Source organism: Lathyrus oleraceus, chromosome 1, assembly GCF_024323335.1.
Source record: "Lathyrus oleraceus cultivar Zhongwan6 chromosome 1, CAAS_Psat_ZW6_1.0, whole genome shotgun sequence".
Classification (NCBI taxonomy): Eukaryota; Viridiplantae; Streptophyta; class Magnoliopsida; order Fabales; family Fabaceae; genus Lathyrus; species Lathyrus oleraceus.
The window spans coordinates 272952650-273024738 of NC_066579.1; the positions used below are offsets into that span (position 1 = coordinate 272952650).

General features: G+C 36.6%; 4 protein-coding genes, 1 long non-coding RNA gene and 1 pseudogene across 5 annotated transcripts; 4 read left to right on the top strand and 2 right to left on the bottom strand.

Moving 5' to 3' along the window:
* The first annotated feature begins 23788 nt into the window (after positions 1-23788).
* Positions 23789-24314, top strand: LOC127115664 (triphosphate tunnel metalloenzyme 3-like; annotated as a pseudogene).
* A 738-nt stretch (positions 24315-25052) lies between these two features.
* Positions 25053-25629, top strand: LOC127115665 (triphosphate tunnel metalloenzyme 3-like). The gene is given in 1 exon segment (XM_051047147.1): positions 25053-25629. A coding segment is annotated over 1 exon segment (534 nt). The 5' UTR covers positions 25053-25095.
* Positions 25630-26348: 719 nt separating this feature from the next.
* On the top strand, positions 26349-26882 carry LOC127102989 (triphosphate tunnel metalloenzyme 3-like). The gene is given in 1 exon segment (XM_051040296.1): positions 26349-26882. A coding segment is annotated over 1 exon segment (534 nt).
* A 13305-nt stretch (positions 26883-40187) lies between these two features.
* On the bottom strand, positions 40188-42508 carry LOC127115666 (uncharacterized). Its single transcript, XR_007800837.1, has 3 exons — positions 42351-42508; positions 42104-42247; positions 40188-40892 (listed from the first exon to the last, which is right to left on the bottom strand). It is a non-coding gene; the product is annotated as an uncharacterized LOC127115666 (long non-coding RNA).
* A 237-nt stretch (positions 42509-42745) lies between these two features.
* Positions 42746-48819, top strand: LOC127130355 (ABC transporter B family member 28). The gene is made up of 16 exons (XM_051059382.1): positions 42746-43293; positions 44282-44469; positions 44617-44640; positions 45122-45223; positions 45482-45572; positions 46098-46198; positions 46289-46339; positions 46431-46559; positions 46684-46746; positions 46831-47110; positions 47280-47428; positions 47523-47612; positions 47713-47847; positions 47933-47989; positions 48075-48131; positions 48309-48819. Exons 1-16 carry the CDS (start codon positions 42897-42899, stop codon positions 48543-48545), a joined length of 2151 nt encoding a protein of 716 aa, XP_050915339.1. The 5' UTR covers positions 42746-42896; the 3' UTR covers positions 48546-48819.
* A 796-nt stretch (positions 48820-49615) lies between these two features.
* On the bottom strand, positions 49616-51075 carry LOC127130364 (uncharacterized). Its single transcript, XM_051059387.1, has 2 exons — positions 50519-51075; positions 49616-50104 (listed from the first exon to the last, which is right to left on the bottom strand). Exons 1-2 carry the CDS (start codon positions 50972-50974, stop codon positions 49838-49840), a joined length of 723 nt encoding a protein of 240 aa, XP_050915344.1. The 5' UTR covers positions 50975-51075; the 3' UTR covers positions 49616-49837.
* Between the last annotated feature and the right edge of the window lie 21014 nt (positions 51076-72089).

Sequence of the window (72089 nt, forward strand, 5' to 3'; positions counted from 1 at the left end):
CAAAATGGTAAAACCTATACACAAAGCACACATGATCAAAGGCCTTAGACAAAATTAAAAATCAACCAAGCACAACTTTTGCTATCATGCCTAAAAAAAATAGAAAGAAATTGGAGATGAATGCAAAAATCCTCACTCAATTTGGATCATCCATGAACATTTTATGATTTTTTGAAGTTTGATAAGAAAATGAAATAAACATTGCACAATTTAAAGGAAATTAAATGGAAGCGTGGCATTTTTGTAATTATTGAGCAGCGTGGACAAAACGCTCCGTTTCATTAACGGAGGTGTCAGCATGCAATTGGATGGCACACGCGGGAAACACAATTCAAACACTGAAGGTCAGGCCAAATGAATCAAACAACCTCCTGGAACGAAAATTGGACGTGTTCATCGCATCTTCATACTGTTCATCAAGCTTATGAACAAAACTTCATGGAAATGCACAAACTATATATGGATTGATTCATCTTTCAACCAGGATCGCTAATATCATCATGATTTTATCCAGAACTCAACATAGAAAAAGATTCGATCAAGAAAAGTTTTGACATCCAAACTTTAAATCCAGATTTCTCCATGATTACTTGATGAATTAGCACGATTCAAATTGCATTCTACTCTATGTTCCACGATCTACCTAAGCCACATATTAATTGCAAGAATCGAAGGAGTTGAATTCTTACCTTCTTGATGATGCAGTGATGAAATCGAGCGTTTCAGGACTTCAATTGCCAAAACAGATCGCCTATTATGTTGTAGGAGATGAATGGAGGTGATAGCACAGCTCAGAAACGGTTGATGAAGGAGAATTCTCAAACTGCCATGCGAGCTCAAGGTTGTAACAGTTGTGAATTTGCACGATTCTTCCAATTCTAGCTTCAAACAGATCTTCAAATCCACCTGCAGATGAAGATTAGTACGAGAAATAGCACAAATGATGGAGAATTTTTTATGAACAATTGAAAAAAGTGTGAGTGAAAATTGAGAGAATTGAGAGAATTTGAGAAATTTGTGAGTTTGATCTGAGATTGTGAATGTGGATCTGGATTTTCTGTTATGATTAGGACTATATAGTCCTTGTTAATCACCTGTTTAAACATGATTAGCACAAATTGGAAGTGATTAGCAAGAAACTCATGTTATGTCAATTGGCAAAATTGCCCTTTCTCACCTTGAACCAATGGAACAGTAAACTTTTGCTTGCAGCAAGTCATAAATCATGCTTAGAAGCTATTCAAATTGGTTTGGCATGAAAATTCCATGTATTTTTGAAAATCACTATTTTTCCCACCAAAATTTAATTGGTTCACTTGAAAAATGACCTTTTTATGTGATGTTTTTTGATGAAATGTGATGATGCATTATGATAGTACATGTCAAATGGGATTTGCTCAAAAAAGAATCACCCAAATTGGCCAAATGGTTTGAAAGTTATGCTTCCTTGAAATTCCAAAATTCTTGAAAATGATTTGATCATAACTTGCCAACCACAAATGAGAAATGAGTGTTCTTGGACTTTTTGGAAAGGCAAGAGCAAGATCTTCAACTTTCATGTTGGACAAAATTTGATTTGAAGCTTGCTTGGACATGTAATTTTGAGGAGCATGACTTTCCATTTTTGGCAGGTGCAAATTACAGGTCATTACTATTTTGGGACACTTTTTTTGTCTGACCTCAAATTCCTCAATGATGATGTTTGACATGTTATATGAGGCTTGTATGGACATGAATGAGACCTTTCCAACCATTTCACACCTTCAAATCCCTGATTAAATGCACAGTTGACCACAGTTGACTTTGCTAGGGTTCTGGTTGACTGAGCCATGTTCTGATGAATTTTCAAGCCTTTTTCTCTTGAGATCTTGATTTCAAATGGTATCACAACTCATATGAACTCTTGATGAATGATCATGGTGCCCAAATTCTTCAAGAATGGCCACCATCTATAGCTCAATGAATGATTTGACTGTTTGACTGTTGATTGCTTCAGCTGCAAGTAACAAAGTTAGATGACAATATTTTTGTACTTTTGGTTAGTAAACAAACGAAAAGCAATGATATACAAATGCAAAACATGCTTGGTGATCAAGAACCACACTCATAAGATGCCCACCCACTAGGAGGCAAGCAAAGGTGCATAATGATCCTTGAGGCAATGAATATGACATGATATGATATGATGAGGGATCTTAGGGCAAAAATTGGGGTCTTACAGATGCCCCTATTTAAGGTCATTCTACCCGGAGAAGTGAAGTTTATAAATCTTCATCTCGACGCGGTAGAATGGGCTTAAATAACAGTAATGAGACAGATTTTGGTCCCTAAGAGACCTCATGATGCAAATGTATGCATGTAAAAAGACACAAACTCTGTGGGGATATGGTTTGCACAGAAGAAAAAACGATCCATCGGAGTAATACACTCACCAGGAACAGAGACTCTACAAGGACTCTTGCAGGGACTCTTATAGGGGATAATAAAAGGAAAAAACAAACTGCGTGAGCAGGACACGACTCCGAGTTGGGGAAAACAAAACTGACACAACGTGCGCGAGACACGACTCTGATTAGGGGATAACAGAAATCAGACTGGAGACCTCACTGGGGAAGTAAAGGACTCAAGCTGGGGAAAGAAGCAACTCCAAAGGAAAACACTTCCATGGGAGAGATTCAAGCTGACTCACAAAACGCATGTACTGGGGATAACACCAATACAGCAACACGAATAGGAATACAACTCCGCTGGAGAAATCTAGAAAAGACTTTCCAGGGGAAACCAAAGGATGAGATGTTACCGGTTAGTGAGTAACAAACTCAGGAAGAATGAATATCTAAGACCGGTATACGAGTGAGAGATATCAATCAACCAAACATCTGAGAAAGACCTGAAAAAGGTACATAAACTCAGGAAAATCTGACTCCACAAGGGACCAAAGTCATAATAGGGAGCAGAAAGGAAGGAACATCAGGGATACCGGGTTGTAGGTATGCAACAGGTGACCGACCAAAGCGTGAATTGGTGTGTGTTCCAAAACACTCATCATCCTGAAGAAAGCTAGAAAAGCAGACTTGTTTATAGGATGGACATTTGATTCTGTAAAGAATGCAAATCTTACTCAGTTGGGGAAACAAACAAAGGATCCGACAAAAGAGTGCATGAGATATACTATCTATAGCCGTCGAAACGTAGATAATATACTCGCATGGAAGATTATCCTGAACTGGGTTGTAGGTTGTTTATAGGATAAAAAATCCGAAAACGTGAATTGGTTTGTGTTCCAAGACACTCATCACCCTGAAGAAAGCTAGAACAGCAAACTTGTTTATAGGATGAATATTCGATTCCACAAGGAATATGAATCTTACTCTGCGGAGAAAACAATCAAAAGATTGACCCAAGAGTGAGAGAGACATAATATCCATTACCGTCAGAACGTGGATAATATACTCAAAAGGAAGATTATCCTGAACCGGGTTGTAGGTTGTTTGTAGGATAAAATTCGAAAATGTGAATTGGTTTGTGTTCCAAGACACTCATCATCCTGAAGAAAGCTAGAACAGCAGACTTGTTTGTAGGATGGATATTCGATTCCACAAGGAATACGAATCTTACTCTATTGGGGGAAGATCAACAAGGGATTCCAACCAAAGAGTGAAAGAGATATATTATTCATTACCGGCAGACCGTGAATAATATACTTGAAAGGAAAAGACACCAGAGATACCGAAGTATATAATAGGTGACTAACCAAAAAGAGAGACAATCGATACCAAGCATCCGGGTAAACGAAAGACAACTCAAAGGGGATAAATTGCAAGCATCCGGCAATTATCCGAAACAAATATTCGATTCCGCAAAAGGGAAATAACGAATCTTACTCGACTAGGGAAACACGAAAGGTTTCAACCGAAGAGCGCATGAGATATATTATTCATAGCCGTCAAAACGTGAATAATAACCTCGAAAGGAAGATTATCCTGAACCGGGTTGTAGGTTGTTTATAGGATAAAGGTCTGAAAAGAAAGGCATCGGGATACCAACTAGGTATATAAAGATGGCCAATCAAAGGGAGCAACAGACATTACCAACAAGAGGGTAAATGAAAGGCGATCTGCTGAGGATACATTGATGAAAATCAATGATCCGGGGAACACAATCACTGACAAACGGTGAAGGGACCCGTTGGGGATAAAATTGCTAGCATACGACAATTATCCACAAAAGATTTGCTGGGGATATAAGTGCTTATTCAAGCGACTCATCCAAGCGAAGGAAAATCAACATCGAATACTAGATGAAGATAACCATAAAGAGGGGATTACATCTACCAAAGATTGGATAGAAAACCACAGAAAGGGAATTGTCATCGGCTGGGATGAACAACCAAGTTGACTCTGTTAGGGGAGAAAACAGGGTTTAAACTACCGGGTAGTAGGTAGAAAACTGCAAAGATATGACTTACAACTGCTGGTTTGTAGGCAGAGGCCAAAGGTTCCGCTGAGGAACAGAGTGAGAAAAAGGATTTACAACTACCGGGTAGTAGGTAGAAGACCGCGAAGATAGGACTTACAACTACCGGTTTGTAGGCAGAAGGCCAAAAGTTCCACTGAGGATAAGATGAATGAGTGCCGGTTTGTAAGCAACTATTCATTTATGCCACAGTGAAGCGTAAGAGACAGTTGAAAAAGGCCAATTCGGGATCGATCCGAAAAGACAAACTGAATCAAGACACGTCCTAATGAGGATATAACTCAAATAGGACCATCCATCCCAATATATGTGTTGGGAGGAAACAGAAGAAACCATCATCCACGAGGATGTATCTCAATGGGGAAAGGCATGAAAGGATAGACACTTTCTGCTTAAGGGCTGACTCTATTTTGAGAGATTTAAACACCCGACATCTGCTTTGGGAGATCCATAAAGGAGATCTATATCGCCCTAGCAGGGAGCAACGAACAAAAGATATATGGCAAAAATGCAACATGAATATCTGAATGTTTATGAGTATGCATGAATATGCGTGATTGATGTTTGATGAATGCTGACAAAACAGACAATTCTAACACAAACAGGACCCGGGAATCAAACATCCGATACTATACTTCCAGGGAAAACCGAGGAGGTCCAACTGGAAAGCCAATCTGCTGGAGATCTTCAAGCTGAAAAGCAAAGATCTGCAGGGAGGCAAAAGATCGGAGATATCACAAAATCTCTGAGTGATGGATCAGCAATCAACCCAACTAGCACAGAAAGTCACAACAGGCAACAGCGGCCACAAAGACAAAATCTGTTGGGGAAAATGGGAGAAATCCCAAAACATCTGCAGGGGAACAAGAGCTCACTGCTCGGGCAAAAACTACCATAACTCCACTGGGGAACAACCCTCTGAGGGAGAAAAGATCATCCACGTAGAATCTGACTGCATAAGCAACTCTACCTGGGGAGAACACAAATATCCATTCCGTTGGGGAACAACCCACTGAGGAGGAAGAAAAGATCACACAAGTAGATTCTGCGACAAACCACTCTACTGGGGATCAAAAGCAACAGGAGAATCAACCAAATCTATGTATGATAGGTCACCAACCAACCCTACTGGGGAAAACAGAGGTTTCCACTCCGGTGGAGATTCTGAGGGGAAGGTCACAGATGCAATCCTGACTCTGTTGAGAAATACCCATTCCATAGGGGATTTTGCTTGTACACGATCTGCCGAACCACAAATCTGCAGACAGATCCACTGGGGAAGTCACTGAGAAACCCACTGGGAAATATGGAAGAGAGCTGGGGATCAACCATCAAATGCTGACTCTTCTGAGGAGAAAATCCATAACTGCTGAGGAGGAACACAATCACTGCCCTGCTGAAGGAATAAGCGCGCTGATGGGGAGATATAGCAACTCTGCTGGCTACTTGGTCGGGGAAGAGAGTACTGCTGGAGCAAACGACGTCTTCCACAAGCACTCTATTCTGGGGATATATCACGGATCCCGCTATCGACTGTGCTGAGGAAAGATAACAACAATCCAGCTTACGACAATGCTGGGGAAAGCGGTAAAGTACCGGGATGTCAATCCACCAACCATTGAATCTTCTGAGGGAAAGCATCCATGCTGAGGATAAAAACCACAACTCCACTGGCGATCGCACTGGGGAGAGTGATAGGGTACCGGGGTCTCCAACCACCAACTACCGAAGCTTCTACATGGAAAACACCCATGCTGGGAGAGAATACTGCTGGAGAAGAAACGAGGTCTTCAACAACACTCTGCTTAGGGAACAACCCTAACAAAAACTCTGCTTGGGGAGCAACCCCAACAAAAAGCAGGATAAAGAGGATACAACCAATGCCAGGAATATGAACAAATGTCTTACCTGTTGGAAATCATGCCACCCTCGGGAGAGCACTGAGAGATTCTTAAGTATCCTTTCGTCATTGTGAATGTTCACTTTGCTTAAAACAACAAATTTTGAAAAATTTATTTGTTTAAAACAATGACATTTTATCAATTGAAACATGCAAAACATTTGTTGAATTAAAACAAATAAGAGTGCAAATAATTGGATAAAAGCTCAAATTGATTTGATGGAATGGTAGCCTGCAAATGGCAAGACTCCATAGATCTGTACAAATTTGAAATCAGTGATATATATTGGAAGAGGGCTACATTGAACATAATGATCCTTTCTCTACCAATTTGAATCTCGATGTATTCGAAGCTTCAGTTGACGACGAATCGAGAATCTCTGACGAAAAGACGGCTGCGGAACAGAAAGTCTTGTCAGGATGCAGGTACTTGCCAAATCCCTAATTTTGCCTAGATTGCCCCAGGGTGAGGTACTCAATCTAGCGGGATGCAAATATACCTTTTTTCAAGTCTCTAAATTTTTCCTGGATCGCCCTTGCGGGTTCTCCACCGAGACGCTCATTTTTGCCTAAGCCGCCCTTTCGGGTTTTCAACTTAGCGAGCTATTCTGTTTTTCATTTGCATATACTTTTCTTTTTTTATTTTTTTTTAGGCAAAGTATTTCTTGACTGCATCTGAATTCACAGGACGAGTGAAATCCTCCCCATCCATTGTTGTAAGCATCAAAGCTCCGCCTGAAAAGGCTCTCTTAACAACATATGGACCCTCGTAGTTTGGAGTCCACTTGCCCCTGGAATCGGGCACGAAAGACAAGACTTTCTTGAGCACGAGGTCACCTTCTCGGAACACACGAGGCTTGACCTTCTTATCGAATGCTTTCTTCATTCTCTGTTGATATAGCTGACCATGGCACATGGCAGTCAATTGCTTCTCTTCAATCAGATTCAACTGGTCATAACGACTCTGAATCCATTCAGCATCAGTCAACTTGGCTTGAGGGTATAATTTTTCTTTTTTCTTTTGAAAAAAATTTTGAATTGTTTTTCCTGATTTTTGATTTTTTTTCTTCTTTTTCACCCTCTTCTCCTTTTTTTTTTTTTACATTACATTTGTAATGCCCCAGTTTGACTGTTCTGCTGATTCTCATGATACAGCTGAATGAGCTCCTTTGGTGCTCAAGAAGGCGGGTAATCTCATCAGGAATCCCCTTCAACATCATCTTCCTCTACTTCGAATACAAGGAATTCAAGATTGGGAGATGGCGTTAGATCATTATGTTCAATGGGTTTAGAAATCCCTGCATAATGATTCTGGATAATGAAAAGCTTTTGAATTTAAACAAGCAAATCATTTATGCAGATGAAAATGTTGTTTTATTGTTTTTTAGGGTTTTTTGTGATCACTGATTTCATGCAAAAGCGAAAAGTGAAAACAAATGGAAAAACAAATGTTTAACAATGCATTAATTGAATGAAAACATCATTGTATTAAATATTGCCAACAATGTCATCACTTCTCCTTTTGGCATGGGAGAAGGGTTTTAAACAAAGTGAACAATTACTCTGATCTATGGATGACTGTAGGAACATCTACAGCGACCCAATTGTGGCAGACACCGCCAGGGATAACAAAGTTGCACAAGTCCTCCGCATCCTCTTCTAAGATAGCAGCAACCTCTTCCTCAAGTTGATCGTCATGGATGAATCCTCCACTCTTGAACAAACCTTGCTCATTAAATGCCCCAGAACAGTAACCAATGCCAGCCCGGGATCTATTGTCTTCAAGCTCGATCATCTTCCCTAAACCAGCTACTGCACCACATTCAATGGCCAGTTTCGCATCACGGTAGGAAGAAAATGAAGGAGACTTCTTCTCAATTGGTTCATCAATAGATAAAGCTTGGAAGGAGTTCCAACTTCATCCTCGGCATCTATGAAGGAAGACAAGTGGCTAACCAGGAATAAATCCATCAACAACACATAGTCTGGCAAAATCCTCCTCGAGTTCACAACTCTCTTGCTCAGAACGGTCGATAAATCTGGCAGAGGTAACCCAATGTAGTACCGGCGATGTGCGTCTTCAAAATAAATGAAGATCGCAGGGTCAGACCATAGGACGGGAGACCGGAATAAAACACCCGCTTATGCAAATGATGCATGAAGTGTTTGTGCATATGCTTTATTTTATTTTCAAGGAACCCTTAGGGTATTATTTGTAATTTTTTGAATATTTAAGCATTTTTTATCATTATGGAAAATATCTCATTCAATATAATCGAGACAAAGAAGTACAGCGTTTTTGATCATATTACAAAGAGAAAAGGAAAACAACATCCTATGGATCCCTAATAGCTCGGGATGCTGGAAGACGAGAAGCACACAACTTCTTGATCTCTCTCTCATAGGTAGCTTCCATATTTGCTTTCTCCTTAGCAAGCTGATCATACTTCCTCTTCCAGAATTTGGAAGACTGAGGAAGCAAGGAAGTCCAAGTGTCGTTGGGATCGTCGATCACTCGATGCTCGAGAAACTCAATCAGAGCGTCCTTCTCCTTAAGCTGCTGAAGCAATTCTTCTCTTTCACGGATCCAAGCACGCGAAAGGTCTTCTTCTCTCAACTCCTCTACACGTTGGGTAGGGAGGGTTGAAGGCCCAGCCACATCCAACGGTGTAGGTCTCGGATGATCATATGGCATCAAGTACACGGCAGCTCTCTGTCTGACCTAAGAGGTATAGGGCTCCAAAGCAATGCAATTCTTCGGACCCAATTCATTCCTGCTCTTCTTGCAGATCTTGCGCCAAGCGCGGACAAATCTGGCTTTCAGACCTTGGGGATCTTTACCCTCCTGAAAGAACACACCTTCTAACAGAATGTTATGAGGTTTATCCTTTAGGGGGAACCCAAGCTGACGACGTGCGAGAATAGGATTGTAGCTGATCCCACCACATGTACCAAGAAGAGGCACATTAGGGAATTCACCACAATAGTCAATGATCTGGACGATATCATACACGCGATCATACCAAGAGATATCATCATTAGTGAGAGACATGAGTCTCTGAGACCACCGTAGACATCCCTTGTTCTCCTTGAAAGCAAGAGTCTGCGGCAAGTGCGAAATAAACCACTTGTACAGCAAAGGTAGACAGCAGACAATAACTCCTCCGCCCTTTGCGTTCCTCAGATGCAAAGAGAAATAGGCATCACCCAACAAAGTCGGAACGGGATTAAGAACTGAGAAGATCCTAATGGCGTTCATATCCACGAATTTGTCGAAGTTGGGAAATAACACCAATCCATAGATGAGCAGCACAAATAAAGCCTCAAAGGCATCCTCACTCATGGCCTTCCCATAGATGGTAGCTTGAGCGACGAGGAACTCGGAAAGAAAACCCTGAATTCCACCTTTGGTAGTCAGATTAGCTTTAATCAGCGATTCATCTATGTGCAACAAGGCTGCAATCTCTCGAGCGGTCGGAATACTCTCTAAGCCACTGAACGGCACCTGATCCAGAATCGGGATCCCAATAAGATGAGAATACTCCTCCAAAGTAGGCAACAACTGGAAGTCCGGAAAGGAGAAGCAATGATACAGAGGATCATAGAACTGAGCCAGAGTACTCATCAATCCCTCATCAACCTGAGTAGTCAACAGAGGCAGAAGCTTCCCATAGCGAGCTTTGAAACCCAAGGGATCTAATACATAAGATGTCAGATTCCTTAACTCTTTTACATCAGGCTGTCTAAAGCTGTACTTCATTGTATGCCTTTTTGGTCTTTCCATGTCTGAAAATTTTGCAAATAAACCCTTTAAGTTCCTTGAAAATTTTCTTTTTTTTCTGATGACATGAAATGCAGATGAATGCATGAATGCATGAATGCAACAATCACACTCAAGGATCAAGCAAGTCACACCAAACAAAGGTCGTGGGAAAGCTCATTGTATCCCTAATATCAATCATCCATTTTGGTGGATTTAGGTTTTCACCTTATCAACACCCAAGTTCCATTGATATTAACGGTACATGAACCGGTTCTAACATCCTTAATATCAACCATCCATTTTGGCGGATTATGGTTTGCACCTTATCAACGCCCAAGTTCCATTGATATTAAGGTTGTCTGAACGACTCAACCACGAATCACGAGTTTGCTGAGAGTCACGAGCATGGAGTCTCGGTTAAGAACCACCCAAAGGGAGTGTACTAGGGTTTAAACCTGCCAGACATGTTCTACCAGAGGTTCCCATAATCATCGTCCCATCTCTCGGATATTATCGGAGGAACGAATACTCGTATTCCAAAAATATTCTCGAGAGAGACTCTTATGAGTGTAGTATCGCGTAACAATCGCATCAGATCTTACATCTGAACGACCTCCGCACTACGTCCTAAAAATAGGCCAAGATGGGTTCGGTAAACTAAGGTCCTTGGCTTCTAAGGCACATGATTGAACGAATAATGCCTAACCACAAATAACTTGTGTGACATTATTAATCCAACATAACCTCCACCAAGTGAATGGACTCGCAAGTCAACTGGCTAAGGAATACTCCACACCAGTCAACAAGACTACGCCATTCTCCTATCCTAGAGTGCTCTCGAGTTCGGGTATAGAACTCATCTCACAGAGATCACCAAAGCAAACAACAATTGTATATCAAGCAATTCAAACATTACAATCAATACAGTTATCCCAAATTGTACAAAAATATGTCAAATAACAAATAAATAAATATCATACAACAAGGGTGAAAAGTAGGCAATACCACCAGGGAAGGTCTAATGTTATCCCCAGCAGAGTCGCCACTTTTCTGTAGCGGTGTGTTCGTCGCTATATGATTTATTGATTAAACCATAAGCAAAGTATACAATGAATCGAGTCGCCACCGCACTTTTATTTATCCTAAGGACTGGTTAAAAAGCGAACAAAAACCTAAGAAGTTTTACACGTAGAAAACCAATAAAAGATCAGAGAGTCTGGGTAAGGGGTAAATTACGCAATGGGAAGGTGTTAGGCACCCATCACGTCCTAGGTACTCCTAGGGAGCCCTTTTCACACTTGTTGTATAAAAAATATTTATTTGTTTTTGACATATTGTGCAAACATGAATGGGATGATTAGAAAAGAATGTACAAGTTAATTATTTTTGTGTTTGAACGGATGAACCCGTTGCCTACGTACCTTCCATCAAAGGTAAGGATCAAAAAGCCGTAGTTCGGCTAAAAGATTTCCAAAAATTAGTGAGTTCAATTTTAAAACACAAGCATTAAGGCTTTTCATTACCAATGGGAGAAAACTCAACCTGAATTCAACAATCCACCATGCGAGGACGGCTTCGACGTACTAGAGGGGTTAACCCTGTTTTCAGTACGGAAGTCTTACAATCGACTCACTAAGGATAAGGTAAGATTTACATCAACCGCTATGGTAATTGAAACCTATGGCTAATGTATGAAAACATGTTAACAATGGGCAAAGCCACAAAACAATTGAATGTGTGAAGTTAATCGATTATGAGTATTCACAAAATATGGTCAAGGTCTGATTAAGATTGACTCAAAGAAGTGTTATGAAATGGAGTTTGAAAAGTCAAGGACTTAGGGTCCAAGTTTCTAATTTGAAAAAGCATGAAGATGTTTGCACAACAAGTCAAAGTTTTTTGAAAGCAACATGTGAAAAGGTTTAGGACAATGAGGGTATGGATGATGGAATATAAAACTTCTTAGAAAGGTTCACCTCTTGAGATCATATAGAAGATGATTCAAGTGTGTCCTTAGGAATAGGCAACAATGCAAATAAGCAAAAAAAAGCAAGGTGATACCGGATGCCATCAATGGACTTATACCAATCTCACAAACAAAAGCGGATACCGGATACCAATAAATGGTTTTACACCAATCTCCTAAGGTAAAACAAAACTTGGATGTCGGATGCCAATCTGTCTGGACTTATACCAACCTCCAAAGGTAAACAAAACTCGGATGTCGGATGCCAATCTGTCTGGACTTATACCAACCTCCAAAGGATGATCATAGGAATACAAGAGCCAACAACATGGTCTTACACTTGCATCCTCACATACAACAAACAAGCAATGCATTAGGCAATGGACATGAGTGACCAAGTGAGATGGTCTTACACTCTATCCCTTCCAAATCCTAGGAACAAAGGCCAAAGAACATGGTCTTACAATTGTCCTCAATGGGTAAACTCAAACAAACCACAAGAGTATGAAATGATGATCATGCAATAATGAACAATCAATGATGATAAGTGCACAAAGGCAAGCAAGCATGTACACATGCAACAAGCAATCAATCAAACATTTAGCACCCACTATAACCAAACAATTAGGCTCAATCAAAGGGTTAGACTTAACAGTCAACTGGAATAGGGTAAAGGGTGCTCTTAACCTTGACATTGAGAGCCAAGGTGAAGCAGATGAAAGGATATGAGGGGTGTGCCTCATCACTCTTATCCCTGGTCAGGGAGAGCATTGAATATCAGAAGGTGTGGGAGTTCAGAAAGATGGAACTCTCTCCACAAGTTAGACTCGATAGATCTTGGGTTTTTACTCACTATGCATCAACACATGTGGTGTGAGCAAGGTGAGTGACTCACAGAATAGTAGGAGATAGGCTACATATCTCTTTTGTCTACCAATTGCCTCACATGAGGTCTTTACCTGCTTGGGGATAAATTTAAACAATCACAAACATCGCCTCTTAAGGAGGACTTCAGACAGTTGCCTGGCTAAATAACAAGCCAGGTCTTCCAGACTACATGGAGACAAGAGAGTCTACCTCAATGCTTAAGCAAAGCAAAGCAATAGCTAGTTCTCAAAGAACTAAAGCGACTATGGTACCTGAAATCAATCAAATATAATCAGTATTCAAGTCACAGTCAAAACAGACAAGTTATGAACCAACAGTCAACACAATCAATCACATGTGCAAAGCACAAACTCAAATGAAATGAGTTAGCATCCTACAAAACAGACCAAGTTAGTTCATCACAATCAAGTAAACCAAACTCAATCAACTTGAATTAAACTCCTTAAAGAAATTGCTTCTTTACCTGAAAAGTCAAACTCAAATGTGAGAAACAAGACCACTAGGGCAAGCCTAGGGTCAAAAGGAGGTGAAAAATTCAAAACAGCAAGTGAAAATTGATCAAAATCAAGATTTATCAAACAAGAGTAGAATCCAATTGGTCTCACATCAAAACTATGCACCAAATCTAATTCATAAGCTAAACATGTCAAACTATGCATTTTGGAATCACATTGGAGCAAACAGAATGATCACAATCAAACCAATACCAAAATAGCTCAATAAATTCCCAGAAAATTCCAGCTTAGACAGGACATATTCAATGAGTAACATATAAAATTTCATGCTATTTGGACCAGGGGAAGTATGGAAATTAAAATCAACAAATCATGGTATGCAAAAGCAAGCTTAAAGAAGGCCACAAATCATGTATCAACTTTAGGCAAGTGTAAAACAGAAATGGCATAAGATAAATAAACCACACCAAAGCCAAAATGAAGTTAAACATGTTAAAAATCGATCCACAAAGTTTCAGCTTCATATGATAAGGCATGAGAATTTCACAAAGCATGGAAGTTCCACACTCAAAAAGAATTCACAAATGACCAAACAGCAAAGCAAAATCCCAATCAAATAGGAAATGAATCTAAAAAATCTACAAAAAATCATGCTCACACTAAACATACAGAAGTAATCACATGCAAAACATTAGAGCAATTGGCATAGCACAAGCATGGAAACAAAAATCAAGAACATGGACAAAACCTAGTGTGACATACATTGTCACACTCATGAAGATCACATCATATCTCTCAATCCAGGAACTCAAAAATAGCAAACCATACATCAAAATCACCAGGAATGAGTCTAGATCATGCATATAAAATTTCAAGCATTTCCAATAAGGCATCATTATTTTATGATCAAAATGGTAAAACCTATACACAAAGCACACATGATCAAAGGCCTTAGACAAAATTAAAAATCAACCAAGCATAACTTTTGCTATCATGCCTAAAAAAAACTAGAAAGAAATTGGAGATGAATGCAAAAATCCTCACTCAATTTGGATCATCCATGAACATTTTATGATTTTTTGAAGTTTGATAAGAAAATGAAATAAACATTGCACAATTTAAAGGAAATTAAATGGAAGCGTGGCATTTTTGTAATTATTGAGCAGCGTGGACAAAACGCTCCGTTTCATTAACGGAGGTGTCAGCACGCAATTGGATGGCACACGCGGGAAACACAATTCAAACACTGAAGGTCAGGCCAAATGAATCAAACAGCCTCCTGGAACGAAAATTGGACGTGTTCATCGCATCTTCATACTGTTCATCAAGCTTATGAATAAAACTTCATGGAAATGCACAAACTATATATGGATCGATTCATCTTTCAACCAGGATCGCTAATATCATCATGATTTTATCCAGAACTCAACATAGAAAAAGATTCGATCAAGAAAAGTTTTGACATCCAAACTTTAAATCCAGATTTCTCCATGATTACTTGATGAATTAGCACGATTCGAATTGCATTCTACTCTATGTTCCACGATCTACCTAAGCCACATATTAATTGCAAGAATCGAAGGAGTTGAATTCTTACCTTCTTGATGATGCAGTGATGAAATCGAGCGTTTCAGGACTTCAATTGCCAAAACAGATCGCCTATTACGTTGTAGGAGATGAATGGAGGTGATAGCACAGCTCAAAAACGATTGATGAAGGAGAATTCTCAAACTGCCATGCGAGCTCAAGGTTGTAACAGTTGTGAATTTGCACGATTCTTCCAATTCTAGCTTCAAACAGATCTTCAAATCCACCTGCAGATGAAGATTAGTACGAGAAATAGCACAAATGATGGAGAATTTTTTATGAACAATTGAAAAAAGTGTGAGTGAAAATTGAGAGAATTGAGAGAATTTGAGAAATTTTTGTGAGTTTGATCTGAGATTGTGAATGTGGATCTGGATTTTCTGTTATGATTAGGACTATATAGTCCTTGTTAATCACCTGTTTAAACATGATTAACACAAATTGGAAGTGATTAGCAAGAAACTCATGTTATGTCAATTGGCAAAATTGCCCTTTCTCACCTTGAACCAATGGAACAGTAAACTTTTGCTTGCAGCAAGACATAAATCATGCTTAGAAGCTATTCAAATTGGTTTGGCATGAAAATTCCATGTATTTTTGAAAATCACTATTTTTCCCACCAAAATTTAATTGGTTCACTTGAAAAATGACCTTTTATGTGATGCTTTTTGATGAAATGTGATGATGCATTATGATAGTACATGTCAAATGGGATTTGCTCAAAAAAGAATCACCCAAATTGGCCAAATGGTTTGAAAGTTATGCTTCCTTGAAATTCCAAAATTCTTGAAAATGATTTGATCATAACTTGCCAACCACAAATGAGAAATGAGTGTTCTTGGACTTTTTGGAAAGGCAAGAGCAAGATCTTCAACTTTCATGTTGGACAAAATTTGATTTGAAGCTTGCTTGGACATGTAATTTTGAGGAGCATGACTTTCCATTTTTGGCAGGTGCAAATTACAGGTCATTACTATTTTGGGACACTTTTTTTGTCTGACCTCAAATTCCTCAATGATGATGTTTGACATGTTATATGAGGCTTGTATGGACATGAATGAGACCTTTCCAACCATTTCACACCTTCAAATCCCTGATTAAATGCACAGTTGACCACAGTTGACTTTGCTAGGGTTCTGGTTGACTGAGCCATGTTCTGATGAATTTTCAAGCCTTTTTCTCTTGAGATCTTGATTTCAAATGGTATCACAACTCATATGAACTCTTGATGAATGATCATGGTGCCCAAATTCTTCAAGAATGGCCACCATCTATAGCTCAATGAATGATTTGACTGTTTGACTATTGATTGCTTCAGCTGCAAGTAACAAAGTTAGATGACAATATTTTTGTACTTTTGGTTAGTAAACAAACGAAAAGCAATGATATACAAATGCAAAACATGCTTGGTGATCAAGAACCACACTCATAAGATGCCCACCCACTAGGAGGCAAGCAAAGGTGCATAATGATCCTTGAGGCAATGAATATGACATGATATGATATGATGAGGGATCTTAGGGCAAAAATTGGGGTCTTACAGGTTCAAAGCATAGCTACCTAACGTTCCGATTAGGCTTTGCGTTGTCTTTACTAAGGTTAAGTTCAAATCGAAAGATACCTAACTGTATTAACACTTTTGCTTTCTATATTCTGGAATTGGATTTGTCATTATTAGAACAAGTGGGGGATTGTTGTAATTTATTAAATACAAGTGTGTTCCAAAATGACAAATGGTGGAAGTGAGTTAATGCTAATAAATGCATGAGATAACTCTTCATGAATTTTGAATTTTGAATTTTGAATTTTGAATTTTGAATTTTGAATTCGGAGATTGTAACTCTTCATGAGATGTTGCAAAGTCGAAACAATGCAACTGTTGGTGAAACATGTTGTAGGCCAACCATTATGATTATTGGAAAATGACATTGCTTCACCAAGGGTCGCTACCTTGTGAAACAATATCAACATGGCGTATAAAAGCATAAATCCGGATTCAGAATAAAAAACACACAAAATCCGAAAATCCTCTAAATAATTTCAAACGCTCTTCGCTGCATTCGGGTTTTCGCCGGTCTTGCGCAAATTCGATAAGGCTGAATTATCCTGGGTATTCCTGCATCAGAACTCTAAGACAATCGAGAGTGCTTGAAATACTATAAGGAAAGTGTTGCGTTCACGATTCAAGTCTGGATCCCTTTAATCTTTCCGAATTTCTAACATTTTTCATATCCAGTTTCTTGATGTGAAGATGGTGTGAATATGTTAATGTTCATGTTCGTTTCTTTCTTCCTGATCCAACTTATTCTCTTTTTATGAGGTATTATCGTCTACTCACATCGGTCGAAACATTTGTTCAATGTTCATGTTCATTTGCCATAACTTTAACATATAAGTTGTTAAGAAACTTTATTATTATTATGTTCATTTGTTTTTCATTAAGAAGAAGATACACCAATTTAGAAGCACAAAGAAGAAGAGCTCAGAGTATTGAAGAGGTATGATTTATGTTTATTGTTGTTTTAGATTAGTTTGGTTCTTGAAAATATTTACTTGTGTCTTGGATATTTTTTTCATGGTGATGAAGTTGAATGAGATATTATTTTTTTGGAAGTTCTAAGTTGAATGAGATTTGTTTTTGGAATCAATTTATTTTGATATGGTTTGGTGAGATCTGGAAATCAGAATCGTATCTTGGATATATTGTTTAAGTTGACATGATTTTGTTTCTCATATAACAATGATATCTAATTCAAAACTGGAACTTTTTCTATACAATATGGTTTGGCTGTAACAGGAGTTCATTATTTACATATGCTTGACCCAACATTACAGGATCTTGGATTCTTACTTCTTCCAATTTGTTACGGCTAACAGTAAAGAGCACAGTCAAAGCTCAAGATAAAGTCTGCACGATTCTAGCTTTGTTCCGAGACTCTTTTGAAGAAAAAGGACTCGACTCGTCGGTGTTTGTATAAGTTGATTTTTAATGTTGTTTAGAGAGCTTATGAAAATAAATTGAAAAGAGTTTATAGGGTTATGCTTTAGATTATTTTTATAAGCTATTCCAAATACTTGCCCAAATATTTATGCCACAAAAGACATAATTTTAGTTTTACCAAATAAATACTTTATCTCCTCTATCATTTATGATTGTAAATTTTTTATCAACTACATTTATATCTTATAGAAATATGGACCAGTAATAAAAGTTGCAGAAACTAATGATGTCCAGAATAGTGACTTTGATTTGAAAATTGCATGTGCCTTGGATACATGAGTCTCTACTAGAAGTCATTTGACATATGCTGGTGTCAATTTTTGTGGGATAGAATTGGGAAAAGTTTACAAAGAGTTCCATATGAATTCAGACAAATTATGAAGAAGATTAGATATTTTGATTCAACTCTGTCATACAGTATTATAGCATGTTCATGACTATCAAATGTAAACTTGTGCAAGTCTTGATGAAGTGTTTTCACTAAAATCTGAGTTTTGGCTCAATGCATCTTGGAATTGCTCTCATATATCTTTGCCTTTAGTCACACTTATTTCATGTGTCTTATATTTGTATTCCACTCTCCTTTATATAGAGTTGCATTTTCCACCTATTTTTAACATGGATTTGGATCCTCCTTCTCTTATGTGCAATTATATACCGTTAGATTAATTCAACAGTTAAAAGACAAGAATGATAAGTAAATATTATTTAAAGAAGAGAGAAAGATGTATCAATTTTAATTTTCTTTTATTTCCATTTATAAATCAATATTTAAGATAAAAAATAATTATACATGAGAACATTAATTTTCTTTAATTTTTGTGGTATTAATTCTACAACAATCAACTCACACTAATTGTTGCTAAATGAAGAATATTTTAAAATTATTTTAAAATAATGATTTTTTTCCGCAAATAAAAATTAAAATATATGTTTATTATTATAAAAAAATTATGGTGTTTCATTTTTTCTTCTTCACTTAATGAGTTGTGTGTTTAAACGATTTCTTTAATAACTCATTTTTAAATAAAAAAGTGTTAAAAAATTAAAGTGTGAAAAATAACTCATTTTTTCCTTTATAGTAGTTGATATATTATAAGTTTTTGTTTTATTTTTATGTTAACAATATGAAATAAAGACATTAACTTTATTCTTTAACCACAAATATATATTTTGTATATAATTTTATAATATTATAATTATTTTTATTTGTATTTAGGAAATAGAAAAATAGTTAAATTAACTAATTAAATTAGTGAAAAATAGTTTTTCCAATTTATAAATTATACTCTTTAACATCTATTTTAGCACATATTTTTAGAAAAATAATGTTTAAACAATAAAGTATGATAAATTGTAATTGATTTATAATAATTGTTATTTTTTAATTTGACAATATTATAAAATATTAAATTTAATTATTTTTTACTTACATACATTTATCCGATGATTTTTAAAATAAATAATTATTATTTTGATTATTCTCATTTTTATTAAATATAAGAATTAAATTAATTAATTGGTTAAATATATACAAATATTTTAATTATTACCAAATAGTAATATTTATTTAATAAAAGATATTAAAATGAAGAAAGAAATAATGTATGTAGCAACAAATTATATGAGTGTTGTGGTCTTTTTGATAGTATTTTGTATTCTCTAGTTATATATAAAAAAATTAAAGAAAATTGAAATTGATATATTTCTCTCTCTTCTTTAAATGATGTTTTTTTCTTTGTTATTTTTTGACTATTAGATTAATTCAACAGTAAATAATTACACATGAGAGAGAGCATGAGAAAAAAAATTAGAGATGATTCAATTCCCTTTAACGTAATATCTACAATAAGTTATGACTATGATCATATAGCAATTTTTTTCGATGCAAACAAAAATTTGACCACATGCATCTAGGGGTCGTATTCAAACCATTCTTTAAATATCTTCCTCATTGATTTTATGCAATACATTAATTTACTCTCAACTAACTTTGATGGTACTCAAATATTAGGCCATGACTCATACACGTTCACTAAAATCTCCTTATTATATTATTGCAGCTTGCCTAATATTTTAATATACTATGAGCCATAGTTTTATAGCATGTTCATGACTATCTTCTTCATTGATTTTATCATCCGTTAACTTTCTCTCAACTATCTTTGACTTTACTCAAAGATTGTCCATGTGTTCTATATGATCATTACACTCGCCTTATTATACCGAGGCAATATTTTATAGCATGTTCATGACTATCAAATACAATCTTTGGCAAAACTTGCTTCGTATTTTCAATACAAATAAAAAATCAGCCATCATGCTGCTATGGATTGTATTCAACCAAGTCAATGAATATCTTCATCATTCATTTTATGATATTTATTACCTTGTTCTCAACTTACATTAGCTTTAATCAAATATAATCCATGTAACAAATATTTTCATTACAGTATGCCTTGATATACTATTGCATTTTGGCATGGACCGATAACTTACTATGTTTTCATAAATTATAGCATCAACATTACTACTAACACTCTTATTTGTCTTTCATCTTTAAGTATATGTATAGAGAAACGAGGATCATCCTAAGATCTACCCGTGCCACCTAGACAACTACTCCCTCCGTTCCTTTTTAAGTGTCACTTTTTTGATAAATTTGTGTTTCTTTTTAATTGTCACTTGTAGAATTCAAGGTAGTATTAAATACACTTTTGTCAAAATTACCCCTATGTAATTATTACATAGAGAGAAAAAATAAAATGAATGTAGAATATAATTAAGGGTATTATAGGTAAAATGAGAATTATTGTTTAAAAAGTAACAATAATAATTAGCTTTCTTGATATGTGTAAAAAGTCAAAATGTGACACTTAAAAAGAAACAGAGGGAGTACTAGATAAGCCTTTTCCACTCCCCAAGTAATGGCATAGTATAATCATTGGAATATAATTTGTCAAATGAAATTCACAACTTTCTTTTCAGTATTCTCACACACATTTTATGAGGTCAAATTAATTTTTCAACTAAAACAAAATGTCTTAATTCCAAGCCAAATTACAGCCTTCTAAATACTCTTTGGCAAACTCAATTTACATTTGCTCGTTCTTTTATCATGGGTTTAGCCATGATACTAAGATAGATATATCTACAACAAGTTAGGAAAGTACATTTACTAGAGGCATTACTGGTCCATCATTACTCTTTCTAGCTCTTATAGCTTTTAACTCTACAAACTTTTATATCAAAATGATACTCCCTCCGTTCCTTTTTAAATGTTATTTTTTAACTTTTTATCCCTACCAAGAAAGCTAATTATTATTATTACTTTTCAAACAATAATTCTTCTTTTACCTATAATACCCTTAATTATTTATTACATTCACTTTATTTTTTTTCTCTCTACAATCATTATTTAGGGGTAATTTTGACAAAATTGCAATTAATACTATCTTGAACTTTGCAAGTGACAATTAAAAAAAAACAAATTTTTTTACAAGAAAGTGACACTTATAAAGGAACGGAGGTAGCAACACTTATTCAAAAAGGAGGTGTGTCGGTCCTATGTCACTTAACTCTTCATTGTTTGCTTCAAGACTGATTCATGCACGACAAATAACCTATGCAGATTTAAATCAATGGATGTTGTAACAAATATGAATTGGGAAGTGACTGCATATTAAAGGTTATACAGCAGGTTCTAAAATAATACTTTAATATTTGATTGCTTCAATCACATAATGTTGTTATTTGTCTACATCAACACATACTGCTTCTTCTTGATACCCGTGTAATGCCGAGTCTATTTCCTGTGCCAACTAATACATTAAGAATTTACATACACAAGCTTTTGGAGATAAGACAAAAACATCACAAAATAGAGTAATACTTGTCTAGCTAACTAAGATAATTCCTGCTATACTACGCATAGAACCTGTCACTCCTAATTAAAGGGTCAATTATTACTTCCACTACAACTGGAGTTTATCTTAGTTCAGTTCCTAACAAAATGTGTTATCCAGCTATTTACAAAATAAAATATAAAATAATATTAAAGTTAATATTATTAATAAGTCATTTATTTGAACAACATATTTAAACTAATTTCGTTGACTGTTTGACATTTTGCAACAGGAAAAGTCAATGCGCCGGCTGATTGGAGAAGGATCTAAAATGTAATTCATTTGAGATGGTCAGTCAATGCACCACCTCTGATATTTCTTCTTCAATCTCCAATGAATAATCCATTGTAAGACTATATTTCTTATTTAAAATTGCTGAACTCACCTAACATTTTGTTCTAAAAGTGATGTAAATTTGAAGGCGATGGAGGGGAGTGATGTTTCAAAACCCTCAAAATTCATAGACCGGTGCATTTTTCTTTTCCAAATCACAATTCATAGTTTCTCATTATGTAATTTGTAATGCAATTCCTATGAATTATATCACTAAAACTATCAATTTATTATTGTATTCTAAGGAAACAATGAGTGATATTTGTAAATTTGACCAACTCCTGTGAATTTTATCATTGAAATTTACTATTTTTACGGGTTACAATCATCACAATACCTTTTTTATTTTAAGCAACAAAATATTTGTAAATATTTATAGTATCAGCGATATTTGTATATATTTATAGTTATTAGACATATTGGATTTATCATGTTGGTGATTTGCTACATCTTTTTTTAATAAATATTTTCAGTTATTAGTGATTTTATAATAACAATTATATATCAGCAATAACCAAGTCTTATCGAATAATCTAATATATGAATGAACTTATCCGTGCGGACGCACGAGTCTGTATTTTTATATACGAAAAAATTATAGGCACCAATTTATTATCTCTTTTAAAAATAATACTCCTTCCATCCCAAAATAAATATCACATTTGAAAAAATTATTTGTCCCGGTCACTTTAATTTCCAATGCCATTTTAGTTTTTATCTTCCAATTGTATCCTCCAATTAATACTTTAATTTACTATTTATCTCATTTTTCATTAACAATAATAAGAATAAACTAAAAGCAAACAAGGATAATTAGTTAAAATTGTCATTCTCGCTTTCATTTATCACATTTTTTCAATCATAGTGAAAGTGTCAATTATGACACTTATTTTTGGACGAAGAGAGTACATTTTTTGGGTTAACCAATTGTCTTTCTATCCTTTCATTTTTATTACATTTTGAAAACAAATGTGCATACCATATTAGTAAGTAAATAAGGGTTAATACCTATTCTCCTCTAGTCATATGGGTCATTTTCAAAAAATCCTCTGTAAAAAAAAGTTTGATGAATTTCCTCAAAATTTGAAGATTCTCTCATTTTTTATCTTCGTCAGGCCAACTCATCAAAAAAGTTGATGTGACACTACTTTTTTTTATAGTTTTCTCATTTAATATAATTTTCACATGTGTATTTCAATCTGTAAGATGACACAAATGTCCCCAAGTAAAAACAAAATCAAACAGTATGTTGAAAATAAAACTCATGTAAAATCAAAGTGAGATCAAAGTGAAGATCGAAGACAAGGAAGAACTCAAAGAAGATCGTTGTCACAATACCACCATCACATCCGCCAACACCATCATAACCATCACTGACGCTGCTACGCTCCTCCATCAATTTGATCGCCTAGAAGATCCATCTTCCAAAGCGAATCACATCGGCCTTTAATCTTAATCTTTTCCCAATCTTCTCTCTCTCTCTCTCTCTCTCTCTCTCTCTCTCTCCATTCGAAATGGAAATAGAAGTGAATTTTTGTCTCGCAAATGAAAAATCCCATCACCACATCATCACCTTGCTTTTTCCCTTCCACGTCATAACCCATCGCCAATACAACCTCTTCTTTAACGGCACCACATTTGAACTCTCTTCTTGCAGCGTTGTTCTTCGTCTCTAATTCTACAGTAGCAAGGAACAATATGTTGTTTCGCTCAAAGCAAAGGCGATTCTTGTCGACGGTCTGAGTCGCGTTAAAAAAGATGAAGATGATTTAGATTCGAAGGTTGGTCGTGATTGTGTTGCTGAAGCTGGGTTTATTGGAGTCGAGGATTCTAAATAGGGTGAAGGAGGAATTTGGGGTAGTGGGTGGAAATGGGTTTTTAGGATTGAGATATCTTTGGAACTTGAAGAATGTTTATGATTGGAAAGGTTTGAAATTGGAAGTGGATGAGACTGATTTTGATTTTGGAACTTTCTATGAGATTGAGTTTGAGAGTGATGATCCTAAAGAAGCTAAACGCATTCTCGAGGAATTCTTGTGAAGTTATGCTTTTGTAGTTGATCATTTAAGAATTAAGATTGTAAGATTTACAGATGTTATTGTTCATATGAGTTTGATCTTTCACTTTAATTGGCCATTATCATTTTATCGGTCTTACATATACCTTTGACACTGAGATATGTTATTGATCTTACATATCTCTCAGATCTAAAGGTTTTGATTTTACTTTGGGGGCATTTGTGTCATCTTACATACTTAAATACACATGTGGAAATTAGATAAAATGAAAAAAAAAATATAAAAAACAGTGTCACATCAACTTTTTTGATGACTTGGCCTAACAAAGGTAAAAAATGAGAGAATCTTCAAATGTTGGGGGAATTCATAAAACTTTTTTTTGCAGGTTTTTTTTCTTTAAAAAATGATCCATATATGACAGGGGAAGAATATGTATTAATCCAATAAATAAAGAAGAAAAATGGAAAGCAGGGCGTAGAAACCCAACAACAAGAACAATCCTTTCCCATTTTTATTTGAGAAAAAACGCATGGGTTGACACATCAAGCCTTATTTTTTAAGGAAATAACAATAAAATAAAATATATAAAAAGAAAAAAAGTAAATCAGCATTTTACTCTTTCTCTCGAAACAAAATCAACCTAACAAAAACTCATTTCCTATCTCTTCACACGCTTTGCTAAACCAACAAAAACTTCTCTCTCTCTCTCTCTCTCTCTCTCTCTCTCTCTCTCTCTCTCTCTCTCTCTCTCTCTCTCTCTCTCTCTCTCTCTCTCTCTCTCTACCTCTCTACCTCCATTCGAAATGGAAGTAGAAGTGAATCTTTGTCTCGCAAACGAAGAATCCCATCACCATGTCATCACCTTGCGTTTTCCCTTCCACGTCGTAACCCATCGCCAATACAACCTCTTCTATAACGGCGCCGCATCTGAACTCTCTTCTTGCCACGTTATTCTTCATCTTTGATTCTACAGTAACAAGGAATAATGTGTTGTTTCGCTCAAAGCAAAGGCGATTCTTGTCGACGGTCTGAGTCGCGTTAAAAAAGATGAAGATGATTTAGATTCGAAGGTTGGTCGCGATTGTGTTGCTGAACCTGGGAAGCTGGGTTTATTGGAGTCGAGGATTCTAAAAAGGGTGAAGGAGGAATTTGGGGTGGTGGGTGGGAATGGGTTTTTAGGGTTGGGAGATTTTCGAAACTTGAAGAATGTTTATAATTTGAAAGGTTTGAAATTGGAAGTGGATGAGACTGATTTTGATTTTGGAACTTTCTATGAGATTGAGTTTGAGAGTGATGATCCTAAAGAAGCTAAACGCATTCTCGAGGAATTCTTGTGAAGTTATGCTTTTGTAGTTGATCATTTAAGAATTAAGATTGTAAGATTTACAAATGTTGTTGTTCATATGAGTTTGATCTTTCACTTTAATTGGCCATTATCATTTTATCGGTTTTACATATACCTTTGACACTGAGATATGTTATTGATCTTACATATCTCTCAGATCTAAAGGTTTTGATTTTACTTTGGGGGCATTTGTGTCATCTTACATACTTAAATACACATGTGGAAATTAGATAAAATGAAAAAAAAATATATAAAAAACAGTGTCACATCAACTTTTTTGATGACTTGGCCTAACAAAGGTAAAAAATGAGAGAATCTTCAAATGTTGGGGGAATTCATAAAACTTTTTTTTGCAGGTTTTTATTTCTTTAAAAAATGATCCATATATGACAGGGGAAGAATATGTATTAATCCAATAAATAAAGAAGAAAAATGGAAAGCATAGCGTAGAAACCCTACAACAAGAACAATCCTTTCCCATTTTTATTTGAGAAAAAACGCATGGGTTGACACATCAAGCCTTATTTTTTAAGGAAATAACAATAAAATAAAATATATAAAAAGAAAAAAAGTAAATCAGCATTTTACTCTTTCTCTCGAAACAAAATCAACCTAACAAAAACTCATTTCCTATCTCTTCACAGGCTCTGCTAAACCAACAAAAACTCTTCTCTCTCTCTCTCTCTCTCTACCTCTCTACCTCCATTCGAAATGGAAGTAGAAGTGAATCTTTGTCTCGCAAACGAAGAATCCCATCACCATGTCATCACCTTGCGTTTTCCATTCCACGTCGTAACCCATCGCCAATACAACCTCTTCTTTAACGGCGCCGCATCTGAACTCTCTTCTTGCCACGTTATTCTTCATCTTTGATTCTACAGTAACAAGGAATAATGTGTTGTTTCGCTCAAAGCAAAGGCGATTCTTGTCGACGGTCTGAGTCGCGTTAAAAAAGATGAAGATGATTTAGATTCGAAGGTTGGTCGCGATTTTGTTGCTGAACCTGGGAAGCTGGGTTTATTGGAGTCGAGGATTCTAAAAAGGGTGAAGGAGGAATTTGGGGTGGTGGGTGGGAATGGGTTTTTAGGGTTGGGAGATTTTCGAAACTTGAAGAATGTTTATAATTTGAAAGGTTTGAAATTGGAAGTGGATGAGACTGATTTTGATTTTGGAACTTTCAATGAGATTGAGTTTGAGAGTGATGATCCTAAAGAAGCTAAACGCATTCTCGAGGAATTCTTGTGAAGTTATGCTTTTGTAGTTGATCATTTAAGAATTAAGATTGTAAGATTTACAAATGTTGTTGTTCATATGAGTTTGATCTTTCACTTTAATTGGCCATTATCATTTTATCGGTTTTACATATACCTTTGACACTGAGATATGTTATTGATCTTACATATCTCTCAGATCTAAAGGTTTTGATTTTACTTTGGGGGCATTTGTGTCATCTTACATACTTAAATACACATGTGGAAATTAGATAAAATGAAAAAAAAAATATATAAAAAACAGTGTCACATCAACTTTTTTGATGACTTGGCCTAACAAAGGTAAAAAATGAGAGAATCTTCAAATGTTGGGGGAATTCATAAAACTTTTTTTTGCAGGTTTTTATTTCTTTAAAAAATGATCCATATATGACAGGGGAAGAATATGTATTAATCCAATAAATAAAGAAGAAAAATGGAAAGCATAGCGTAGAAACCCTACAACAAGAACAATCCTTTCCCATTTTTATTTGAGAAAAAACGCATGGGTTGACACATCAAGCCTTATTTTTTAAGGAAATAACAATAAAATAAAATATATAAAAAGAAAAAAAGTAAATCAGCATTTTACTCTTTCTCTCGAAACAAAATCAACCTAACAAAAACTCATTTCCTATCTCTTCACACGCTCTGCTAAACCAACAAAAACTCCTCTCTCTCTCTCTCTCTCTCTCTCTCTCTCTCTCTCTCTCTCTCTCTCTCTCTCTCTCTCTCTCTCTCTCTCTCTCTCTCTCTCTCTCTCTCTCTCTCTCTCTCTCTCTCTCTCTCTCTCTCTCTCAAACACATGCATTAAAATTGTGTGAATAAAAAGAAATGCCTATTGTTATTAAAATAAACAAACCGAATAGAAAAAAACGAGAATTTTACGACCATTTTTGCAAAAAAGGAACATAAAATCGGGGTGAAAGTTTTAGATATGTGCAATGACATTTAATAAAAATGCAATATTTATTAATTCACACTCAATTAAAATTTACAAACGACTCGATTTAACCGGTTATTCAAAATTAGTCCAACTTAATACTTTAAATTAAAATTATAGACTCATGCAATTATTTTTTTAAAAATTCTGAAAAAATTGGGGTAAGATAATTAAGAGAATTGATTTTTAGAAGTTATTATTATGAGAAATGCTTCTATGACACTGAAATTGTACACTTACATCGTGATTCATATAATGGATATATACTCTTCATTGCAAAAACCTTGGTCCAATGCCAAGTGATTCATTTTCAAATCCGATGAAATCGATTTGATACAATCCAATTCCTTATACACAATGCTAAACCATTTTCTTAATAAAACACGAAAGAAAAGGATCCTTGGAGTCTAGCATTCCTTGAATCTTCAAATGAATACTCCCGAGGCACACGTCTTGGGCTAATCTTTCATTCACTCGTTCGTTTCTAAAACACTTAACGATAACTTGGACAAAATAAAGGGCAACTTGGACAAAAGAAAGGGCCATTGAAGTCTAGCATTTCGGTGGAACCTTTGAATAATCTTTTGAATGTTCATTATCCATCAAACAATTTTATGAATACATTGAATGAAAAAGGCATTGTTGGAGTCTAGCATTCCAGTAGTACCCTGAATCATTGGTCACGAGACTCACGTCTCGTTCTCATCAAATATTCATCATTCACCTTAAAAAATACACAACACATCAAAATCTTATCTTCTCGCCCCCGTGCGATTAACAACTCTTCTTTCACAAGAGGAAATTTGTCTAATCCCTTCTAACGCGTACAAACTTGCGCTTAACCCCAATGACCTAAAAAGTCAAAGGGGGACCATTTTGACTTTTGAAGTCTCTGATCCATCTTAATTAATTGCTAATTTAAATACGAGGTTTAGTTTAACATGACAAATTGTTAGTCATTAGTCATAAACAAATTTTATTAATAAGATTTAGCTTTTAATTAATTATAGTTCACTAGTAGTATATTAATATTATTGATTAATTAAAATTAATTAGAATGTTTGATTAATTGAATTAACATAATTTTATTAAATGGGTTTTGGTTAATGTATAAATAATTTATTTTTGATTAAGAATAATTAAGATTAGATTAGTATACTATTAATTTAATTGGTGTTTTATTAATAATTTTTAAGTGTTGCTAAATTGCTTTTTATTTTGTTGATTGAGTCTTTGTTTGAAATTGGTCAAAATGTTGAGTGAATAAGACCGGACCCCAATTCAATTGGACCAAGTGAATGACCCAAATCCATAAGTCCATAACCCAATTGGGTCAGGCAAGACCCAAATCCACCACTGAACCAGGTCAAGTTCATGACCCGTGTTCATCCTCAATTCTCCTAAACCCTAAACCCTAATTGGCGCACAATGAGAAAAATAAAGTGAATCAAAAGTCTGCAATTTCAATCGAATTAAAATTTTGCAAATTTATTCACTGATACATTACATGGTACATATTACAAGTACATATTACAATACATAAAAACTGTTATATTTACAATAACAGAAACCCTACAAAAATAAATCAAATAAAATCTAATCAGATTACAAATTATATAAAACAATCAATCAATTGAATCTCTAAACCTAATTATTAATCTATAAATACCTAATTCTAAAACAAAAGAGGGGACGAGAGAAAAGAGAATCAAAGCCCTAAATTGCTACAATCCCTAACCCATTCACCAAAGCCAGATTCATGAACACTTAAGCTTTCACATCAAAACCTTAAGTTGCTTCGAGGTAAGCCACACATCCATACATGCAAAAGAAGAAAGGAAGGGATTAAAGGAGAAAATCAAGAAAAAAACCCAGATAAATCAGAAGGAAGGTAAGGGACACATCTTAAATTGGACACGACATGAAAGGTAGGGATTTTTTGAACCATTAAACATGTGATGATATCTGATTGTGTTTGATTGCTGTTTAGAATTTTTGTTGTTTGATCTGGGGTTTGAATGTTTGATTAGGGTCAAGAGGGTTCCGATTTAGGATTTGGGGGTTGTTTGATGTAATTCTGGGTAGGTAAGGGTTAAGGTTCAGAGGTTGAAGATGAACATTCATCATGTTCATGATGAACACGGTGAAGGCCTTGGTTCTGGGTTGAGAAAAGTTGTTAGCGTTCATCATATTTTATGTTAGGGTTATGATTTATCTGGGTAGTTGTTGGTGTAAGCCCTAGAGGCCAATACTTTTGGTACTTGTATCGAATTATTTATTAATAATAAAAGGCTTTTTCTTTATTACGTTTGTTTAATAAAGTCCCTAGAATAGCTAGTCTGTTTAATGTATCAAGTATGACTTAATCATGAGATCACATTAAACATAAGGACACTATTCTTAAAGTATCCGTAGTCGAGCTTTAGTGTGAAGTGGGATAACATTAAAGCATTAAGACTATTATGTTTGTAGACTGATGATCACATCTCATGGATCATGGATAAAGAGTTATCAAGTCTTAAACATAGGTATGAATATTAGGAGTAATACTTATACCGGATTGACCCGCTATGAGAATACTATATAGAAAGTTATGCAAGGTGTCATAAGTTATTCTCATGGTGATAATAGTGTATTCCACTCTTCGACCTGAAACCACTATGGATCCTAGATGTAGAGTCGAGTGCTTTATTGCTGATCCAACGTTGTCCGTAACTGGATAACCATAAAGACAGTTAATGGGTACTCCACAAAGCATGCTGAGGGACATGAGTGTCCTAGATGGAATTTGCCCATCCTGCGTAACAGGATAAATGTCTATGGGCCCAATATTGAACTGAACAAGGATGACACGGTCTATGCCTTGTGTTCAATATAGACATAAGGGCAAAAGGGTAATTATACACATAATTATTATCACAAATGGTTTTGTCAGATCACATGACATTTTCGTGTCTTGGGTAGCAGTGATGTGTTGCTAGATACCGCTCACTGTTTATTATGTTAAATACATGATTTAATATAATTGCCAACGTCGCGAAAACCTACAGGGTCACACACAAAGGACGGATTGATGAGAGATAGAGTAACTAAGGAATACCGTAAGGTACGGTGCCCTTAAGTGAATTATAGAACATCGTAAGGTACGGTGTACTTGAGTAGAATACGAAATATGGTAAGGTACCATGGGCTTAAGTGATTTTGGGCATATTATAAGATATGGGCCAAAATACACTTAAGTGGGCTTTTAGCTTGAAGCCCACACAAGTGGTTCTATAAATAGAACCCTTGTGCAGAAGCATTCATTGCGGTTGCATTATTTTCGTTTTCTATCACTCTCTCTCTCTCTCTCACTCAAAGCCTTCATTCGTACCAGCTAGCACTGAGATTGAAGGAACCCGTTCGTGTGGACTGAGTAGAGACGTTGTCATCGTTCAACGTTCGTGATCGCTTCGTGGATCTGCATCAAAGGTTTTGATCGTCACAAGAGATCTGCACCAAAGGTTTCAATCATCACAAGAGGTAAATATTCTATCACTGATCATGACCATTCGTAAGGATCTCTAAAGGAGAAAATTTTTAATTTCCGCTGCGCTTTGGGTCGCAATTCTCCTTCAGTGGTATCAGAGCCACTTACGAAACCATGACTCGGATAGCTGTTTATTTTCTGTATTAATATGATTAAAAGACAGAATGAATCAATTAATTAAACGAGAAATTAAATTTGGCATCATGAGTGTACGAGTTGGATGATTGATGTTGACTATGCTTCGGAATCCGACATTAGTATGGTGAAGCAGCGATACATCGATCGTCCATAGGTTACGCAATTGAGACCGATCAACTTATATATGATATAAGTAATCCTAATGCAAAATACGGTATATGTGATATACTGTTTCTGTTTCGTTCATTCGAACACTAAATGATTGTTTTCCTTTGAGCGATCAATGGTCATTTGCTTCGGAATCCGACATTAGTATGGTGAAGCAATGACCTGTTGATCAATCATACTGAATCAACAATCGAGGTGTGTTTGACGGTCTGAAATTGGCGCATTAGGGTTGGTGACGGCGCAAGGGTTATGCCGTCAAGGAGTTGTGAATTTAGGGCTTTTGGAACACGTCTGTTGACTGTTTCAAGGTTTGTTATTTTGGCTGCGTGAAGCTCGTGTGACGAGCGTGTTGACTGTTTCAAAGTTTGTTACTGTGGCTGCGTGAAGCTCGTGTGACGAGCGTAACAGGCGTAACAAACTGGATGCGTGACGGTCGTAACACACCCATGACGGTCGTCACACTCACATTGCCTGTGACGGTCGTCACACTCCTGTGACGGTCGTCACACTCCCAGAGTCAAAATTTTGGGGTTCCCGTTTTGTGACTACGCAAAGGTTGTGTTCATGCAAAACAATGTCCATTTCAAATGAATTGTTCATTAAATTTTTTTTTGGACTGGGGCGCTGCCCCTCCAACCCCGCAAGGGCGCTGCCCCTTGACCCCGTCCGCTGACCGGGCAGCGGAACCCCCGGCCAACTCTGCGTAGTGTGATCGGTCGCCGAAATTCAATTTAGTTTTAATTAATTAAAGGAATTAAAATTTAATAATAACAATGTGTTTATTATTATTGCCTTGTGGTGATCAGTTATGGCCTTAGTTGTCCTTTATTCTGTTTTGGGTTTTTTAAATACGACCTGCGTGTCGTGCCTCTCCTTTTGATCTCTTAATGTAACTTCTTTTCTCATCTCAAACCCTCGTATGTAAAACGAGTTTCCTCTGTAATGTAATGATATGAAGAAAGAGAAGAAATCAATATCAAAGGAGAAAGAGAAGAATTCAATATCAAAGGAGAATAATGATATGAAGAAAGAGAAGAATTCAATATCAATGGAGGACAACCTTGAAGATCTTGCTTGGAGAAGCTTAGATCGTTGTAGGTTAGCTTAGGTTCTCTCATTGGCTTGGGAGAACAATTGCGCTAGGGGCCATAACTGTTTCATTTTGTTTGTATGTATGTTGATGCATGTGAATGTATGTTGATGCATGTGAGAGACGATTTATATGATAAACAAGCCGGTGAGATCATAACAATTGCAATTCCCTCAAACTAAAATATTAAGTTTATGCTTTCCAAGTTTTAGCACTCATCAAGACTAGTATCGGATAATGTAGGTTTCGCCAAAGCGAGGTGCATGTTCTATATTAGTAAGGTGCGATGGGATAATTGTAATATCCAACTGCTAAAACAATGGGTCAAACTTAACTAAACAAATTATGATGATATTATATGTGTTTGCTTTCCAAGTTTTAGCACTCATCAAGACTAGTATCGGATAATGTAGGTTTCGCCAAAGCGAGGTGCATGTTCTATATTAGTAAGGTGCGATGGGATAATTGTAATATCCAACTGCTAATACAATGGGTCAAACTTAATTATAATAATATCATATATGTTTTAGAAGCAAGAGTTGGGAATAATCCATATGATGGATTGGAATAAGGAGTTATTCACCCAACTGAAATTTTCGAGAGTTGTATGAGATACAACTGGAAGGAGTTCCTACCTAAATAACCTAGTTTTGTGTAATCCGCCTACGCGGACTTAGAACGAAGTGAAATATGGATCTCGACCCACTAGAAAATCTTCCAACGGGATTTTCCGAATCAAATGATGAGGGTCATTTGTTTTGAGTAAAATAGTGGGAGCATATTTGATTAAAGGCCTAATTAAATATGTCAATGATACTTATATTTTCTTAATTCTTATGTAGATTACCATGACAACAAACACCTCTAACAACATCTTGCGATCAATCCTTGACAAGGAAAAATTGTCTGGGACAAATTTCTTGGATTGGCACCGAAACCTGAGGATTGTCCTCAAACATGATAAAAAGCTGTATGTCTTGGAGACTCCTGTTCCTGAAGAGGAACCTCCTAGTTCTGCACCTAAGGCAGAAAGAGATGCTTATAAGAAGCATGTCGATGATGCCAATGAAACTGCTTGTCTCATGCTAGCTACCATGAACTCAGAATTGCAAAAGCAACATGAGAACATGTCAGCGTTCGATATGATCGAACACCTGAAGTTGCTCTATCAAGAGCAAGCAAGGCATGAGAGGTTTGAAGTTTCAAAAGCCCTTTTTCAAAGCAAGTTAGCTGAGGGAGCCCCTGTAAGTCCCCATGTGCTCAAGATGATTGGGTATGTGGAAAACCTTGAAAGGTTGGGTTTTCCCCTCGGAAAGGAACTTGCGACTGATTTGATCTTGCAATCGTTGCCAGATAGATTCAGTCAATTTGTCCTAAATTTCAATATGAATGATATGGATAAATCTCTTCCTGGACTGCTAGGCATGTTAAGAACAGCTGAACAGAATCTGAAGACAAAAGGGAAGTCCATTCTGATGATCAGAAATGGAAAGAGACAGAACAAAAGGCCCACCAAGCAGGGTGATAAAGGGAAAGGCAAGGAAGTTGCCAAACCCAGACCCACTGTTGCTGCTTTGAAGCCTACTGGAGGCATAGCAAAGGCAGGCACCTGCTTCCATTGCGGTAAGACCGGACACTGGAAGAGAAACTGCCCAAAGTACCTGGAAGATACGAAGAATGGAGTAGAGACTTCAACTTCAGGTATTTTTGTTATTGAAATAAATTTATCTACTTCTGCATCATGGATATTAGATACTGGATGCGGTTCTCACATTTGTACAAATGTGCAGGGGCTAAAAAGAAGTAGAGATTTGGCAAAAGGTGAAGTTGACCTACGAGTTGGCAATGGAGCAAAGGTTGCTGCTTTAGCCGTAGGAACTTATGTATTAACTTTACCTAGTGGTTTAATAATTCAGTTAGAGAACTGCTATTATGTACCTGCAATTAGCAGGAATATTATTTCCATTTCTTGTTTGGACAAGTTTGGTTTTTCATTTATAATAAAGAACAATTGTTGCTCAATTTATTTGAATGATATATTCTATGCTACTGCACAAATGAGCAATGGACTATATGTCCTTGATCTCGAAATGCCTATATATAACATTAATACTAAAAGGATGAAACCTAATGAGTTAAATCCAACTTACCTTTGGCATTGTCGATTAGGCCACATAAATGAGAAACGCATTTCCAAACTCCATAAAGATGGACTCTTGGACTCTTTTGATTATGAATCATATGAGACATGCAGATCTTGTTTAATTGGAAAGATGACAAAATCTCCATTCACAGGAAAAGGTGAAAGAGCTAATGATCTTTTGGCCCTCATACATACTGATGTATGTGGACCACTGAACATACCAGCCAGAGGAGGTTTTCAGTACTTCATCACATTCACTGATGATTTCAGTAGATATGGTTATGTGTATTTAATGAAACACAAATCAGAGTCCTTTGAAAAATTCAAGGAATTCAAGCATGAAGTACAAAACCAACTAGGTAAGAATATTAAAACTCTTCGATCAGATCGAGGTGGTGAGTATTTAAGCCTAGAGTTTGATGACCATCTGAAAGAGTGTGGGATCCTATCCCAACTTACTCCTCCTGGAACACCCCAATGGAATGGTGTATCTGAGAGAAGAAATCGAACCCTGTTAGACATGGTCCGATCCATGATGAGTCACGCAGATCTTCCAAACTCCTTTTGGGGACATGCACTATTGACAGCAGCTTACACACTTAACCGTGTTCCATCCAAGAAGGTTGATAAGACACCATATGAGATATGGAGTGGTAGGAAACCACATATGTCTTACATGAAGATTTGGGGTTGCGAGGTTTATGTGAAACGACAAATTTCAACTAAGCTTGAGCCCAAATCTGACAAATGCTTATTTGTGGGATATCCTAAAGAAACAAAGGGTATTACTTCTACAATCCTTCTGAAGGCAAAGTATTTGTCGCTCGAACTGGAGTTTTCCTAGAAAAGGATTTTATTTCCAAAGGAACCAGTGGGAGGAAAGTAGAGCTTGAAGAAATTCAAGAATCACAAAGCATAGATACACCTATGGAGGAATTAGAGCAGGAAACACAAGAAGTTGTGGAAGAGCAACCTGCTCAAGTAGAACAAAACCAGCGTAGGTCAAGCAGGATACGTCAACTACCTGAGAGATATGGATATCTCATAACTGATCAAGGTGATGTATTACTCATGGATCAAGATGAGCCTGTGACCTACCAAGAGGCCATAACTGGTCCCGAGTCTGAGAAGTGGCTAGAAGCCATGAAATCTGAAATGGATTCCATGTACACAAACCAAGTTTGGACCTTGGTAGAGCCTCCTGTAGGAGTTAATCCTATAGGATGCAAGTGGGTCTTCAAAAAGAAGACTGACATGGATGGTAAGGTACATACCTATAAGGCAAGACTGGTTGCAAAAGGATATAAACAAATTCATGGGATTGACTATGATGAAACCTTTTCACCAGTTGCAATGCTTAAATCTGTTCGAATTTTACTTGCTATCGCTGCATATCATGATTATGAAATATGGCAGATGGATGTCAAAACTGCTTTCCTTAATGGAAATCTTCTTGAGGATGTGTACATGATACAGCCTGAAGGATTTGACATACCAGAGGAAGCCCAAAAGATATGTAAGTTACAAAGATCAATCTATGGATTGAAGCAAGCTTCCAAAAGCTGGAATCTTCGTTTTGATGAAACAGTAAAACAATATGGATTCATCAAGAACGAAGATGAGCCTTGTGTCTACAAGAAGGTTAGTGGGAGCATGATCGTTTTCCTGGTATTATATGTAGATGACATATTACTCATTGGAAACGATATCCCTATCCTACAACAAGTAAAGTCTTGGTTGGGGAAATGCTTTTCTATGAAGGACCTAGGTGAAGCAGCCTATATATTAGGAATCAGAATCTATAGAGATAGATCACAAAAACTGCTTGGCCTAAGTCAGAGTACATACATAGACAAAGTGTTGAGACGCTTTAATATGCATGATTCCAAGAAAGGATTCATACCTATGCAACATGGCCTGTGTCTATCAAAAACACAATCCCCTTTAACTAAGGAAGAAAGGGATCGCATGAATAAGATTCCATATGCATCTGCGATAGGATCTATCATGTATGCCATGTTATGTACTCGACCAGATGTCTCGTATGCTTTGAGTGCAACGAGTAGGTACCAATCTGATCCTGGTGATGCTCACTGGGTAGCTGTCAAGAATATCCTTAAGTATTTAAGAAGGACTAAGGACTCATTCTTGATATATGGAGGTCAGGAAGAGTTGGCTGTAATTGGATACACCGATGCTAGCTTCCAGACAGATAAGGATGACTTTAGATCGCAATCTGGTTATGTGTTTTGCTTAAACGGTGGCGCTGTGAGCTGGAAAAGTTCAAAGCAAGATACAGTTGCTGATTCTACAACCGAGGCCGAGTATATTGCTGCCTCAAGTGCAGCAAAGGAAGCTGTTTGGATCAGGAAGTTCATTAGTGAACTTGGCATAGTTCCTAGCATTGTGGATCCCATTGGTCTCTACTGTGATAACAATGGTGCTATCGCACAAGCTAAGGAGCCTAGATCTCACCAACGATCCAAACACATACTTAGGCGTTATCATCTCATTCGAGAGATAATAGATAGAGGAGATGTGAAAATATGCAGAGTACCTACACTTGACAATTTTGCTGACCCACTGACAAAGCCTCTTGCGCAGCAGAAGCATGATGGCCATACTAGATCTATGGGTATTAAGGGTATGCCTGATTGGCTCTAGTGCTAGTGGGAGATTGTTGGTGTAAGCCCTAGAGGCCAATACTTTTGGTACTTGTATCGAATTATTTATTAATAATAAAAGGCTTTTTCTTTATTACGTTTGTTTAATAAAGTCCCTAGAATAGCTAGTCTGTTTAATGTATCAAGTATGACTTAATCATGAGATCACATTAAACATAAGGACACTATTCTTAAAGTATCCGTAGTCGAGCTTTAGTGTGAAGTGGGATAACATTAAAGCATTAAGACTATTATGTTTGTAGACTGATGATCACATCTCATGGATCATGGATAAAGAGTTATCAAGTCTTAAACATAGGTATGAATATTAGGAGTAATACTTATACCGGATTGACCCGCTATGAGAATACTATATAGAAAGTTATGCAAAGTGTCATAAGTTATTCTCATGGTGATAATAGTGTATTCCACTCTTCGACCTGAAACCACTATGGATCCTAGATGTAGAGTCGAGTGCTTTATTGCTGATCCAACGTTGTCCGTAACTGGATAACCATAAAGACAGTTAATGGGTACTCCACAAAGCATGCTGAGGGACATGAGTGTCCTAGATGGAATTTGCCCATCCTGCGTAATAGGATAAATGTCTATGGGCCCAATATTGAACTGAACAAGGATGACACGGTCTATGCCTTGTGTTCAATATAGACATAAGGGCAAAAGGGTAATTATACACATAATTATTATCACAAATGGTTTTGTCAGATCACATGACATTTTCGTGTCTTGGGTAGCAGTGATGTGTTGCTAGATACCGCTCACTGTTTATTATGTTAAATACATGATTTAATATAATTGCCAACGTCGCGAAAACCTACAGGGTCACACACAAAGGACGGATTGATGAGAGATAGAGTAACTAAGGAATACCGTAAGGTACGGTGCCCTTAAGTGAATTATAGAACATCGTAAGGTACGGTGTACTTGAGTAGAATACGAAATATGGTAAGGTACCATGGGCTTAAGTGATTTTGGGCATATTATAAGATATGGGCCAAAATACACTTAAGTGGGCTTTTAGCTTGAAGCCCACACAAGTGGTTCTATAAATAGAACCCTTGTGCAGAAGCATTCATTGCGGTTGCATTATTTTCGTTTTCTATCACTCTCTCTCTCTCTCTCTCACTCAAAGCCTTCATTCGTACCAGCTAGCACTGAGATTGAAGGAACCCGTTCGTGTGGACTGAGTAGAGACGTTGTCATCGTTCAACGTTCGTGATCGCTTCGTGGATCTGCATCAAAGGTTTTGATCGTCACAAGAGATCTGCACCAAAGGTTTCAATCATCACAAGAGGTAAATATTCTATCACTGATCATGACCATTCGTAAGGATCTCTAAAGGAGAAAATTTTTAATTTCCGCTGCGCTTTGGGTCGCAATTCTCCTTCAGTAGTATGTTAGGGTTATGGTTCTAAGGGGTTGAGGTTAGGGTTTTTAGATTTGAAGGATTTATGGGATGATGTTCATCATTTGGATGAACACCTGTTGAAGATATGCAGGTTTCGATTGAAGTTCAACCGAAAACCTGGGGAGAATGGTGGTTTAGACGATAGGTTTTTGGGTTTGTTGGTGGTTCAGAGAGGAAACGAGGTAGAGAGAGGGGAAATCAAATAAGGAAGAATAGAGAAATGTGAGGGTTAGAGAGAGAAAAAGGGGAAGTAAATGAGAGTTTTTGAATGTAACTCTCTTTAATATCCCTCTACGTGGAGCGTTGATTAATAACATGTCGCTCCCCGATGGCCACATGATCAGCTAACTTTGACTAAGTCCTTGTACACACGTGTCCCCTGCATCCTGGTTGACTCCATATCTTGTCCATCCATCTTGGCTACTTTGACTTGTATGTCCATCTTACGCCCCTTAGGGGATCTTTTTTGATCTCATTAGATCAATCCAACATCCCAAAGAGAGTCAACTTTGCTGACTTGTTCCATGGACCACCCTCCCCCATCGTGGGCCTCAACGCATATGAGCATAAATCCCCTACTTTTCACCCCCCAATCAATGGGCCATTGCTAGTGTAATATGATATACACCCCAATGTTTTTTCATTTTTATTTATTCTATTTTCTCAATAAATAATATTATTAGGATAATTATTGTTAGATTAATATTAGTAATTGATTAAATTAGTTAATAATTAAAATTTCTTAATTAAGGTTTTATTTTTATTTTAATCAATAAATAAAAATTACAAAAACATGTTATTTTATAATTAGTTTTTTTATTAGGATAGCTTTTTTTTTTTTAATTATTAGTGCTAATTTTTTAGATATAATTAGGGTTAAGATAATGACAATGAGGGTTAATTAGGGTTTAATTATAATACTAATATTTCTTTTGCTAATTGATTTTGCTTAATTTTTTCTCAATGAAGAATTATATATATATATATATATATATATATATATATATATATATATATATATTATATATATATATATATATATATATATATATAACATTTAATTTAATTTATACTTAAATTAATTATAATATTTTTGCAATTACCAAATCAATTAAAATCAATCCAACACATTCAAACTATAAGGCATTTGCCCTTGTGCATTGAGGCATTTTCAAATCAAACAACTTCTCCGTCCCATTGTGTTGAGACCCTTTTCAAGATCTAAAATCAAACAAACAAATATTTTTTAGAAGAACTACAGTGCTCTGATCCTTCAACAAACTTGAAGGTGCGTAGGTATATAGTTGTAACAGTCTGACGAGTACAATAATAAAAAACTTTTTCTTTGTCCTTCTTTATTAATCAATATTTTTTTCTTTTAATAACAAAATAATTCCTTGTAAGTAAATAAATTAAACAAGAATAAATAGAAAAAGCGAATATGCCATAGAAAACACACTAATCCTAGAATTAGAGGAGGATCCTATTAAGTACAATTGAGGTGAGTGGTGCATAATACCTTTCTCTTGCTTAACCGACTCCCGAACATTAGTCTCTTTCCTTAACCTATAGATTTTATCATTATTTCCAGGAACAAATAAATGATGATGGTGACTCTGTAATTTCAAGCTACGACAATAAACACATGCAATTTATGAAACAAATCTATGTAGTTAATCCCAAACTGCGAAACATAAATACACATAATTAAAGAGACCTTCATAATTGATGATTAAAGAACCTTTGGTGGACATGCAATAACCTTTATAATCTCACTGGTTCTTTGAAGTTTGAGACTTTTAGGCTTGATGAATCAAATAAAAAATAGAACCACCAATTGCGACAATAATATATAGCTCGAGCATAAATTCAGGTACAATGTTCTAGCATGGTTGCAGGGTCCTGGTATGACATCAAATTACAAACCTCACCAATCTAAGTACAAGTATAAATTAAGCATATTAATTAGAAAATAACTACAGTATAAGACTTAAACAAATGAAATGAACCCGATTCAATAGAATATCTAGCTTTTTTACTGGTTCTGCCGTCCTAGAGAGACATTTTGAAGTTAAAATCCGTAAATATTGATGAAAAAGTTCTTAAATCCTCTCTTACATAAATGTATAAAAAATGAATTGCAAAAGAAATACTTTTGTAAGAAATGAGCTATTACATTACATAGTAAATTGAAAGGAATAAATGTGAATGTGTGTTGTCAGCATTTGAATATCAAAACATGTGTCTAAAATGCAAATCAAGAGCTAGACAACTCTATACACATGTAATTATTTGTATCAGATGGTTGTGTTATACCTTTATAAATTTTATTTTCTAAAGAAATCAATCACAAGTGGCTGAAATCAAGTAACTCAAATACCCAAGAATACTGATATATTGATAATTTTACCTATCATTAATCAAATCGTAAACAAAAACAAACACTTTGAACACAAAAATAGATAATATCTAGTTGAACAACTCTTCAATCATAAACAAACAAAAAATATTTAAGAAAACATATAATAAAGATAAACAAATTGGAACATAAGAGAAGATCATGAAGGAAGAAACATTATCTGAAGTTGGTTGAAAAATTGAATACTTAACTCCTCTGTAAACTTGTACGAAAATCAAATGAAGTGAATAATGAGTCCAAAAAACCATTAAGCATGCATACATCAATTAAAACGTTAGAAGTATTATAAAATCGTCTTTTGCTGAAGAAAGACGAGTTTGAAGATATCATTTTTGAAAAAAAATAAGACACAAAACACACGAAGAAGACGAAGAAAGACAGGAAGAAGAAATTATTTTCATTTTTTTTTTCAAACAACAATATTGACAAAATGCAGAAAGACGAGGAAGAAGATATGATTTTTTTTAAAAAAATTCAAACAACATTATCAGAAAAAATATGGAGACTTTCTCTCTTTTGGATTTTCAATATTCTAAGATAAATATTTCACGGTAAACATAACAAACCAAGTCCAAGACTTTCTCTCTTCAACTCTCACAAAACCCAATAATCACAAGAAAAAACATAGAGACAAAGAAGAAGATGAAAAAAATAAAAACTATCCTTCTTTGTTCAATTGAGAGATTACTATTACCTCATCTTCAATATAGCCCGAAGATTCTAGTTCGACTACAAATTAGCTTTTACAGTTTGCTTGAGAATATTGAGTTTCAGCAGCAACATATATTGAAGTAACCAAAGCATTTGCTTACCCGCTCGAATCCCGATTCCATACTTCCTGAAAGAACAACAATAAAAAGTCAGATACGAAATGACAAGACAAAGGCATCTGTAGCTTTGAGAAGATACGAAATCACATATGTAGGATCGAGTTCGATAACTTTATCGGCTTCGATTAGGACTTCGTTAGCGAGGTGTTACCGAGTAAGGATCTAAGTTTGTTGTTGAAAGAACTTTGACAGTATCATTAGAGTTTATAAAGAAGAGGAAGAAAGAAGAAGAAGAGAGAGAGATAGAGTTTGAGATTTCAAATTGAAATTTTGAATTGGAGCAATATTGAAAAAATGGAAAAAAGAAAAAGGAAATTGCAATTCAATTATATGACATCATCAATTAAATTAAATAAGACATAATACAATAAATATGTAGTTGAATTTGAATAATGTGACATTATTAATTATAAAAGATAATTTTAGATAAAAATTATCCTAATTTTAATGAGATGACAAATAAAAAGGAAATAATAGAAAGAGAGTTTTATAGAGAATTGTGTTTTTAGATAATAACAACAAGAAGAAAAGGAGAGGATAAATTACGCATCGTGTTCACGTGTGTCATGAATGAATGAATGAATGAAGAAAAAAAGTCCATCATTCAACTTTAATTTTTCTTAGATTCTTCTCCTAACCGGACTTCACTCTCTCTCAATGGCCTCTGTAAAACCACTATGCCATTTCCACCTTCCCCTCTCTTCTTCATCTTCTTTCTTCAGAATTCGAAAACCAACACACTCACTCTCACTCTCACCGCGTCTTCTCAATCGCCCCATCCAATTCCAATCCAAAACCCTATCTCCTCCTCATCGTATTCATCTTCTCCCCCAACCGCTACATGCTTACGTTACCGGACCCGCATCCGACCCGAATATCGCCGACACGGATCCGAAACTCGACGGGCTGCGGCAAGAGGATTCACCCACACCCAGGGTTGTAACATGGGAGCTTCTCTCTATGCTTCTCATGAAGCACAAATTTCGTCTTGCTCTTTGTGTTGCTTCTCTCTTTGCCTGTACCACCTGTACCCTATCCATGCCCATTTTTTCAGGTGATTTTTTTTTATGAATATTTCTTTCACTTCACAAATTTTATTTATTTATTTTATTGCAAATATGATAATAGTTGTGTGACATTGGTTAGCTCAACTGAATAGGGGGATGTCATGGGTTTGACCCCGCGTCCCTGATGTCCCAGCACACTTACCAACTGAGCTGGATTAACAGGACTATAATATACTATTTCAATTCTATTTTATGATAGTTACTGAAAAAATGCAGGTAAATTTATAGATATAAATCAGTATTTTAATGGTAAGCAAATATTTAGTTGACTTGTTTTTGCCTAATGGAATCCATTCATTCATAAAAATATGTGCAAGTAATTGATGGTTGTTTTAGTCTATTATTAGTGAATGACATGGCTGGGTTTAAACATGATTTTGACTGCGTAGGTTGATGATTGCCTAGTGTATGTTTGGTTTCAGGTTTGAAGCACTCAAAATTGATTCCGATTGTGTAGAATTGATTTTGACATATTTGGTTGTTCTTGAGTAGAATTGATTCTATTTGAAGTTAGAATTTGTGGCTTTTGGAGTTTAACCGTGATTTTTACACTGAAATTTCTTGTTCAACTCACTTTTGTAAAAGTTTATCCAAATATAAATAACTTTACCTTAAACTCACTTTTAGTTTGAATCAATTTTATAGAATTAATTCATACAAAATCAGTTTTTTTTACCGTATAACCAAATAAACGAGCAATTAGGCCTAAATTTGAATCTACTTATTCCTCTGTTATTCTTGTCATATAAAAAATTTGAATTTGATCAATCCCCAAATTAAAAGTTTGTTTTCTTATTGTTATTGAGTAGATAACATGTTATTTTGAACAGCTTTTTTGGGTTGGTTTTGCAATATCAAAAGTTAAAGCATTTAGGTGCTGTCTTTTATCTTTGTATTCATGTTTAGCTAAGGCTTGTGTATGATTTCGTTATTGATTATCTTTTTATGCATTCTTATATGTTGGTGTTTTCTTAGGGCGGTTTTTTGAAGTTCTTATTGGTGTTAGACCCGAGCCGTTGTGGAGTCTTCTCAGTAAAATGGGAGTTCTGTATGCTCTAGAGCCAATTTTTACAGTTATTTTTGTAATAAACATGAACATAGTGTGGGAGAAAGTTATGTCAACGCTAAGAGCTCAGATCTTCGGAAGACTATTGATTCAGAAGGTGAAGTAAAATCTATATAATCTTTCTAGCTCAATTTATTCTTTTTCAATTTTTCATATGTAGTTTCTGATAATTCCCGGAGATTATTATTTATAAGATATTTTGCTTTGGTTGTTTAATCAAATGATGTTCCTTTTATTTATGCAGGTTGAGTTTTTTGACAAATACAAGGTACATATTTGGAATAATTCAAATTATGCGTGCTTTTCATTTTTCCATGTTTGTTAATCTCTTTATAGTCTTGAGTTGGGACCCTGTGCAGATAACCATGGTTCTGCCACTTTTACTTGATTTTTGAGTATTGACATTCTATTGCTTTGTCTTTCGTCCCCTCTTTCTTTCAGTCCTAATATCTTTGTTTAATTCTTTCTCATTCATTTATGTAACATAATCCCATTTCATTCATATTAATATAAGTAGATACATACTATTTTCTTTCTAGGATTATTTGTAGGAGTCTTGATTCAGTTATGACGGTCTGAGGATCATATCAAGTCATCGCTGCGCTAGCACCCCCATAGAATAATTAAAAAACATATTTCACAAATTTTAATAAGCTATATAATACTGATTAATCTTTTTTTTTCTTTGCTTTATAATATGCTAATGGAGTAGGTGCGAATATTTATTGCACTTTCTTTGGTTTTTGTAGGTAGGTGAAATCACTGGTTTGTTAACATCTGATTTGGGTTCTCTTAAAAACATCGTCGGTGAGAATGTTTCAAGGGATCGAGGATTCAGGGCATTATCTGAGGCAAGCAACTCTAGACCAATGAGAAGTGAGCTTTATATTTCCCATATTTAAGCACATGTACGGTTCATTCCTTTATCACTTTGTTGGGATGATTTTCCTTCATTTCTTAAGGAGTGGCTTTTCTAACACAATTATTTTGTTTGAGTATGGAAGATTTGCTTCCTTCTATTATTGTCACTTAGGTTGTATTCATGCATATTTTCATTTACATATTGCTGGTCATGTTCATTGCTGCTTCTGTTTTCCTTGTATTCGCAGGTCACTGGGACAATATTCATACTTTTTACTTTATCCCCTCAACTAGCTCCAATTCTGGGTGTTCTGATGATCGCAGTTTCCATTTCAATTGGTAAATTTCTCTTGTATTTGATCATAACAGTTCATGACCGGTTGTTTTAGGTAGTGTTGTTAAATAGTGGCTATCAAGTTTGTCAGACTCGAGAGTCATCGTAAACTCATGAAGGGTTCATAAACTTAACTCGCGAGTCTGACAACCATGACAACTATTGCAAAGCTGTAGCGTAGTGGAATTCAAACAGATCACTATTATTCTGTGATATACTATTTAGTATAAATCTTGTCAAATAGCGGCACTATGCGTAACGGAATTTGAACAAACCTTTATTTTCAGTGATTGTAAACATTTGTTTTAGGTTTCCTTTAACACTGCTAATGTTTATTATAGAAAGTAGAAATATAATAATTCTGTATGTATTCCTCCATTCCTAAACTTTTGGGAAATGTGTATCATAACTTCAAAAATAAATTGCTTATATGACACAACCAGTTAGCTTGAATAATAAACTTGTCACTATATGAAAAAAAAATTTATGCCTTCCATGCTGTTGACTTTTTCATTTTTGGTTTGCTGAAGCTGTCTACAAGAGATCAACTTTGCCTGTTTTTAAAGCACATGGGTTGGCCCAAGCTTCTATATCTGATTGTATAACAGAAACATTTTCTGCTATTCGAACAGTGAGTTCCTAGTAGTTCATATTTATAATGAGCATCTTAATAGTTTGGATCTGTAATTAACAACTGAAACAGTGACTTACATACTTACAGGTGCGATCCTTTAGTGGAGAAAAGCGGCAAATGTTTATGTTTGCTAGCCAGGTAAGCTTATTAAAGTACCGGTAGCTGTAGTCGTAAAGGTAAGACACCCTCTAGAAGAGATACTTATGTGTTAATCATGAGTTCCATACAGGTTCTATCCTTCGAATCGAGTGGTATAAAGCTTGGAACTTTCAAATCTATAAATGAATCCTTGACTAGAGTTGCTGTTTATATTTCTTTAACTGCGCTATATTGTCTCGGAGGAAGCAAAGTTAAGGCGGTAAGCAATTCTATATCATTTGATCATATACCGCTTTCTCTTACCATTTCTTTTCGAAGGATTTTCCATCAATGAAATTGTTATTCACAACTCTTTCTGAGTAGCTATTAGTTCTTGCTTGCAGGGTCAACTCTCCGTTGGAACTATGGCATCTTTTATTGGATATACTTTCACTTTAACATTCGCAGTAAGAAAATCTGAGTTGTTCACTTCTTGTTTTACTTTATATTTTCATCCTCTCCTTGCTCTCTGATATTATTATGTCTCTCAGGTTCAAGGATTGGTTAATACTTTCGGAGATCTTCGTGCAAGTTTTGCGGCTGTTGAGAGGATCAACTCTGTTCTTTCTGGAGTTCAAGTTGATGACGCCCTTGCCTATGGCTTAGAAAGAGAACTGAAACAAAAGGCGGTGAACGATGAGAACTATAAATTGTTCTTCTCTAATAGTTCTGACGAAAATAACCAAAACAGCCATTTGCATTACATGTCAGCATTAAAAACATCAAGCAATGTGTTTAGTTTAGCTTGGTCTGGAGATATTTGTCTTGAAGGTATCTATCTATCTCTATTTCAATTTTACTATCCTTCAATGTACGAATTTTAGACGTTAACAGCCATATTTGCTAATGTTCTTGTAATGGGAGCTTCTCATCTTAACTTTTCTTGTAAGAGATGAAGTTTCAAAGTTCCATAACTAATTGTACTTGTATTATACTGCAGATGTGTATTTCTCTTACCCTTTAAGGCCAGATGTGGAAATTTTACACGGCTTAAATTTAAGACTAAAATGTGGAACTGTAACTGCACTGGTGGGTGCTAGTGGTGCAGGAAAAAGTACGATTGTACAGCTATTGTCTCGTTTTTATGAGGTTTGATTTCTATTTCAGAATTTGTAAAGTTGAAATTTCATTTAATTTCTGTGTCTTGAAATTTACATAGATGAAGTGACTTTTGTTTCTGTAGCCAACAAGAGGTTGTATAACAGTTGGTGGAGAGGATGTCCGGACATTTGACAAAAGCGAATGGGCTCGGGTTGTCTCTATCGTAAATCAAGTATGAAAACTATAAAAAGAAAAAAGAGAAATCATATTTGATATCAAATGCATTGCTTTATTTGTTTCAAAATGATAATATCGACATATGATAATGACAGGAACCTGTTTTATTTTCGGTCTCTGTTGGAGAAAATATTGCATATGGACTGCCAGACGACGATGTTTCGAAAGACGATGTGATCAAGGCAGCAAAAGCAGCAAATGCTCATGACTTTATAATTTCACTTCCTCAGGTTGGTTTGTCTTTTAGCTATGCAAATTCTTTTGTATGATTACAATGTATAAATTATTTACCTATTGTTGATCCTTTCTCAAAAGGGCTATGATACACTTGTTGGTGAACGCGGAGGCCTACTGAGTGGGGGACAGAGGCAGGTAAAGACTTAAAATAGAGGTTGCATGCTAAACCTTCCCTTACATGAGAATGCATGTTCTTGACTTTAGTGTTCCTACATTGCAGAGAGTCGCCATTGCCCGAGCTCTCCTGAAGAATGCTCCCATCCTAATACTTGATGAGGTGATATATTTGGTTAATTCTTCGTATTTCTCATTTTGTCCTAAATTGTGTATTTCAGAAGGTTTGTTAAAAGTTCCGCTACATTACAGCGCTATAGCACTGTTATAGTTTAGTACTTGACAACACTGATTGAATCGATATAGGCCGTATCCATTTAGATATTATTTGCTTCTGCAGGCTACAAGTGCTCTGGATACCGTCAGTGAACGCTTGGTCCAAGATGCTCTCAACCATTTGATGAAGGGGAGGACAACATTAGTCATAGCTCACAGGTTAAGCACAGTTCAAAATGCTTATCAAATTGCACTATGTTCAGATGGGAGGGTTGCAGAACTAGGCACTCATTTTGAGCTGTTAGCTAAGAAGGGCCAATATGCTTCACTGGTTGGCACTCAAAGGCTTGCATTTGAATAAATTATTATGAAGGTTTTGTTAGTATTTACAGTTATTCTACTCTAATCATTATTATAAGCAAATATTCTGAGGGACCAATTTTTTGGCTTGGAGAATGCAGAAGAGGATCCTCATTTTATTTAGAAGTATATTACAACGAGAAACAACAAAAAAGAAAAAAAAGAAGAAAGAAAAGGAAATGTAATTAATGTTTTATGGCATTTTGGTGTACAAGACATCATCTTATGTTTTGATAAAATGGTGTTACAATTTGGAATAAGAAGATTTTTTTATAGTTTCATTGTTACCTTGGTGTGTCTAAAAATGTACAAGAGAAGTGTTATAGAATGCAGGGTAATGAAATGCCTTTGCACAAGTTGCATTGTTACAAGTTGAGGATTGAGTTTAGTATATTGTCTAGTTTTTTACTTTCTAAAATTGTTATGTGGACGGGGGATGATCTTATTGGGCCTGTAAGAGGCAGCCCGGCCCAAAGGGAACTGCCGAAGTGCCAACGGATGCGCTCATGGGAAGCCCGGCCCAAACTTACGCCTATGATCCATCTGTCTCATCACACGTGGTCTTTGAGGTCTTTGAGGTATCTAGGAGAAGATGGTTTGGGTCTCAACAATAAAGGAGGAAATCGTCCCTCCGATATTTGAAGAAGAACCTGTCTTTTCCTATTCCGCGGTGGAGTTGGTAGGAGAAAACTGTTTTCAACCTATTACCCGACCTAAGAAGTCATCAATTGATATTCCAGCCCGTAGGTATTCATTCATAATCTCACAAAGACCCTCTTGTGATTACACACGCAGAGTCATCATCCTTGTTGTACTTTGCAAGTACTAACCATATATTACACTTGCTGTGAACTTGTTTTGCAGCTTAAAGATGAAGTGCATGTTTGGATTGAACATAAGTTTGGCGAAATCATGATGATGTTCTATAATTATTTCATTCAGAATGACAGTTTATAAGATTTACTTTATTTTGTTTTATCATAACCAACCATTATTGAGAAAACTATACCATTTTAAAAAAAAACAGAAGTAAATCTTATGACTGTTCATAAATGAAACAAAAATAAAAAATGAATGAAACAAGAATCATGCATTCAAGTGGCTGTATTTTGTTGAGTGTACAACAATATATTTTGGAAGATGATTTTGAAGACAATTTCCTGATTTTGCAACTATTCTGTCATCATGAATGAAAAGTCATGTCTCTAGCTATGCATATTCCTCCTATCTTAGTACTTCCTTTGGTCCTTTAATAAAAGGAAAGTTTGTTTTTTAAATTCATCGAATAATCGATTATTTAATAGATATCACAGCATTTAACTCAGCAAGACATTCAGTTGGTAGGCCAAGGAAAGAATTCATAATGAAATCGTCAATAGGATCAACTGTTGCCACACCAACAAGTCTGCATTTTCCTTCTTCATCCAACCTCATGCCTCTTCCACTCTTCATTCTTCCCTTTGATTCTTCAGATGTTAACACTGTCTTCACAATCAGCGGTGGAGCCTTATAGATACTACCAGCAGAAAACAAGAACTTGGCCTTAAACTCAAGATCAACCTTGCAAGTAAAAATAAAATTTAACAGATCATCAGATATTGTATTCGACTCATCATCATAAAATAAAATCGACACTAATGATTATTTTACAACTGTTTCGTCCTTTAGATATGGCTAAGTTAGAAGAATAAGCATCAAGTGTCACTAAAAGGTGTACACACATGCAACCATGCAAGGTTTTCCCTACCTTCACGGCAGCGACAAAACGGTTTCGTTGGATGCTAATACGATGCTATTATTTACTATTTTTATGATAAGCAGATTTACTGTTTTTATGATAGGCAGGTAAAGTATAAATCGACCATAATCAGTATCACAGCTCCACAGCTCTTGTATAGATCAAAATTGCGAAAGTTTTATACGACTGCAACACGACCACAACCATTTTTTAAAACCGCGACGCATGTATCTTACCTTGCCAGATTCTTGATTAATACTTCCATGGAAAGCTTCTGGAACAATATCAATCCTCAAGAATGGTGGCAATGACAATCCAAGAAACTTAGTAGTAGAGCTTGTTAACGATGGAATATACAATGTTTCAAGATCAAACGAAACAAGAATAATATCATTATCATCTTGATTTTTTGCCTTTGCACCAAAACCATTTCCTATTCCTCCTTCAGCATCATATTCAAAATCAGGATACCTTGAAATTCCAAGCTTGCAAGCACTTTTTGTCTTGAAGTTGATAGTGTAAGCCTTATTATCATTTGATGGAGTTTCAATTATGGTGGAAATGATTTTTTGTTGTTTTTCACTTGAAGAAAAGGAAGAGAAGATGACAGTGTTTCTTTTTAGAGGATTTGGTTTTTTGGTGTGGAATTTGCATGGTATTGGTGGGCTTGAGAAGTTTATCTTAGAACTCATTAGTGTGTGTGAAGATTTCTTGATGAAATAAAAGGAAGTTGAATTTCTAGAAATTTAAGTTTTTATTTATTTATGAGAAAGCACTTTAAGAACATGAGGTTGTTTTGGATTGTGGCTATGAATCTTATCTTTTCATTTGAGGTCTTAAAACCTTGCCACTTGGCAGTTCAATTCAATAGTACTCCATTGACTATTGAACTTCTATGACAAATTGGTCTAAAATGTTTTTTTTTGTTAAGTTGGAAAAGAACTTCTATGACATTGTGTGTGTTTTTATTTATTAATTTGATTAAAGTTTGTTTAAAAATTACTCACTCCTGCCAAAATTATAAACGTTTTGGATATTTCAAATGAATTAAGAAATTTAATTAATTTTATAAGATAAATTTTGTAAAAATTTACAAGTAATGTCTTTCATTAATTACAAAAAAAAACTAAAAGTGTTAAAAAGAAAAAATAGTAATAAATATTAGAGGATATATTAAGAAAAAAATATAATGTTTATATTAAAATTATAAAATAACTTATATAATTTAAGATAATGTTTTTTTATTAAAAAAATATCTTACAATTTGGAACGAATGTGAAACTGTTTAATTTCATGAAATTTTTAATTAAATATCTTCACATTTTAAAAAAAATAAAAAAATTCTTAAAATTTAAAATGAGTCAAATAACTTAGTGTAGTTTGGATTTCAAAAAGTCGTAGAAATAATTTAATTTCAAAATAAGTTTTTAATATGAACCCTCATTTATATTTTATATGTAACTGAGTCAAAACAAATATTAGAAGTATTAAATGTATTTAATTAATTATTATATTGATTTTTAGTAATATGGATTTGTCAAGACGCATTACAGTCAAATTAGGAACTTCATTCCAATACTTCATCATAATCATTGAAGCCAACGTTGCAAGAGCATTTGCCGTTCGATTTTCATTTCAAAGGATATGATGAAATTCACCCTTTGTGAAGAAAGTTGAAATCCTCCTCGCATAGTCTCTATATGGTACCAAACCGGGTTGATTCGTCTCCCATTCACCTTTGATCTGATTCACGACCAAAGTTAAATCTCCATAGACGTCTAAATACTTGATTCTGAGATCAATGGCCTCTTCAAGCCCCATAATGCAAGCTTCATATTCATCCATATTATTTGTACACTTGAAAGTCAATCTAGCTGTAAACGGAAAATGCGTGCCTTAAGGAGTAATAATCACTGCCCCAATGCCATTACCATACTGATTAACAGCTCCATCAAATACCATGCCCCAAACGGAACCAGGTTCTGACCCTTCTTCAAGCAATGGTTCATCACAATCTTTCATCTTCAAGTACAAGACCTCTTCATCAGGAAAGTCACATTGCACTGACTGATAATCTTCAATTGGTTGGTGAGCCAAATGGTCAGCCAAGACACTACCTTTAATCACTTTTTGAGATCGGTATTCAATATCATATTCTGATAATAACATCTGCCAACGAGCAATCCTCCCAGTTAAAGCAGGCTTCTCAAAAATATACTTGATTGGATCCATTTTGGATATCAACCAAGTGGTATGATTCAACATATACTGACGCAGACGCTTGGTAGCCCAAGCCAATGCGCAACAAGTCTTCTCTAGCATAGAATACCGAGTCTCACAGTCGGTGAATTTCTTACTGAGGTAGTAAATAACACATTCTTTCTTTCCAGTTTCGTCTTGCTGACCAAGCACACAACCCATACTCTCTTCAAGCACAGTCAAATACATGATCAACGATCTTCCTTCAACAGGCGGAGACAGAATCGGAGGCTCAAGAAGATACTCTTTGATACTATCAAAAGCTTTCTGGAAATCCTCGGTCCAATCATAAGACTGATCTTTCCGAAGGAGCTTGAATATAGGCGCACATGTGGCAGTCATGTGTGAAATGAATCTTGAGATATAATTCAAGCGGCCGAAAAAACCTCTGACTTGTTTCTTAGTTTTGGGCGCAAGTGTAACACCCCGATAAAAATAAGATAATTATTTAATTTAAGTTAATATTATATTTATTAATTTAATTAAATAATTGGAATTATTGGATTATTATTATTATTATTATTGGAATAATAATTATTGGAAAATATATATAAGTTGGAAATAAGAAAAGAGTTCCATTTGGAAAATAAAGGGTTTCACGTGAAAAGCAGAGAAGCGGCTGAAAAGAGGAAAAGGGCAAAGAGGCAGAGCAAGAGGAAGAAGGTTGGAGAAGAGAAGAGCTTGAAGCTTAAAGATTCGCCGGATTAACTCAGGTAAGGGGGGTTTATCGTCGTTTAATGGGTATTATGGGTTAACATGTAATGGGTAGTGATAAACCGTTGAATTGACCCTAATTGGGATGTGGAATGCTGAGAAATTGTGTTGGATAAGTTGTGTTAAAGCTGTAATTGAATCTGTATTTGTGTGAGTTGTGAATTCCCGAACGTATAGCTTTTTACGGAATCGGAATCGGAGGTCCGGAAGTCCTCCAACGGCGGAAAATGCGGATAATTCTGCATTCTGCTTCGTGTTAGCGCAGGAACAGCTTTCTGTCTTGCGTTAACCGGTTAACCCAGGGTGTTAACCGGTTAACACTGTTAGGAATTGTGAGGTATTGCTGTTTTGCTTGCGTTAACCGGTTAACCCAGGGCGTTAACCGGTTAACACTGTTGTGAGTTGTGAAAATATTGTTGTTCTGTCTGCGTTAACCGGTTAACCCAGAGCGTTAACCGGTTAACACTGTTGAGTTTTGCCAGAAAGCGTGTTCTGTGTTGCGTTAACCGGTTAACCCAGGGCGTTAACCGGTTAACACTGTTGGAAAAGTAAAAAATTAATATTTGAATAATGTGTGCATAATTGGTGTTTGGCCTATATTGGCGTATGATGTAATAGGGATTAATTCCCGCTGTTTTGAGCAGTATAGGTATTAGTGGAGTGTGCTAATACTGTGATTAATTATTTGACATGATATGATGTTTTGATACATGTGTTGATGAATGTATGATGGTATGCATAATGCTGTGAATGTATATGTTATGTATGCAATTGTGAATGGACTGTTTATGGCTTAGAGTGTGAGCATATGTCCATTTTGGATTATTGTTGATGAGTTTGCATTGCTAGGTGATTTAGCATGCATATTGTAGTCTTTATGGTGGTAGCTAATTCCCGTGGTGAGGAATTAGTGAGTTGGTGGTAGCTAATTCCCGTGGTGAGGAATTAGTGAGTGAGTCACTAGGTCTCAAATGAGTGGGACTAGTGGGCTTGGTAGCCGTATCTGGATTTGATCGGTGAGGTGAACTATATGTTCACGAATAGTCGGTACCGCATGCATGGAGTCTCATTGCATAATGTATGTATTGTGTATAATATGAATGGATGTGTTCCAATATTATACGTGTGTTTTGACGTTTATGTTGAGCATGATTATGATGTTTGAGTGGGGGTTGCCGTTACCGAATGTGTGATATGATTAGGGTGATTAATGTGTTACTTACTTAGCATTACATGATATTTTATAATGCTTATTATATCGATTGAGGAACTCACCCTTACAACTATGTTTTCAGGTAACGAGCAGTGATTGAGTAGAAGCTAGTCCTTGGAGTCTAGTGTAGTCTCCTTAGTGGGTCATGCTCTGATAGATGTAACATCGGGACGGGATGTTTTACCTTGTTGAATAATTTTACATGTAATGTGTTACATGTTTTGCATGATTGAATTGATTTCTATCCGCTGCGTATTGTGCAAATGCTTTATGTTTTGAATTAATAAAAGAGCATGACAGTTATTTGGTGAATGATGTGAAATGATTGTGTGACACCCTTAATTGCATAATTACTCTGATTGATATATTGCTATTTTAATTAAATAGTTGGGGTATTTTAGAAGGGTGTTACATTAGTGGTATCAGAGCATAGTCGGTCGAGTCGAGTCGTAATTATTCTGTTTCCCATATACGGGATAGGTGTTGTGTAACCCTATCAGTACTTATTGTTTTAGCTTGATTGGGTTTTCAGAATAGAGATGGCTGGAAGAGGTAGAGACGATGCTGCGATTGCTGAGGCTCTGGGTATGCTAGCTGGAGTACTTGGGGGAAATCCGAATGTTGTGGGAATGGGAGTTGCTCGTCAACTGAGTGAGTTCCAGAAGAACAATCCTCCAATGTTCAAGGGAGCATACGATCCAGATGGTGCTCAGAAGTGGTTGAAGGAGATCGAGAGGATCTTCCGAGTGACTGAGTGTGCCGATAACCAGAAGGTCAGGTTCGGTACGCATATGCTGTCAGAAGAAGTAGATGATTGGTGGGTTGCTACCCGCACTGAGTTGGAATCTGCTGGGAATGCTGAGATCACTTGGGCTGTGTTCAGAGAGAGATTCCTGAGGAAGTACTTTCCAGAGGATGTCAGAGGAAAGAAAGAGATAGATTTCTTAGAATTGAAGCAGGGCAATCGGTCTGTTACTGAGTATGCTGCTAAGTTCACAGAGCTGTCGAAGTATTACACTCCCTATGATGAGGCTACTGGGGAATTCTCAAAATGTGTGAAGTTTGAGAACGGGTTACGTCCCGAGATCAAGCAGGCTATTGGGTATCAGCGGATTAGAGTGTTTTCTGATTTGGTTGACTGTTGCAGGATCTTTGAACAGGATACCAAGGCCAGAGCGGAGAGCTATCAGCAGAGGGTTGATAGGAAAGGCAAGAATCAGAATGATCGTGGGAAACCGTATGCAGCTGGCAAAGGTTTCCAGAGACAGAGTGGGATGAAGAGGCCTAGTGGGGGAGACTCTAGTGCCCCTGCTAAGTGTTACAGATGTGGTCAGGCTGGACATCGTGTCCATGAGTGTACCAGTGCTAAGAGGAAGTGTTTCAAGTGTGGAAAAGGTGGTCATTTGGCTGCAGAGTGCCGGTCGAAGACTGTGACTTGTTTCAACTGTGGAGAGTTGGGTCATATTAGCCCACAGTGTCCTAAGCCGAAGAAAGAGAACCAGTCGGGAGGCAAGGTCTTTGCTTTATCGGGCTCTGAGACTTTTGCAGATGATCGTTTGATCCGAGGTACGTGTTATATTAATGGCTTTCCTCTTGTAGCTATTATTGACACAGGTGCGACTCATTCCTTTATATCTTTGGATTGTGCTGTGAAACTTAAGTTAGAGATATCTGAGATGCATGGAAGTATGGTGATTGATACTCCTGCGAAGGGTTCAGTGACTACTACTTCAGTTTGTTTAAATTGTCCTTTGAGTATTTTTGGTAGAGACTTTGGGATGGACCTAGTGTGTCTCCCACTTGTGCAGATTGATGTTATTCTGGGTATGAACTGGTTGGTGTGTAACCGAGTTTATATCAACTGTTTTGATAAGACTGTGATCTTTCCTGAGATTGAGGAAGGAAAGGATTTGTTCCTATCAGCGAGGCAGGTGAATGAGGCAGTAGCAGATGGGGCAGAGTTGTTTATGCTGTTAGCGACTTTGGAGGCTAAAGATAAACTGGTGATTTGCGATCTAGCTGTGGTGTGTGATTTTCCTGATGTGTTCCCGGAAGAAGTGAATGAATTACCGCCAGAGCGTGAAGTTGAGTTCTCGATTGATTTGGTACCTGGTACTAGGCCGGTGTCGATGGCTCCGTACCGTATGTCTGCTGTTGAGTTAACTAAATTGAAGAGTCAGTTGGAAGATCTGTTGGATAAGAAATTTATTCGTCCGAGTGTGTCACCGTGGGGTGCACCAGTGTTATTGGTTAAGAAGAAAGAAGGTACTATGAGGTTGTGTGTGGACTACAGGCAACTGAATAAAGTGACGATCAAGAATCGGTATCCTTTGCCGAGGATTGATGATTTGATGGATCAGTTAGTTGGTGCGAGTGTGTTCAGCAAAATAGATTTGAGGTCGGGATATCATCAGATACGTGTGAAAACTGAGGATATTCAGAAGACTGCTTTCAGAACAAGGTATGGACATTATGAGTATTCTGTAATGCCTTTTGGTGTGACCAATGCGCCTGGAGTATTTATGGAGTATATGAATAGGATTTTCCATCCGTACCTAGATCAGTTTGTTGTGGTGTTTATTGACGATATTTTGGTGTATTCGAAATCTGAAGAAGAGCATGCTGAACATTTGAGAGTGGTTTTATGAGTTCTACGAGAAAAGAAGTTATTTGCTAAACTGTCAAAGTGTGAATTTTGGTTGGAAGAGGTTAGTTTTCTTGGTCATATGATTTCAAGAGATGGTGTTGCTGTTGATCCTTCTAAGATAGAAGCGGTATCTAAGTGGGAAGCTCCGAAGTCAGTTGCTGAGATAAGGAGTTTTCTTGGACTTGCAGGTTATTATAGGAAATTCATTGAGGGATTTTCTAAGTTGGCGTTACCGTTGACGATGTTGACTAGAAAGGGGCAAGCGTTTGTTTGGGACTCAAAATGTGAAGAAGGTTTCCAAGAGTTAAAGAGAAGGTTGACTACTGCTCCTATTCTGATATTACCGAGTTCGTCGGAATCATTTGAGGTTTTCTGTGATGCTTCATTGTTGGGTTTGGGTGGTGTGTTGATGCAGAACAAGCAGGTTATAGCTTATGCTTCGAGACAACTGAGGGTTCATGAGAGGAACTATCCGACACATGATTTAGAGTTGGCAGCCGTGGTATTTGTTCTGAAGTTATGGAGGCATTACTTGTACGGGTCAAGATTTGAGGTTTTCAGTGACCATAAAAGTTTAAAGTATTTGTTTGATCAGAAAGAGCTGAATATGAGACAGAGGAGATGGTTAGAATTTCTGAAGGATTATGACTTTGGTTTGAATTACCATCCGGGTAAAGCAAACGTAGTGGCTGATGCATTGAGTCGGAAATCATTGCATATGTCTATGTTAATGGTTAAGGAATTAGATTTAATTGAGCAGTTTAGAGACTTGAGTTTGGTGTGTGAGAGTACTCACAATAGTGTTAAATTGGGAATGTTGAAGTTAACGAGTGGTATTCTGGATGAGATTAGAGAGGGTCAGAAATCCGATGTGCTTTTGGTTGATAAGTTGACTCTAGTGAATCAAGGTCAAGGTGGTGAATTCAAAGTTGATGAGAATGGTGTTTTGAAATTTGGTAATCGGGTGTGTATTCCGGATGTTACCGAACTTAAGAAGAGTATTCTTGAGGAAGGACATCGTAGTGGCCTGAGTATTCATCCTGGAGCTACGAAGATGTATCATGATTTGAAAAAGTTATTTTGGTGGCCGGGAATGAAAAGAGAAATTGCGAGTTTTGTTTATTCCTGTTTGACTTGTCAGAAGTCAAAGATTGAGCATCAGAAGCCGTCTGGGCTAATGCAACCGTTGGCTATTCCAGAGTGGAAGTGGGATAGTATCAGTATGGATTTTGTTTCTGGTTTACCGAGGACAAGTAAGAATTTTGAAGCTATTTGGGTGATTGTTGATAGATTGACGAAATCGGCTCATTTCATTCCGATCAGAATGGATTACCCGTTAGAGAGATTAGCCGAGTTGTATATTGAGAAGATTGTAAGTTTGCATGGTATTCCGTCGAGTATTGTTTCGGACAGAGATCCTAGATTTACATCGAAGTTTTGGGAAGGTTTGCAGAAGGCTTTGGGAACTAAGCTGAGATTGAGTTCTGCATATCATCCGCAGACTGATGGTCAGACTGAGAGGACGATTCAGTCACTAGAGGATCTTTTGAGGGCTTATGTTTTGGAAAAGGGAGGTGCTTGGGATTGTTACTTACCTTTGATTGAGTTTACCTACAACAATAGTTTTCATTCGAGCATTGGTATGGCACCGTTTGAAGCTTTGTATGGTAGGAGATGTCGGACGCCTTTGTGTTGGTATGAGTCCGGTGAGAGTGCTGTGGTTGGACCGGAGATTGTTCAACAAACTACGGAAAAGATTAAGATGATTCAGGAGAAGATGAGAATTGCTCAGAGTCGTCAGAAGAGTTATCACGACAAGAGGAGGAAGTCACTTGAGTTTCAAGAGGGAGATCATGTGTTTCTTCGTGTTACTCCGATAACTGGGGTTGGTCGAGCTTTGAAGTCGAAGAAGTTGACACCTCGATTTATTGGTCCTTATCAGATTTTGGAGAGGATAGGGGAGGTAGCCTATCGTATCGCTTTACCGCCGTCACTTGCGAATTTGCATGAGGTTTTTCATGTGTCTCGGTTGAGGAGGTACATTCATGATCCGTCGCATGTAGTCCAAATAGATGATGTACAGGTGAGAGATAACCTGACTGTTGAAACATCACCTATGAGGATCGAGGATCGAGAGTTGAAGCAGTTGCGGGGTAAAGAGATTGCTTTGGTAAAGGTAACTTGGGGAGGACCAGCAGGTGGCAATGTGACTTGGGAACTTGAGAGTCAGATGAAGGAGTCCTATCCAGAGTTATTCGCTTGAGGTATGTTTTCGAGGACGAAAACTCTTTTAGTGGGGGAGAGTTGTAACACCCCGATAAAAATAAGATAATTATTTAATTTAAGTTAATATTATATTTATTAATTTAATTAAATAATTGGAATTATTGGATTATTATTATTATTATTATTGGAATAATAATTATTGGAAAATATATATAAGTTGGAAATAAGAAAAGAGTTCCATTTGGAAAATAAAGGGTTTCACGTGAAAAGCAGAGAAGCGGCTGAAAAGAGGAAAAGGGCAAAGAGGCAGAGCAAGAGGAAGAAGGTTGGAGAAGAGAAGAGCTTGAAGCTTAAAGATTCGCCGGATTAACTCAGGTAAGGGGGGTTTATCGTCGTTTAATGGGTATTATGGGTTAACATGTAATGGGTAGTGATAAACCGTTGAATTGACCCTAATTGGGATGTGGAATGCTGAGAAATTATGTTGGATAAGTTGTGTTAAAGCTGTAATTGAATCTGTATTTGTGTGAGTTGTGAATTCCCGAACGTATAGCTTTTTACGGAATCGGAATCGGAGGTCCGGAAGTCCTCCAACGGCGGAAAATGCGGATAATTCTGCATTCTGCTTCGTGTTAGCGCAGGAACAGCTTTCTGTCTTGCGTTAACCGGTTAACCCAGGGTGTTAACCGGTTAACACTGTTAGGAATTGTGAGGTATTGCTGTTTTGCTTGCGTTAACCGGTTAACCCAGGGCGTTAACCGGTTAACACTGTTGTGAGTTGTGAAAATATTGCTGTTCTGTCTGCGTTAACCGGTTAACCCAGGGCGTTAACCGGTTAACACTGTTGAGTTTTGCCAGAAAGCGTGTTCTGTGTTGCGTTAATCGGTTAACCCAGGGCGTTAACCGGTTAACACTGTTGGAAAAGTAAAAAAATAATATTTGAATAATGTGTGCATAATTGGTGTTTGGCCTATATTGGCGTATGATGTAATAGGGATTAATTCCCGCTGTTTTGAGCAGTATAGGTATTAGTGGAGTGTGTTAATACTGTGATTAATTATTTGACATGATATGATGTTTTGATACATGTGTTGATGAATGTATGATGGTATGCATAATGCTGTGAATGTATATGTTATGTATGCAATTGTGAATGGACTGTTTATGGCTTAGAGTGTGAGCATATGTCCATTGTGGATTATTGTTGATGAGTTTGCATTGCTAGGTGATTTAGCATGCATATTGTAGTCTTTATGGTGGTAGCTAATTCCCGTGGTGAGGAATTAGTGAGTTGGTGGTAGCTAATTCCCGTGGTGAGGAATTGGTGAGTTGGTGGTAGCTAATTCCCGTGGTGAGGAATTAGTGAGTGAGTCACTAGGTCTCAAATGAGTGGGACTAGTGGGCTTGGTAGCCGTATCTGGATTTGATCGGTGAGGTGAACTAGATGTTCACGAATAGTCGGTACCGCATGCATGGAGTCTCATTGCATAATGTATGTATTGTGTATAATATGAATGGATGTGTTCCAATATTATACGTGTGTTTTGACGTTTATGTTGAGCATGATTATGATGTTTGAGTGGGGGTTGCCGTTACCGAATGTGTGATATGATTAGGGTGATTAATGTGTTATTTACTTAGCATTACATGATATTTTATAATGCTTATTATATCGATTGAGGAACTCACCCTTACAACTATGTTTTCAGGTAACGAGCAGTGATTGAGTAGAAGCTAGTCCTTGGAGTCTAGTGTAGTCTCCTTAGTGGGTCATGCTCTGATAGATGTAACATCGGGACGGGATGTTTTACCTTGTTGAATAATTTTACATGTAATGTGTTACATGTTTTGCATGATTGAATTGATTTCTATCCGCTGCGTATTGTGCAAATGCTTTATGTTTTGAATTAATAAAAGAGCATGACAGTTATTTGGTGAATGATGTGAAATGATTGTGTGACACCCTTAATTGCATAATTACTCTGATTGATATATTGCTATTTTAATTAAATAGTTGGGGTATTTTAGAAGGGTGTTACAGCAAGCATCTCTTGTATTGCTTTGACCTTGGCGGGATCAACTTCAATACCCTTCTCGCTGACAATAAAGCCCAACAACTTACCAAAACAAACACCAAAAGTACACTTATTGGGATTCAAGCGAAGCTTGTACTTCCTCAAACGCTGGAATAACTTCAATAAATGCTCAACATATTCTTCTTCATCACTGGATTTAGCAATCATATGATCAACATAGACTTAGATCTCTTTGTGCATCATATCATGAAAAAGAGTGGTAATTACTCTCCGGTAAGTTGCACCAGCATTCTTTAAACCGAAAGGCATCATTCTATAACAGAATGTTACCTAGGGTGTAATGAATATGGTCTTCTCCATATCCTCGGGTGGCATTTTAATATAATTATAACCGGAAAATCCGTCCATAAATGAAAAGACTTTGAATTTAGTTGTATTGTCTACCAACATATCAATGTGTGACAGAGGGAAATCATCTTTCAGACTGACTTTGTCCAAATCTCTATAATCAACACATATGCGGACTTTTCCATCCTTCTTTAGAACAGGCACAATATTGGCCACCCACTGCAGATACTCAGCGGTAACAGGGAAACCAACATCAATCTGTTTCTGCACTTCTTCTTTGATCTTCACTGCCATATCAAGATAAGTTCTCCTCAACTTCTGCTTGACTGACGGGCATTCTGGCTTCATCGGCAATCTATGCTCCACAATCTCATAATTCAAACCAGACATGTCTTGATAAGACCAGACAAATACATCTGAATACTGTCGAAGAAGATCAATCAACTCCTTCTTAAGCTCTGGACACAATCGAGACCCAATCTTGACTTCCTTCACATCATCTTTAGAACCCAAGTTGACTAACTCAATCTGCTATTTGAACGACTGAATGGCTTTTTCCTCGTGCTCAAGTAGACGAGACAATTCATTAGACACTTCTTCATCACTTTCTTCCTCAACCTCAAACACAGGGAATTCAATGTTTGGAGAAGGAGTATGATCATTGTATTCAATGGGTTTAGAAACCAACCTGCATAATGATTTGATATTTTGATTTTAGAGAAGTGAATTGTGACCAAATATTATGCAGATGGACAATTATTATTTATTCAATAATGTTTTATGTGATTACCATTTTCAGGAAAGCAAAAAGTAAAAATAAAACATCATAAATATGGATGAATAGAATTGCATTTTATTAATGATCAAATTGAAAGATGTCTGACAATGTTCGATTCTCCTTTAGACATAGAAGAAGGATTTTAAAAAATAATAAAAACAATTACTTAGAGCGATGAACAATAACAGGAACATCGACAGTGGTCCAATTGTTGCAAGCTTTTCCATGCGTCACAAAATTGGTGCAGTCTTCGTCTTCGCCACCCTCGATCACGGCAGTTGAGTGTTGCTCATTGCCATGAATGAACTCTCCTCTACAGAAACTGGGTTTCACATCCTCTACTTTAATAATAGACGGGCCTTGTTGGAATCCCAAACCGGCTCGACTCTTGTTTTCGGAGACCTCTATCATCCAGCCCCACTGATCAGAACTACCATCTTCAACAATTTTCTGAGCGTCTTTAAAAGAGAACATAGGTGCCCCAACTCTTTTTTTTCCAGAAATAGATAGAGCTTGGAACGGAGTTCCAATCTCATCCTCAGCTTAAACATATGAGTAAGACGACAGATGGCTTACCAACAGAGCTTTCTCTCCACCAACGATAACGAGCTTTCCATTCTTCACAAATTTCAATTTATGATGCAGAGTGGATGTCACAGCTTCTGCCTCATGTATCTATGGCCTTCCTAACAAGCAACTATAGGTCAGGTGTATATCCATTACCTGAAAAGTAATTTAGAAATCACTCAGACCTATCTTCATTGGAAGGTCCACCTCACTAATAACATTCTTACGAGAACCATCAAAAGCTTTGACAATCACGCCACTGTATCTCATCGGAGCTCCTAGATATGTTAATTTGGACAAAGTTGACTTGGGGAGTACATTCAACGAAGAACCATCATCAACCAACACATTTGACAACACGCCTTCCTTACAATTCATCGATATATGCAGTGCTAGGTTGTGATTTCTGCCTTCCTCGGGAAGTTCTTCATCATAAAAGCTCAGATTATTGCAGGAAGTGATATTAGCCACAATATGGTACCATATTAAATTCACTTTTCTTGATCAAAAGAAGTACCTCATCATCATCATTAGTCTTCAAACTGCTGGATTCACCAGACTGACACTTTGGAGCACTAACCGGATCTACTGCAGGTACCTCAATCCTCTTACCAACATCCTCTATATCCTTCGGGAAAACAGGCCCAAAAACACGACCACTACGGGTCACCTTCGTAACATCTGCAATGTTCACAACAGAATTGGTCGTAGGCAACGAAACCTTTTGACCATTCTCCAACATAGTTGCATTATACTGATACGGAACAACTCTATCGGATGCATACGGGACTGGGCCCGCTAACCGTATCACTAATGGAGATACTGATCTATTGATGGTGTTACTACTGCTGCTATCAAACTGAATTACCACCCGCTCAGGGGCCTTAAACACTGGCACTATCACGTTGACATCATTTATGATTGTTAAATCTGGATTACATTCTCATCCATCAACTTCTAGATATCTCTCTTGACAACCGAACACCCATGGGGGTTAACACTGCAGATTGTACAACTGTCGTGATCATGCTCACAATCACTAATAGTGCACAGGGTATTGTGCATCTCAACCAAATATCGACGAATACGTCATACATCAAACACTCAGAAACTCCCTGGACAACCATCTACCATATTAATAGAGGAATTTCCATGAGCAGGCAATGAGTTAGCTTTCACATTTGGTGCACGGTCCTCAAAGGACACCATCCCACTCTTCACTAGCTTTTAGACCTCATATTTCAATGGGTAGCAGTTCTCAATATCATGGTCAGGAGCCCCTTGGTGAAAGGCACAACGGAGTTCTGGCTTATATCATCATGGAAGTGGTTCTGGAATTTGCGGCAAATTTCTTGGTTGGAGTAGGTTCTTGAGAACCAAGGATGGGTACAATTCAACATACAACATATGAATCGGGTCGAAATAAACCTTCTTCCTCTCAAAGTTCTGTTGTTGATTATTGTTGGTGTTCTTGTTGTAGTCGTTGGTTCTTTGTTGTGGTTGTTGTTGACGTTGTTGTTGAACTGGTACTGATTGATTGTTGGAAAACACTGGAATAACAGATGATACTTGATGATGGTGTTGACGGGGTTGCATACTTCTTCTGACATGAGGCCTCCTCTGCCTCCCAGCTAACACTGCATGGGTCTCGCCTTCCTTCTTCTTAGCGAAATTGTTACCATACCTCTTGCTCAAAGATACCTCTTCCTTAGACAACTGTCCCTCACAAACACCTTCTTCTAATCTCATCCCCATATTTATCATTTCGGTAAAGTCACTGGGGGCACTAGAAATCATTCGCTCATAGTAAAACGAGCTCAGGGTCTTGAGAAAAATCTTGGTCATCTCCTTTTTTTCCAATGGAGGGTTGATCTGAGCGGCAAGCTCTCTCCATTTTTGGGCATACTCTTTGAATGTCTCTTTATCCTTCTGAGACATAGAACTCAGCTGGTCCCTATCTAGTACCATATCAACGTTGTATTTATATTGCTTCACAAAAGCCTCACCCAAATCATTGAATGTGCGAACACTCGCACTATCCAAACCCATGTACCACCTCAGAGCGGCACCAGTCAGACTATCTTGAAAGTAATGAATCAGTAACTGATCATTATCAGTTTGCGTCGACATTTTCCTAGCATACATGACAAGATGGCTAAGTGGGTAGGTGTTTCCCTTATACTTTTCAAAATCAGGGAATTTGAACTTCATCGGGATATTGACATTGGGAACCAAGCAAAGTTCCGCAACACTCTTACCGAACAAATCTTTTCCCCTCAAGGTCTTCAACTCCTTTCGCAGCTCAAGGAATTGGTCTTTCATCTCGTCCATTTTCTCATAAACATCCGGACCCTCAGACGGCTCAGAATGGTAGATGATGCCCTTAACACGAGGCAGAATGTGAACAACTGGAGACGGAAGGGACATGACCGGGCTAGATGCCGGCAGGAAGCAAAAGTAGGCGCAAACCTTTCAGGCACAAAGTTCGGCGGCATTCCCCACGGGAATCCGGAAGGCATAGCAGGAGAAAACTAAGTAGCAGGAACGGTTGAAGTAACAACCTCTGAAATGACAATCCTCTAAGGGGGAGTTGCGGGAGTTGGAGAAGATTGACTTTGAGCAGCTAACACAGACTCCATCATGGCAGTCAAGCGAGCAATCTCGTCCTTCAACTCTCGATTCTCTTGTTCCAAGTGTTCCATGATTCTCGAATGATTGGCGCGAGTGTTGTATCGATGAGTCAGCTTGGCTGAAGCACAGAAGAATAACCAATAAGACATCGGGCGGAAGAAAAACATGTTATGAAAATGATGCATGAAATGCAATGCTTTGATGGTTTTTATTTTCAAGGAACATACTATTTTATTTGCAAATATATGTAATAATAACAATTGTAACAATTTTATTGACCATAAAAATCTCTTTTATTCATATAATTGGAAGGATTATACTGAGTACAATTTCAGAAACTAAAATACAAATACAAGAGAAAAGGAAACTAGTCATCCTAAGGACCCCCTAACAACGGTGTCAGATGATCTGACTGCAGGCGCGTACTTCCTTCGGATGTGTCAAATCTTGGACTCAAAGGATGTCTTTATCTGAGCCTTTTCGAGGACGAGTTGATCAACAATCTTCTTCCAAGCACCGGAAGGCTGAGGCATACTAGAGGAATATGGACCCTCTGGTTCTCTCTGTCTCTTCACTACTCGGTCTTCAAGAAGCTCAATAAGTGCATCTTTATCCTTAGACTCAAGCTACAACTCCTCATGCTTTCTGCTCAAAGCATGGAACCGCTCTTCCCACATATCCTTCTTTTGCTTCATCTTGGCGTGTGCGTCTTTCAACTCCTCTACATCTTGGTTAGGGAGAGTTAATGGCTCAACCACAACCATAGACATAGGTCTTTCACAAGCATACGACATCTTCAACTCTAAAGCTCTCTTCTTCACCCAAGAAGTGTAAGCTTCCAAAGCTACACAGTTGCATGGACCAAGCTCGTATCTTCCTTTCCTATGCATATTATACCAAGCATGGGCTATCTTCTGCTTCAAATGTTGGGGATGTTTACCCTCTTGATAGAGAATACCTTCTAACTGAGTGTTATTAGGCTTGTCTCTCAAGGGGAACCCAAGTTGACGACGAGCCAAAGCAGGGTTGTAGTTGATTCCTCCTTATGTACCAATGAGAGACACATTAGAGAATTCACCACAACCATCAATAATCTCCAAGCTACCCAATGAAGAATCATACCAAACTATATCATCATTAGTGAGAGACATAAGTCTCTGAGACCACCTTAGACATTGATTGTTCTCCATAAAAGCAGGCGTTTGAGGCAAGTGCGAAATAAACCACTTATACAGAAGAGGAACACATCATACAATAGTTCTGCCACCTTTATAATTTCTTAGATGCAAAGAGAAATACAGATCACCAAAAAAAGTAGGCACATGATTTCCAATCAAGAAGATTCTAATGATGTTAACATCAACAAAATCATCAATGTTAGGGAATAAAGCTAAACCATAGATGAGCAACACAAAGATGGCTTCAAAAGCATCCACACTACCGGCTTGAGCAAAGGCAGTATCTTTCCCAATAAGGAACTCAGAAGTCAATCCAAACATTCCTCCTTTCTTCACCCAATGAGCCTTAATCTCAGACTTTTTCAGATGAAGAGATTCAACTATAATATGAGATCTGGGAATCTCCTTCAGTCCACTAAAAGGCACCTTGTCAGAAACAAGTATTCCCAAGATGGGCATACTCCTCCAACGTAGGCACAAGCCGATAATCGGGAAAAGTGAAGCAATGGTAGAGAGGGTCATAAAACTAAACCAACACACTCAAGAGTCCTTCCACTACATCAGTAAACAACACAGGTAGAAGCTTCCCATGACGTTGTTTGAAGTCCAAGGGATCTAACACAAAAGATGATACGTTCCTTAGCTCTTTCAAATCCGGACATCTGAAACTATACTTCTTAGTGTTCCTTCATCCATAATCCATGGTCTGAAAATATTTGCAAATAAAACCTTAGTTCCTTGAAGTTATTTTTCGTGTGATGAATGTAATGATGCACATGAATGCATGAATGCAACAACCGCAAATAAGGGATCACACACAAGGAAAACAAAGGTCAAGGGATGAATCAAGTCATTGTCAAGATCAACCATCCATTTTGGTGGATTATGGTTTTCACCTTATCAACACCCAAGTTCCATTGATATTGACAAGACTTGATTGGATCAACCAAGAATCAAGGTTTTGTTGTGAGTCACGAGCATGGAGTCAGGTTAAGAACCATCCTAAAGGAGTGTATTAAGGATAAAACCTGTAGATCATGTTCTAAAAAATTCCCAGAGTCTTAATTCCATCTATCGGATATTACATGTTAGGATGAATGACTCATCAACCCATAATATTTTCAAGAGAAACTCGTCTGAGTGTAGTATCGCGTAACAACTGCTATCAAGTCTACACTTGAACAGTCTCCGCACTACATCCTAAATAGGCCAAGTTGGGTTAAATGTTCTACGGTTCTCAGCTTCTCGGACCCCAAATCAGAGAAAGTAATGCCTAACCACAAATAACTTGTGTGACATTCATAACTCTAAAAGGGTCTCCACTTAGTAAATGGATCTCAAGCCATCTTGTTAAGGACTACTCCACACAAGTCGAACATGACTATACCATCTTCTTATCTTAATTGCACTCAAGTTCAGGTTAGAAATTATCTCACCACTCAGAGATCACCAAGCACAACAAGCAGATTATATCATACAAACAAATATACAATTATATACACACAAAAAAGTAGGCTAAACCCACTGGAGACTACTCCCCAGTAGAGTCGCCACTTAATTTCTGTAGCAGCAAATTCATGACCATTAAGCTATGGATAAACTTAACGTCAATAAAACCAGAGTCGCCACCGCGCTTTTATTGTTTCCAGGGGAAAAGACAAAAGTACGAACAAAAGCCAAAGATAAGAAGTTTTCAAATCAAAACTAATAAAATGCCAGAGATTACAGGTAATGGGGTTGGTTACACAAAGGAAAGGTGTTAGCACCCAAAGTGTCCTAGGTACTCCTAGGGAGCCCTTTTTTGTGTGTACATGTGTTTTGGTATGAAAATATGTTTGCAATAAATAGAGTGTGGGGATGAGAAAAGAATTCATTAATTATATTTTTGTGTTTGACAAGACCTTCGGACTTGTGCCTACGTACCAACATAAAAATGAGGGATCAAAACCTCGTAGTTCGTGGTATCAATTTCAAAGTGAGTGAATTGCTTTTAACAAAATTTTAAGTTTAAAAGAGGCACAAAAGGCCTAAAAGATTTTGAATAGGTGTTAGTTCTTTTTGTCTTTTGAAATTTTAAGTCAATATGGTTAGATTCATTTACAAATTTGATTAAGAAAAAGAGTTTAAAAATGCAATGGCATAAGGCCAAAGTTTCTAATTTGCAATAAAGAGTCTAAGTTTAGAAATCACAAGCAAAGAAGATTTTGAAAAAGAGGGGGAGATTTGAAATTAAAGAAGTGGGTAGGAGATGAAGAGACTAATCCTAAGCAAAAATTTAAAAGTTAAGGGTTGAAAAGATCTGACAAATGGGATGCAATCTAATAGACAAGAATGTCATATAGAAACCCCATTTCCCTTGGACTTTAGAATCAAGAAATAACAATACACACATAGCAATATGAAGAGCAAAGCATCAAATAAAGATAACCATGTCCAAGCAAGCAACTTCATAGTCTTCTTCATAATCTCTCATGCATCAGATGACATACTCCTTGAATGACTCAAAATAAGGTATTAGACACAGGTTTAAAGTAAAAACTTCATCAAGACCATGTAGCAGATGAACTCAAATGGATCTCAACACTTGCATCAGATGAAAATTCAATTCATAAGAACTTGGTTTCAGAAAAGTTGGCATTGGCCAAGTCCTTTTGCATAGGGAATGTTGCCTAATCCTAAGTCCAAGTCTCAGATCAAATCCAATATCCCACACAAATCTTTTTTAGAGCTTTTTGTTGTTATTATGTACATTATGGTCAAAAGACCACAAACACAAAACAAATAGACAAACAAGTATATACAATCACAATATATGGCTCAAGTGAGCAAAGTAAAAATGGCATTAAAATAAACAAGTTAAATGGTATGGATAATGACAAATGATAAAAGACTTGAATTTAAAGTGCATAAAAATAAATGGCTTGAGATTAAAAGTTAGTCAAATGTTAGTTGATTAGATGTTAGTATTGTTTTTTCTTTTTATTGTATAAGTCATTCTTTGGAGAACACTCAACCCTCTATTCACAAGCATGGATCCTTGAACCAAGACATCTTCCAAAGGAAGGAAAAAAGGCCAAGTTTCCACACAATACCATGAAAGGAGGGAGACTTACAATCTCACTTACTAGAATGATATGCATTTGGGTCAAAATTTAGCGCTATGTTAAGCAATCGTAATTGGACTTATGTAGAAGTCACAACTATCTGAGGTCGGGCAATAGAAATTTTAGTGTTAATGCATGTTAGAGATATGGTATAATGAACCATACTCCTAAAACATACCATACTTAATAGAAAATGGAAAAAGGGTGAACCTAATCTCATCCATACTTGTATTGGTTTATGAACCAATTAGCCTTAGGATATAGAGATATCATAGGTCAATGAAATGGATGGGATAGAAGGGGATTGAAGATGAAGAGGGAAAGGAAATGAGACAAACACAAATTGGTCATGGGAGGACTTTTATCAAATTCAAATCATTCATTCATTTGGGAGATGAAATGTATATTTCATCAATCCCCTAAATCCAATGATTTTAATCCAACAGAGTCACATCAACCTTGACCAAGGTCCAAACAACATAGTCAAACTCAACAAGTCAATGGAAATAGCTCAACATAATTTATTCACAATTAAACAATTAAAAATATATTAAATTAAATTATGGTTGATCAAAAACCTAAAACGTCTTCAAAACACCAAATAAATGGCCAAGAGATTTATCATATGTCAAACAAGGTCAAAGGACCTTGGAGAAAAAAATCATAATTTTGGGGAACTTAAAAGTATTTTTAAACAATTAAAAATATGCATAAAAACAATTAAATCATGAAAAATATTAATATTGATCCAAAAAATAATTTTAATTCAGAAAATGAAAGAGAAAAATATTTGATTTTTTTTGGTGAAAGTCCCATATTTTTTGGATCAACATTAAATTTAATATGAATTAATGAAAATAAGGCAATAAAATGAAAATCGGAAATTACAAAAAAAACGTGGACCACTTGATCTCCCTCATTAATTGAGGTGGCAGATCAAGTGGATCAGAGTGTATTATCCATGTGTTCCCTAGTCAAATGTCCCACACACGTGGTAATCACTTTGGACGCTCAGGATTAAAACAATTTAAACGGATCATGTGGTTCAGAAGGATGCCACCACATTGTCGGAGCCAGAGCTTCGGTCTTCTTCTCCGGTAGACCTCACCGGACCGGTCCATCCTCAACCATCACCAAAATGAAAAAGGAGTAAATGAATTTAAAGAAAAAATGCTCAGGAGCTCGAATCTGGCCTCAATTTTGTCTAACTCCAAGTATATAGAAAGATACAGGGAGTTGAAATTTGAGGATCATGATCTCAGTTGCTTCGATTTGAACTTTAGGCAACTCAATCTTGTTGCCTACATTGGTACGACTTCAGACAACCAAAAATCAACAAGAATAGTGGAGAATTGAGTGAGAATCAAAAAGATGAAAAATTCTGAAAATCACCTTCAATGTAACTTCAGATTGGCACGATCTTGCTCTCAATTATGCTTGGCCTTGCTTCAGATGCTTGATGGAGTGAAAATGGATCAAAGAGAAGGAAGGACTCTTGGAGTTTCAATCTCAAAAATAGTGAGAGATTCAAACTCGATGTTCAAAGAAAATCCTCAAGCTTATCCTTTGAATGTGAGGGTTTAGGGTTGCTAATTCAAAGCTTGCGCGCCAGGGTCCTTAATTCGGAGCAAGACGAATTCTATTTATAACCAAGGAGATTGATAGTTGCACACTTCCATTTTTGTCCAAAGTTGGAAATCTCACTTGCACGCTTGCATGGGCGTGTGATAGGCCCATCAAATGATGCACTTAGGTCCAAAATTATGTGTAAGCCATGCAAAAATCACGTGGAAAGGCCATGCAATCATGTATGAAAAGTGGAACTTCAAATCTTCCAAATGGTCCTTCAACTTTCATGTTTAACACTTTTTCATTTGAATCTTGGATCATGATGAATTTTGAGGTGGATGTTTGGAAAATCAAACATATCAAAAACAATTCTAAGTACCAAGCCATATGTTCACTTCTTCCACCTTGAGTAACTTTTTCTATGGACTTCAAATGAAAAACGTGCCTTCATAAAAGTTGTATCTCTCTCAAATTCCTTCAAATTGGTCACAAACTTGACCTCATTAGGATTTAACATGAAGGAGTTATGCATTTTTA

Coding starts and splice junctions, on each gene's coding strand:
- LOC127130364 (XM_051059387.1), bottom strand. CDS start 50,974: ATGAGTTCTAAGATAAACTTCTCAAGCCCACCAATACCATGCAAATTC. Junction 50,105..50,518: donor TTAATCAAGAATCTGGCAAG/GTAAGATACATG, acceptor TTTACTTGCAAG/GTTGATCTTGAGTTTAAGGC.
- LOC127130355 (XM_051059382.1), top strand. CDS start 42,897: ATGGCCTCTGTAAAACCACTATGCCATTTCCACCTTCCCCTCTCTTCT. Junction 45,224..45,481: donor GATTCAGGGCATTATCTGAG/GCAAGCAACTCT, acceptor TTGTATTCGCAG/GTCACTGGGACAATATTCAT. Junction 47,111..47,279: donor TGGAGATATTTGTCTTGAAG/GTATCTATCTAT, acceptor ATTATACTGCAG/ATGTGTATTTCTCTTACCCT.